This window comes from Marmota flaviventris, chromosome 7 (assembly GCF_047511675.1).
Source record: "Marmota flaviventris isolate mMarFla1 chromosome 7, mMarFla1.hap1, whole genome shotgun sequence".
Classification (NCBI taxonomy): Eukaryota; Metazoa; Chordata; class Mammalia; order Rodentia; family Sciuridae; genus Marmota; species Marmota flaviventris.
The window spans coordinates 7,827,171-7,899,259 of NC_092504.1; the positions used below are offsets into that span (position 1 = coordinate 7,827,171).

Below are 72,089 nucleotides of genomic sequence, written 5' to 3' on the forward strand. Positions count from 1 at the left end.
CCTGGATCTACTGTGGTATCCTCTGAATGTGACAGTGCTCATATGAGATCGAAACACCTGGGGTCTGAAGTTTGGGTTTCTTATTCCTGTTCCTTCCCCAAGATTAGCAGGTTGAATCAAAAGTGGATAGAGCTGCTACTGGGAACCTCGACCCCTTGCTCATGATAGACATGCATGAACATTCTCTTAGTTAAGACTCTATGTCCAGGCCAGAAGTTTCACCACTTTACACTGGGTCACTCCTACTTTCCACTACGCCAGGTCTAGCAGCTTGTTCATGTCCCTAGTTCTGGTTCTGTCTTCTTCTATTCCTGGCTGTGACAGTCCAGGCTTCAATCACACCATCCTCCCGAGGAAATGGGTATCTGTGGGTGGTGTGCAAAGACCATCCTCTTCAGAATCAGAGATTCTCATGGGAGAGTTTTCTCCCAGTCACTACTATCCTGGATAGCCTTGGGAGCTTGATTACACCTTTTTTGGCCCACTCATTTCTTTAGTTCTTAAATGAATGTGATCAAAGCAAAATCCATCAATGTGTTACAGAGGAAAGTACTCGGGGTATTGCCTCATACAAGTCCATGGGAAGTCGGCTACAAATATTCCTATTACTCCCTCTGGGGAGATGGTATGTTAATGGCAGCCTTAATGGGTTCTGAAGAGGAAAGCTCTCTTTCTGCAGCCTGTGCACGGCCTGGGGTGGAGCATGGGCCATGCTAAGGTCAGGTCAGGCAGGAGCTGCTGAAACACAACCAGGATGACTCACTTCCCCGATAAGGCTGCTGAGAAAAATGCAGGCTCCTTCTTGCCCTTCCTCTAGCAGGGGCACACCTCTCAGGGCGGAAGGCTTTTGGCACCAGAAAAAAAAAAAAATGTCAGGTCAAGTCAGGAAGAGCTAACCATCTCTGAATCTGAGCTTTTCCTCTTGAGCTTATAAACAGTAGGTATTAATAAATACATACATAAATAAACAACCTATACTTTAGCTGTAACTGAACTCCAAGCCCTGGCTTATAATCAATGTGACCCGGCCACATTCCTCATGTTCTTGAGACTATTCCCTCCTTTTTGAACTTGCCATAATAATTCCCTCATCTTGAAGGTACTTTGGGAAGATTCTGTGAGTTTTGGGTATAGTGATTGATTAATAATGCCTATTTTTCTTCTTTTCCTTAAGAATAAACCATGTCCCAGAAAGGGATTTATTTTGCTTGTCTTTTCTCTCTTCATCTAATGAATATGTTTCCAAATTCATAAGAAAAAATTATTCAACCTATTTAATTGTAAAAATCTGGCTGATTGAGGAGGGCATGAGAAATCTAAGGGTCTGAGCAGGCTCCCCACCCCAGCAGCACGCCTATTCAGGGGACAGAAGTGAAACTCTGGAAGCAGGTGCAGGGGCTTCCTCATGTCTGTCCCCCAAAATGTACTCTTTCACTTCTCAACTTCAACCCTTGGTGGTTTAAAATTTCTTTCACATTCAGAACTCCATATCTGGAGGTGATTTTAGAACATACCCATATTTAGGTCTCAGTGAGTGTGGGATACATGTTCATAACTGCAAATTGATATTTTAGGAAATAGATAAATGCCCAGACTAAGGCAAAGGCTAGACCTTTAGTCAGATTTTCACAGAATCTACAGAATGGAGACAGACACAGATTTGACAATTTTGTTTTCTATTCCAAGTAGCTTTCTGGAGGTCAGTTGTCACCCGGGGCCAAGTACACAGCCCCAAGACTATTTTGAAAGCCAAGGATTAATCCTGTTTATTGTAGGTTTTGCCCAATGATGAAATCAGAAATATGTGCAAACACCCTTTGAGGCAAAGCTGGATGATAGGGATCTTCTTGCCAGTTATTCCCTGCTTCTCCATCCTTAATATCACCTTATCCACTTTGACTGTACATAGGTTAAAATTCACATTCAGGCTGATATTGGGAGTGGGTGAAAGTGCCAACTCCAAAAATAATAGGGAATCTCAGTGAAGATACATCTTACAATGCAAGTAGGAAAAAAAATAAAGCTGATGACCACAATGAAACATTAAAAATTAAAAGAACCAAACAGAAAGGAGAGGAGGGAGAGAGGACCATAATTGCCATGAAGACATTTTTTTTTTCCCCAAGTAACAGAAGAAAATAGATTCTGCAATGAATGCAACACAGATAACTGTTCTGAGTTGGGGGCAAGTTAATTATATTCAAGAAAAGACATCATTTCCAGAAAAATCTATTTTTTTTTCAGTGAAATAGTTTAGTTCCTTCATATAGAGACATATTACACAATGTTAACAACCATGAAAAACAATACAAAATGCCCTCCATTTAACAAGTAGAAAAATATAACTAGTATATATGGCAATTGTGAATCTAATACTGTACAGAAGTAATTTATGGATTTTTACAAATAAATTATAGCTTAAATGCCCTTTTAAAATTCTTTTTCCCTCTAGATGTACAACCAGAAGTTACAACTGGAAAGGCTCTGAGCCTAGCTTACTGCAAATCAGTGCCAGTCAAATGTCCTGCCCACCAGCTCGAAGAATTTCTTGTTTGGCTCGTGGAAATATTCGTGCAGTTTGTTGAGTAGTTTGGGGTCGACCTGGGGGTGAGCCCGGCCTTTGGACTCATGTAAGCAGCGGTCCCGGCCACTGTCCCTCAGACAGTAAAAGCCCTTGGTTTTGTTAAAGTAGAAGTTCGAGGCGTTGATCTGGGGCGACAGCTTCAGGAACCTCTCGACCTTCTGGATCTCGGGGAAGGGGTTCCTGATGAGGCGGTCGCCGTCCACGATGTGGATGTGGCGCAGCGGGAAGAAGCGCAGCCAGTTCTGCATGTGCACGTGGTAGAGGCTGCGGTTGAGCGCCTTGTAGTCCACGTTGAGCCGGCCGTCCCGCAGCAGGAACTCCTCGATGGATGGGTAGGGCTTGCGCTTCTGCATGTGGTTGTAGAACACTTGGGTGTAGTCTGACAGCACGCGCTCCGACGGGTCTCGCAGGATGAGCAGCAGCCGGATGGAGGGGTTCATGCTGTGGACTCTCTCAGGCACTTTGGGCGACGTGAAGTAGGCGGGGGTCTTTTCCACCGTGAGCTGGTGCGGGAAGGAGAAGGGCATCTGGCTGAGGTACCAGCCCAGGCCGTGGCTGTAATGCTCCTCCCAGTCGAAGAAGTGCACCTCGTTCTCTGCGGCTGCCACGTCCGGGTGCAGGCTGAGCATCTCCAGCAGTGCGCGGGTGCCGCCCTTGCGCACTCCGATGATGATGGTCTGCGGCAGCTGCTGGGCAGAGCCGTTGGTGGCCCCGCTGTCTTGCATGTCATCCCGGAGGGTGCCTGCTTTCCGCAGGAGCTCCTGCTGATTGGGCTCCATCCCGGAGGCCACAGGGCGGGAAGGCACCAGCTGGGGCTGTGTCACCAGCAGCACCGCGCCCAGTAGTAGCGCGGCCATGCTGGACACCACGGTGGCTTCACTGGGCCCCGCACCGCTGGGTCATGAAGCTCTCAGCAGGGAATGCCTCCTAGTCAGTGGTGCATGAGTGTCCCAGGCTGCCAATTACTAAAGAGGAAAGGGAAAATATTAACCCCCAATAAACACAGGAATAATCCAGGTGACAACTGTAGACCTGGGTGCTATATCCACCTCCCCAGGACTCTTCTTTTTTTCTGTATCCTGTAAAGCAGGGGGTGGCAGACATTCTCAGTAAAAGCCTAGAGAGTAAATATTTTCGGCTCTGGGGGACATATGGTCTCTAAGGCAACTCCAGTTCCAACTGTGCTGTTACCCATCTAAAGCAACAAAAGAATAGACAAAGGAATGGGTGTGGATGGACTCCAACCAAACTTTCTCTATGGATGCTGAAATTCCAATATTAAATCTTATTCATATTACTATTATTCTCTTTTATTTGTTTTCTTTTTGCAACCACTTACATGTTTGGCTTGCTAGCCCCACCCAAACAGGACCAGACTTGCCCCCACCAGCCATAATTTGCCAACCTCTGCTATAAAGAAAAGAGTTGGAAAAATCCTTTGGACTTCAGCAAACGTCAGTGAAATATCTAGCACCTGGCAGCCCCTCCTGGCACAGGGGAAGATGGTGCAGAAGCAGTCTTTGTTTCTGCATCCCACCTCCCCAGTTAGGGGCTCCTAATTTAATAGGGCAGATGAACCCATGTCCAAGACTGAGTCCCAGCTCTTCCCCCAGCACCCCGTCCTTGCCATGGCCTCTTTGTGGAGCATGGTGCTTCTCAGCAACGTGATTCTGGCTCGGACCATGGTACCATGTGAACAGACATGACAACATCCAGACCAAACCCTTCCTCAAGAGCTGTGCACTCCCGCATTTGTGCCGTCACCATGAGAAGAAAGTGATCTGGCCAACTGCTGATCTCAGGGGAAGGTGAGAGATTCATGCAGCAGAGTGGCCCGGCAAGTCCACTGTGCACAGTACAACTGTCCTGGCTCCTGAGAGAGAATATGTGATTGTGGTTTTGAATCACGGAGTCTGGGCTGGTTTGCTTTGTGGATGAATCTGTCAAATGATAACAGGTGCAACCTGACTCCAGGCAGCAGGGTGCTGTATGTTATGATGGGAGTTCAGTGGGGTTCTGTGAGGACACCTGTTCTTTCATTTGCCTGAAACAACTGGGAAAGTCTGCAGAGAGAAGGAAATGTTTGAAGTAGGCCCAGAGGGATTAAAAAGGTGAGGCTACCAGAAAGAGCAAACGGCCTTCTTGTGTACCAGCCTTTACAATACATAAAGTGGCTCACGGTTGTCTCAGATGATTGTCATCACAACACTCCAGAGTAAGATAGGAAACCAGGATAACTGTCACCATCACTGTGTAGATACAAGGCCTAAGGACACAAATATTTCATGTTTTTCAAAATTCAGAGCCTAAATTCAAAACTCTAATGCAGGGTTCTCTTTCCACCAACTGCCTCTCCTCTACCAAATGTCTCCTATGTCTGGGATTTATCACATTCAGATAATAAAGTCCCTTAAGGTCACAGAGATTGTGGGGCTAGAAGCTAAGGGTTCCCAAATGTGGACAAGTCAGGGTTGATGCTTTCTATACAACAACCTGTGTGTGACACTCTCTCCAAAGGGAGATTGGAAGCTTTCATATAAGTTATTCCTGTTTAAACATGTTAAGGGAAGAGTTGGAGGCAGGCCCAGCCAGGGGACTGTAGGGTTTAGAAAGCCAGTAAAACTCTTCTGCACCAAGAGGATCCCTCAGGTTTAAAACTCACTTCATTGGTTTAAAACATTATTAGACTGTATAAACAAAGAGCAAATCCAGGGCTTCCGTTTGGATGATCAAGCCAGTTGATGTATCTGCCTCAGGTACAGGGTTATAGGCTTTGGAAAACATTGAAAGTGAGCAACTAATGTTGGACACAGAGAACCACACACAGAACATGGGAGAAGGGACCATCAGCCACAAAACTCTTTAGGGGAAACAGTCTCTAGGGAGACAAAGCAGCAGGTGTTTCTAGTTTGGTTCAGCTACTGGGATGAGCTGCATGCAACGGGTCCTTTGCTTTACTCAGCTCAAAGTCTCAGACTGTTTCAAATTTCACTTCCTTCTCAGTGCTCATGTGGGTCAACCAAACGGACCAGTTGTGTTTGCTTTTTTCATGTTTGGGGGTGTGTACGTATGCCTGTGTGTGTGGGCATGTGTGTGTGTGTGTGTGTGTGTGCGCGCGCACGCACTGGCAATTGGTGGGAGAGGGCGACGTGAGGGAGGCAGTAGCTCCTATGCGCTAGAGAGCAGCCTCTGTGCAGTGGGCCCTCTGGCCCCTCTCTTAGTTCTGCATCCAGACTCAGGAAGCAATGGGATGCAAATTATTCAACACCTATGTGATAGAGGCAGTGGTCAGAGCTGAAATTTATATTATCCGACTCTTTATATCGGTGCTCTTTCCACGCTAACACCAGGCATTCTGGTCAGCAGGGTGTGCATCTGGGATTTCTCCCTAAAGGGGAATTGCCAGCAGACAGCAGAGAAGAAACTAAATATAGTTTGTCCTTTATTAAAACAAAACAACAAAACAAAAAAAACTGTGCAGTTAGTAGTTTAAAATCTCCTGGTTTCTGCTTTAACACTTTCCAAAAATGAATTTACTTATGTCTAGTTGTTTTTCATTCCAAAAATATTTGAGGTGTGTGGGAAAAAAATTCAGCTAATGTCTTATATATGTACATGAAATAGATGTAAACATGTACACACACATATACAGGGCTCTCGACACAGCTATAGATACATGTTTAGTAAGTCTTTGATGTGTGTATAAAACTATATGTATATGCACATCTAAATATAACATATATTCATTAACACATATAACATATTAACATATGTAATGTAGTAAATATGCATAAACAGTAGCCACTGGGAGTTAATTTCTTGTCGTGGTTTGATAGTTGGACTTCCTAGTGACACACACAGAATTTCCGGGCCTTTTCATGACATTCTCAGGCAAGGAAAGATCTTCAAGTTCAGGTGAGCCGATCAGCCCTTATCTGGGCCACTTTGACCTTGACATGGGATTTCAAACCTCAAAGCAGAAAACAGTCCTTAGTCCTTGCTTTTCATTTCATTGTTGAGGAGGCCCTGAGGTGACTTGCCCACAGACATGGAAACTCTCTGGGCCTAGAACTTTTGGGTCCTGAACTCTAATCCTATAGTTTGGAGGCCACTGTCTCCCAAGAAAATGGTCTTAAGGTAAAATGATGACAGCGTTTTGGGGGTCCCAAAGAAGAAAAGCCCAACAACGTACCCAGCAGTGACAATGCCTCAGCCACCAACACACTGGGTATATGCATCCATTTGTTCTTTTCAGTAGAGGGGTCTGAGAGAAGCACACAGGCTGTGGAGTCAGAGTCCTGGCTCTAGTTTTGATTTTAGTGAAAGCAACTTAGCCTCTCTCAGTTTCTTCATCTTTTAAATGATAACATTTCCACCACCCTCCAATTATTACTCTATCTAAGATTGAAATAAGATAAAATGTACCAGGGCTGTCCAACAAAAATATAGTGTGAGCTACATCTGCACTTTTAAATTTTCAAAGAGCCACATCAAAAACCAACTAATGTATTTTTGGTAACCCAATATATCCAAATGCCATTGCTCTGACATATAAGCTCTATAAACAATAAAGAAGCTGTTATGCATCCTTTGGTACTAAGCCTTGAACACCAAGTGTGTGTACCTTTCCCCTCACTGCTCACCCCAGGTCCACGTGACATGCAGCAACTGAGGTGCAGGGCACAGAGGGCAGTGGGCACAGCTGTGCTCTTCATCTGAAAGCTCTCTCATCATAGTGAGATGCTCTCCCCTCTCACAGAGGAGGAGCTCTTGAGCCGAATAAGGACCAAGAAAGTGAGTGTGCACTTGCAAAGAGCAGAGATACATGTACTATTCCCCCACAAGGAATGAGCCAGGTAATACTGAACACCAGCCACTTCCTGAAATTTGGGAGGCCATAGCTGCTAAGGGCTTGGAGACAGAGTGCTCCCCAGCACCTGGAGTAGGGGCCCAGTCCCTTGGCAACAGCAAGGACCACATCTCCCATCTGAGGCATTTGCATTAGGCAGGCCCTGGGCTGGCAGCTCAGCACACCACTATCTTCCTGCTCACCTCACCATGATCCCTCAAGGAAACAATCTTAGGGTCAAAACCAAGGCTCAGAGGAATGAAGTGGTCTGTAGAGGAAGCAAGAGGCAGAACTAGGGATCAAACTCAGCATGAGAAGGCACAGTGGGGCCTTGCTCCTTGGCAAGGCCTGGGGTTAGTCACCCCTGGGTTTGATTCTCCCCCAAGAATCAGGGCATCTGCTTTCTGGTCACTGGGCCTCTTGGTTTTTCTTCAGTCCTCTTGAAAATCCGCACCTGGCACCAATTCTTGGCTGAAGGGCAGGGTTTCTTTGAAGAGCCAGCCTGGCTAGCATGGGCAAAGGGAACCCTCCTTCCTTTTGCAGAGGGACAATAAGTCCCAAAGGGAGGTCTGGCCACCTCTCTGTTTACTTCCCTTATCAGGGAGGTTGTTTTCTGGGTGTTGCAGTGACAAGCCAGTCCCTGAGTTTCAAGACTTCAAAAGACCCAAGTCCTCTCCATGAGCAGCACAAGAAGATCTTGACTGTGAAGATATTGACCACACACCAGGCAGAGGACCACAGTGGGCAGTACACAGCAGTTTCCAGATGGAGGCTTCCCTTGTCCTTGGAATTCGTTCCAATTTCTTTCCTAGGTTGGAGACTGCTAAAATCGGACTGGACTGCCCCACAGGCCTCACTGTGGTCCTACAGCCAAGCTCCAGCCCAGCGTACCTTTCTGTCCCTATGAGCCCACCAACTGTGGCCATGGAATTTTCTGCTCCCTTGGCTTTCTGAGGCTGGCTCTTTCTTGTCATTTGGATTTTATTTCAAACACCAGCTTTCCTTGCAGCATGAGCCCACCTCTCTCTTTTAATCACTTCCTGTCACATCATCCCATATTCTAGGCCTCATATACACATTGCTTAGGGACTGCCTGCACTTAGCACCGCACACTGTCACTCTGTTGGTGTTTCGTCTGCCTCTGCTGCGTGGCCCAGGGTCTGGTGTGATTTCTAGTACTTAGTACATGCCAGAGGCCCTACTTGCTGCATGAAGTCTTCCAATGCCATGGACACTTCAGCCAATGACTAGAAGTTACTAGGGAAGGGTTTTAATTTAGCAGAAAGAGAAACTTGACAGTTTATGCAAACTACTTCATCAAGTATTAGCAAGTCTTCCCTCCCTAGAGAGTCAAGTGGAAACCAGATGTTGAAAGGAGGACTCCCCACTCCTACTGGTGATTGGACTCAATCACCTGAGAGTCTAGAAAACATTTTAATTAAAAAGGAGGGAAAGCTATGAAATAACCCTTCGAAAATATTTTAATTTTCTCCTTAAGTCTCCTTATTACATAATTCACATCATGACCTAGATTTCAAATGTAATTAACTATAATATATTCTCTTAGTCCCACCACTGGAAAAGATTCATGGATCAAATGAAGTATGTAGAATATTTCATGAGAGGTAAATTGAATGCATTAGGAACAGAGACACCTGCATCCCCCGTCTGCAGGCCAGCTTCTCAGACCCTGACAGGAAGGTGACTTGGCTGGCATGGGCGAAGAACCGTCTATGGTACACAGTGATCAAAACACTCAGCCCAAGTAGTTTATGGGATTTAACAAGAGGTGGAAAGGGAATGATCACTTGCTGAGCATCTCTGTGTGCCTGGAGGTAAGGTGATCATTTGCATATAAATTCTCTCTTCTAAGACTTACCACACTAAGGAGAGGTGGCTGTTTTCACTTTATTGAAAGTGGTGAAAAGATGGTGAGGAGTAGGGAAAAACAAGAAAGATCAGGTAAGTGTCCTTTCTCTGGGGACCTCAGTGTGCCCCACTATAGAAGGGACTTACGCCTACTTCATCAGGGTGTCATCATGATTAAATAAGGCTACTCATGCCCAGTAGGTAGCTTAGGCCTGGCACATAGTAGGCATTCAACAAACGTCAATAGCCTGCCTGGAACCCTGGTAGACAGGGAAGCATGCTACTAAGGTTGAATGACCTCCTCAAGGTCACAGAATCAGGGAGGGTCAAAAACAGATTCCATGAGCCATCTCCAAAGGCCTTGCCATGCTTGCCCACCCCCCTCAGTGGGGCTGCATCCCTGTGGGCAGTGGGGAGTGCATTCCACATGGAGCTCACACGTAAGCATAAGATAGCAGAAATTAGGGGACCTAAAGTACTGCCGTGAAAAGCTGCTTCCTCCAAGCATCCCATGGTGTCGAGTGATTTAATTTCTGGAATGTACTGAAACCTGAGTAAAGACAGCTTCAACAACAGAGCTGTCATTTTTTATGCAACTAAACTTCCAGGCAATCAAAAGTGTAAGGTTGTTTGTTCATCTTGAAGAGTCAAAAATGTCTTCACTTTCATCTTTCGTACAATTACTTAATAGCCTGTTGCCATGGTGTCAAATTTTCATCCTTGGCAGGTCATTTTGGAAACTTAGAGACAGGGAAGAGTTGAGCATGTGCCTGTCAGTCTGCGAAAGGACACTGATATTTCAAGACCTGCATAAATATTTATTTTCTTGAAATTGCCTATACATGACACTCGTCAACAGATGTTGACATTCACTGTGGTTTGGACTTATGGTAATCACTGTGTGGTGGGGTGGAGTGCAAAGAGTTCAGGGTAGGAGAGCAAAGACCCACCACACCTGTTAATCCATTTCCTTGGACCACATTTAATGCCTGGGGGAAAATGAAGTGTAATTGACCCCACTTTCCCCTTGAGAAAGATTGAGCCTCTTAGGATGCAACACTTCCAGGCATTCTATGCCCCCATGAGTCCTGGGTAATGCTGGGGGTTCCACATTTGCAAAAGGTTAACTGGATAATGAACATAACTTTCTAGCATGCAAGGATGGAGATGCCTTGGAGACCCCCAAGGGAGGTAGCATGGTATCCTTCCAGAATCAGGGATTTGGAGGCAAAGATTTAATCTCAATGTTGTCTGGGAGCCTCTGAATGCTCCATGGTAAATGGTAAGTACAATATGCTCCACAGTGTGACCTGATGTCACCTCACAAACATTATAGTTCACTTTAGAGAAGACTAGAGCCCCAGGGTTGGGATGAACGGTGCAGAGGGAGGTGACCACAGCTCTGCATGCAGGATGCAATAACCTGGCACAGATCTTTCCAAACAGCAGGAGGCACAGAGCAACTTGGAGGTCCATGTAAAAAGGCAGATTTTATTCCAGAAGGGCTGGGGAGAGGTTTGAGACTCTGCATTCCTAAGACCTTCACAGGGTAGCTGGAACCCCTAGAATAGGCTTGGAAAGTGGGTGCTTGTGGAAGGGTGTTCTCTGCCTTCTCTAGATTTCTTACTGTGATTGAGATTTTTTTTTTTTTTTTTTTTTTATTCCAGGATTAAAAACCACTGTGGTAGACAACACACAGAGGGACCTGGCTGATTACAGAGGTAGTATCATGGGGGGACTGGGTTACAGTGGGGTTTGCTGGAATTAGCAGAGGATTTAGAGCCCCAAACCCCAGGCTTGAATCTCAGTCCCATAATTTAAAATCCCCAAGAAAGCCCTGGAACTAGAAGCCTGAGATCAAACACATTGGTATTATATATTTATGGTGAGGATTAAAATAAACAGTATATACAGGGTACTTCAGATATTGCCATATTGCCTGGCCCGTGGCAAGCCTTCACATGATGGTAGCTATTTTTGTCTCTAAAAAGAAAAATGCTGCATGGTCTAAATGGGATTCAGGGATGATAATTAGTCAAACGCATTTGCTCACGATCCAAAGTACTGCAGTGACTCAACCAGACAGAGGCTCAAGGAAGAAAGGACAGCGACAATAGAAATTATCCAGGCTCCCTGCTTGTGGAAGGGCACGAAGCAGGTCCTTTATAAATGCCTCCCGAATGAATGCCGCCGGCCAGGTGTGTGCAGTGGCAGGCCCCGGCGGAGGAGGAGGAGGCTCGCTCTCCCAGAGTGCTTCATCTGCATTGCTGGGTAGAGAAGGCAGCAGTGACCTAAATAAATCCTTCATCAGACGCAGAAACACACTGGCACAGGCAGTGCGTGGCAGAGCTCTGTGACAGGAGGGCGGACAGGGCCTCTCCTATTACTCAGTGCAGCTGAGTGGAAACAGGGCCCTGTGAGCAGAGGGGAGGCTGGGCTGCCTCGGCTCACTCTGGAATGGGTGGCTTCAGCACTGCCCAGGTAGGGTTCACCCTGCACCCTCTGCCAGGTGCCATCTCGGCTGCGGAAGCCCCCCTGCGTCACTCATCACTCCACAGGTGGTGAGCACCCACAAACCCCGTGTGTTTCTCCAGAAAGTGACATAAAAAGATCCTAGTGGCATGGGAGGCCAAAGGGTCACGTGCCTTCAACTCGTTCTGTCTTATGATTTTGCAGAAAAGGAAACTGAGTTTGGCAAAGAATAGGAACCCCAAAGTCGGGCCTGTGGGGGCTGAGCTGAAGGAAACCAACGTCTCCTTCTTCCCTCGCCATTGAACTCCAGACACATGGGGATCTTCTCTTCCTGTGAGCTGGCCCGGGGAAGATGAGAATCAGATATGTCAAAACCAAAGTGAATTCTTTCTCTGGGATGGTCAAAGGCACAGTGAGGATTTGTTTCATTTCTTCAGTCTATTACAGACTGAAGGCTTGGGTCCTGCCAATCCTCATGCATTAAAACCTTGACCCCCCTGTGTGAGGGCATTTGAAGGGGAGAACTTTGGGAGATGGTTAGGTTGACACAAGGTCATGAAGGTGGGGCCCTGGAAAGGAAAGGACAGGACCATAGTTCTCTTTCCCTACTGGTGAAGACAGGGAGAAGGTGGCCATGTGCAAACCAAGAAGGGGACCTGCAGGAACTGAGTATGCCAATACCTTGATCTTGGGCTTCCAACACCCAGAGTGAGAGGAATAAATGACAGCTGTTGAACCAATCTGTCCTGTTGGCTGACAGTGGCCCCAGCCGACTGACACATTACCAGCACACAAACAGCAGGGGAGGAAGGAGTTTGTGTGGGTCCCCTTCAGCTGTGTAAACACAGAACTACAGAACTGCCTCCTGGATTCAGGCAGGTGACATCCATGTGTGGAGCCAGTTGGCAGGTGGGGACTATGGCAAGGAGCTGCTGCCAACTCTGGCAGAACTTGCTGGAGACCAGAGGCCAGGGTGGTCTGATCTCTGGATTTTTCAAGGTTCAACTAGGGATATCTATGTAACATGACCTGGTTTTTATTAATGTAATAAATAAAAAAACAAAGACATAAGACTAAGCTACTCCTCATCACACATAGGTGGATCACTCATTGTTACGAGGCATATACATGGTTTCGAAGGCTGTCTCGAGTTCCTGGAGACACAGAGGTTGTCCATTCACTGTCCTCAATGAGAGCCCCGTAATTGGAAGACAGACCTGGAAGGAGCTAAGCCCTAGGTTTCAGAGTAGACACGGATGGAGCTAGGCCAACCAGAGCCCAAGGGAAGAGACGGAGCTAGAGGAGCAGGCAGCGCCTGGTAGGAGGCCACAGGAAAGGTGGTGTGTGGACATGGTCTTGAAGGAGACCTGGAGTTTACTCTGCAGAAAGTCCCACAAGTAGGGGGACTGGGGCTGTGGACCAGAGGTAGAGTGCTTGCCTAGCATGCTTGAGGCACTGGGTTCGATCCTTAGCACCACATAAAAATAAAATAAAGGAAAGTCCCACAAGTAGAGTGGAACAGTGATGTGCCAGCCTGGGTACAAGGAGGTCTATACCAGGGTTTGCTGTGGGCACTCAGGTTAAGGCAGGGGATGGTGGACACAAGGCAATAGGAACCTTCAGAGGCTGCAGTGTCTCCTGAGGAACTTAGAAACACAGTAGAGGAACGAGAAATGGGTCCTGAGCACAAATTGCAGCAATGCCACTTCTGCACAGACAGGTTCTGACTTGGGGACAGTTAATGGAAATTTTTGAAAACTTTTACTCAGGATATTTTGGCACATGCATGCTTGGTTTATCACAATCATTTAAAAACAAATATTGAAGTAGGTACTGAGTGCACATGCTCCTTGACCAATAATGGGTTATGTCCTGTTCACACACCATGGGGTTATGTCCCCCATAAGCTGAAAATATCATTAAGTCGAAAATGCATTGAGCACATGTGACCCACTGAACAGCCCAGCCTAGCTGCATGGCACAGTGGAGTATCCGTTGTTCCCCTGGTCACCCCTTGGGTAACTGGGAGCCACCTCTCACTGCTGCTGTGGAGCATGGAAGGACAGGATTGTACCAGGTATCACTAGCCTAGGAACAGCTCAAAATTCAAAATTCAAAATATGCCTTTCTCTTTCACACCATCCTAAAGTTGAAATACTGAAAGTTGAACCATTATAAGTCAGGGACCATTTGTATTGCCAGGCACCACAAAATGAGCCACAGAGAGACGGATGACTGTGGTATCAGCCAGCCTGCATGGAGCTCCAGGAAACTGGAATGGGAACAAAGAAAGAGGGGCCAGGAAGCATGTTTTGAATTTATGTTGGCCATATTTTTTTCTTTTTTAAAATAAATCTGCTGCTGTCAATGTGATAGCACTGAGTAAAGCAATGTGCCTAGTTCCTCCTCCGCCCCCCACTGCTGTGACTTCCATTTGTCCCTTACTTGAAAAACAAGTAAAACGCTATTCAAGTTCTATTCCCTTTATTCTGATGCTTTGGGTTCCACAAAATGAATTATTGCCTCGTGTGCCTCTCATTCAAGCTGAATTTATCCACAATGATTTACTTTAAACAGGGCCTACCTGTTTTCTTATCTTGTTCATCTTAAAATATTTAAATGTCATGTAATCTACCCCGACTTACAATACCACCCAGATCTTGCCCTCGACACAACCCTCTCTGCAATCTCTTGTCATCTTTTATTGTAATTCCAATATCTCCAGCTCACATGCAATGGCACAAGTCATCACGGGCCTTGTCATTCATTGCTTCTGAATGTTGACACAAAATGATTGATTTATAATTTATGCTTTTAAAATATTATTTGTTATCACTTAATAAAGCATTTGAGACAAGGAAGGGGGAGAAGAGATTCTGGAATCATCTGGAAAAATTATTGGAGCTCAGAATGGGATGCAGGTGGTTAAAATGTGGATTTGAATCTTGATCCTGCTTGGGCTCCCTCTAGGTGACCAAGAGGCTGCCATGTGCCATGTGACTCATGTGCCTTGTTTTTTTTTTTTTTTTTTTTTCTTCTCTTCTTCTTCTTTTTCTAATTGTACAAGGGATTGAATCAAGGGGCAGTTAACCACTAAGCCACATCCCCAGTCCTTTTTATATTTTATTTAGACAGGGTCTCACTAAGTTGCTGAGGCTGATTTGAACTTATAATCCTCCTGTCTGAGCCTCTCGAGCTGCTAGGATTATCTTTGTGAGCCAGAGAACCCAGCATGCACCTCATTTCCTCATCTGACATATGGGCCTGGCAACAGTACCAGATTCATGGGACATCAAGAGCGTCGAACAAGATATCACTGCAAGAAGGGTTAAAGAAAGAGCCCAGCAAATGAAAACACCACGAGAAATGTCAGTCACCGTCGCTATCAGACTCTCTCTCCGATTGTGGTGGCTAATAGGGTTCTATCCAGGCAATCAATGTCACTAACTCAGATAATATTGTGAAATTCATCTCCACAAAGTTCTTGACTTGGAGGGGTCAATGCTCAAGAGTGGTTGGGGTGCTGAGCTGGAGGTGAGGAGCTGGGGTTTACGCCTGAATCTGCCCATGTTCCATGTGACCTTGAGCAAGACATGAAATACTCCAGGCCCTCATTGACAAAGGGAAACAACTGGGGCACCAATTCAAAAATCTTTTCATATCCACCTTAAAATGGAATTAAAAAAAAAATCTGCTTTTCTTAACAATTATCCTAAATTCCAAACGAAATGGTCACTGCTAAAAGTTAACCACAAAGTCTTGTCACTTCCACCAGGCTTGTCACTTATCAAACACTACACAGGAAAGGGTAGCCACATGCATTCCATTTCTAAGCTGCTAAGGTCTCATTGATAAAGGCAGTTAAACCACCTTTGGTAGGAAAGAAGACCCTCCTGGGGGAAGGTCTCTCAAATCGCGGCTCATTGTGATCAGATCCGACTTAGCACACATTCAGTGGATAAGAACTGAAACTAGGACCTGATGGAGAGGTAGATAGTGAGATGGGGCAAGCTATAAAAATGTTCAGTCATTATGGGGACAGAATCAGATGAAGAGAAAAATACTGTCTGGTTATGAACCTGCTTTTGTTTGAATATGTCCTCCAAAATGCATGAACTGGAGACTTAATTCCAGATGCAGTAGTCTTAGTAGGCAGGGCCTAATGGGAGGTGCTTAGACCATGATGGCTCCACACACATGGTTGGATTATAAAGGGACTCGAGGCTACAATTTCTTGCTTGAGAACCTCTCTTGTCCTTCCACCCTCTATCATGGAATGATGCAGCATGACAGCCCACACCTGATGCCAGCTTCCATGCTTTCAGATACAGAAACCATAAATCAAATATATTTCTCTTTATACAAATTACCTAGCCTCAGGTATTCTATTATAGCAGCAGAAAATGGACAATGATGGAGTTGAATGTTTGTGCAGCTCCAAAATTCATATGTTGAAATATACTTCCCATTGTAATGGTTTTGGAGGCGAGGGCTTCTAGGAAGTGATTAGCCCTTGTTGATGTGATTGTTGTGAAATGAAAAGGTCCCCGAGCTAGTTCAAGCTCTTTCCACCATGTGGAATATGATGGGAATGTGACAGTTTGCAACTTTTAAGAGCATCTCACCAGAACTCTCTTCTATGATGGCACTCTGATTTCTGACTTTCCAGCCTCCAGAACTGTGAGAAATAAATTTCCTGTCTATAAGCAACCCATGGGTTCAATCCCTAGCACCACAAAAGGAAAAAATAAAATTCCAATTTATGTTGTCATAGTAGGATATAGTGGTCTGAACAAAACAAGACAAGTATTGTATAAAAAGTTTCTCAGTGACAATAGAATATACCATTGGAAAAAGTTCTTCTGCCTGAGGCAAGGGCAAAGGAACTTTGCTTGTAGTGGAAAAATATTTCCATTCTTCTGGCTCCAAGGGGGTCACTTAATGACCTTCTGGGCTGGAGAAGACAGGTTTACTCCAGGGAATTTGCCTGCTTACAAGAGTTATGTCAGCTTGGGAGTGAGTGTTGGGGTTTAGCTCAGAGGCAGAGCATGCGCTTAGCATGCATGAGGTCAGGGATTCAGTTCCCAGCTTCTCACTCCATATACACAACATTCAGGAGTACACAGAATTCTTTGGTACAGTAGGGGGCCTGAGAACTGTCCCAGATGTCCAGCATCCTAGTTCTTGCCACATACAGCACTCAACATCTTCCTACGTAAACAGGGTAGCAAAATGGGAAGGATGACAGGATATGTGCCCAAATCACCAGGCCATGGCAGCTATAATTTAGTCAAGACTTGAATAGGCATGCTGTGTATCTGAGAGGAGTGAATTGGAGACAAAGTCAACATCCCTGCCATCTCTTCCCCCAGTTAGCTCAGGCCCATGGAGGGTATAGGAAAAAAAATAATGGAGATGACATTAGGGTTGGGTTGGGAGAGGAACAGGGACAGACTGCAGTTAGCAATGCTCAGGAGTTTATAGCAGACTCTCTCACCCATAGAAACCAGTTTTGCCTTATAAATGTGTTATGAAATAAGAAAACAATATTTAAGGTTACATTTAGAAATGGTTTGTTCTGTGTTATAAATCACAAAATGATGGTGCAGAAATGAATTATCACCTCTTAACAGTTGTATTCTCCCACCTCCTCTTCATGAACAAGAAGGGAAAGCAAAGAGGCTGGGAATAAGGGAGGCAGAAAAGGGCCCTGCCTACCACCGGCTCCGAGACACTACTTTTGTGATGTCCACGGGTCTGACAGGCTATTGTAAGGGTTCACTCAGGAAGCACCCAATTCTAAAGGTTCCCAGAGGAACCTTCCATAATAATCCACGGTGCGGGTGTGAGCACTAACCACCAACGAGCTAGGGCTTCAAGACTCCTGCCACCCTCTAAGGCCATCCACACATATAACACATAACTCAAAGCCCTGCAACTCTTCAACCCTAACACTGATTCTATGAGAACAAGTTTTCATAGGTGTCTGCAGAATACAACTGACCTCCATCACCTTGGTCCCCCAGTCACATTGCAGTTCAGCTGTGACAACTACATTTGTGTCCCCAGAAGCTGGTATGATCCTCAGGTTTGGCTTTGTATTCTAGATTGGTACTACACCAGCGGATTCATTAGTGTCCAACACTCCTCAGAAAATGAATCGCTTCTATCTTTGGTTAAGTGTCCCCTAAGGCTTGTCTGTGAAAGGCTTGATCCCCAGCCTGTGGGGCCTCATGGGAGATTACAGTCACTGGGGATAGGCCTTCACAGGGGATGGTGGGATGCCAGTCTCTTCCGCTCTGTTCGGGCTTTCCATTGTCATAGCTGGCTCTGTCATGTGCTGTCACCATGATGTAATGTCCTGCCACAGGCAGAAAAATAACAGAGCGACTGAACATGGACTGAAACCTACAAAATGTGAACCCAAATAACCTTTTCATCTTTTTAAATTGACTGTCACTGATATATTGTTGCAGTGATGAAAAGCTAACTGAATGTACTAGGTTTGTCCAAAATACAATGATTCAAGCTACATGAGGCTGTGACCATTGTGCTGAGCTTCCTGGATTGGCTTTCCACATTTTTCTTTCAAGAATCTCTTTTTGTACAAAGAGACTACTAATATTGTGCATCACCAAGTTGGATTCTAAGATATCTTATGACAATGACTATCCTCCTACCTCCCTTACTATACTGTAGAAGTAGCACATTCATCACAGCCTGGGGATAGCTGACGTTTGCTCAAGAAGCAGACTCCCCTGATCAGTTTCTACTGGGCCCAGTCCAAGAATATAGGATGAAAATGGGGCCCCACCCCAAGAAGCCCAGGTGTAAGAAGAAAACTTGGTGTGGAAAAATCATGTCCAATGCAAATATAAAACAGACTATGGAATAGATGTGATATTGGCAACTCAAAGGCGTCCAGGAAGAATAAGTGTGGAGAGATGATTTGTGGAGAAGACACCTGAGAGACATGCAGAGGTCAGGCAAGGGCAAGAACAAGGTTCAACACTTTCAAACAAAGTCCAAGCTGAAGTGCATAACTAAAGAAGCCAATAAATAAAGTGGTGTGGGTTTAATCTTCTTGGGGTTAAATCCAAGTGCCACTGGAAATGCTACTTTTCTGTCTGAGCCTCAGTTTTCCTCAAGAAGGGGAACACTGCCGACCGTCATGGGCAGCCATGAGAACTAAAAGGGCTATTACATACAGCATGCTAGCTAGCGCACCCACACGAGGTAGACTTCCCATAGGGAGCAGCTCAGGGATTATATGCTCCATCCATCACAGCTGGGTGATACTACATTGAGGAGAAAAATGAAAGGACAACAATGGGAATAGTTCAGGTTTGATGACCACTAGTTTTTCTCTGCTTAAATAATTGTTGGGAAAAAAAAATAAAAGGAACTACAACATTCCAAGAACTGAAATGTTCTTTGAAAAAATATTCAGGGAAAGTGCAGAACTGTTGCTGAGCTGACAGCTACACAGAGCCAAGCACAGAGAAAGAGCAGAATCCCAAGCACAAAGCAGCTCTTAATCTACTGTCTTTAAAGAATGTCATTATGACACAATTAGTGCTTATCAGGGAATCTTACAGAACTATTCAAGACAGAAAAGGCTGCCGGAGGACAATTTTCAACACAGGATGGTGGACAGGAGTGGGGCCTGGTAGCCCAGGTCAGCAGAATCTACTGAATGGCCGATGGCCACACAGAGTCTCTCTGCAGTTTCTGTTGGAATTTGTGCAGCTAAGGAACCACGGCTAGTGACCAGGACGGGACAGGGCAGGCTGCTCCTCCAAGACTGGAAAGAGTAGAGATGCCACTGAAGCAGGTGGCTTCAGGCCAGGGAGAGGATGGTGCATAGGATGATGCAGATAAGAGCAAGGTCAGGAAAGGACAGTGCAAGTGGCACTGCCCTCAGCCTAAAAGACGTTTTCCTGGGTCACCTTAAATTCCTCATGAGGCAACAGAAGGCAGCTGCCCATCTGAACTGAAACATCAGCCTCCCCTCAAAAAAAGATATTTCTATTTATAATGGTGGTACTTTCAGTTTCTAACTGTGGTACTCTCACTTCCCAACTCTGAGGGCTGCAGGCCCTTCCTTTCACCCCTCAGCTCCTCAGTCCCCAGTTCACTGGTGACTGTGTTCCAACACCCAGACAGGCACCGGGCAAGCAGCAGGCGCAGGGTGTTCCCAGCTCTCCAGAAGCCATTTCCTGAGGGAAGTAACCAAGTCAACAGCAAATATAACCATGTCACCTGCAAAACTAGTGGCATACCAGTGGCACTGCACAGGTGGGCCTCACTCAGGAAAGACTGGTTTAGCCTAAAAGAAGCATCCCCATCTCAGCGTGTGCACGTGCACACACACACACACACACACCACACGTTGAGCTGTTTGTCCCATGCAGGTGGGTGCTGGCTTCTGCTCACTCAAGTCTCTCAGGGACCCGACAGACATAGCAATTGGTGCCTTGTGCAGGACCAGTCCCAAGCCTAGAGCTGGGAGGGCATACACCTGTGCTCCAGGCATCAGCTGGATCCTAAAGGTCAGGCCAGATGACATACCTGTCTATCTGTCCTCTACACGGCCATCCTGAACTTCAACTAAGAAAAATAATACAGTCCTATCATGTGCCTGGAAGAGAGATCCGTGGTGACGATCACACCTACTATGACTTCCATTGAATGGTGTGGCAGTGAGTAGGGAGACCATCCAACAGACCTTACAGAATGATGCAGTCTGAGTCTGATGAGAAAAGGGAGAAGATGCATGGGATGGTGCCCAAGTAGAGAAAACAGTAGGTTCAGGGTGTGGAGATGTCCACATTTCTGACTTCTCTAGGGGATCAATGGGGACATCATGGTCAGATTCTGAGGTGTACGTGTGAAAGACAGAATGGTGTGGGGTGAGGCCTGAGGATTAGAATGTGAGTGCCACAGTCACAACCTGCAGTCCAGAGAGACTCTGACTCTACAAACAACACAGCCAAAGGAGCTGGCTGGTATGCACCCACTATGTGCATGGAACACTCTGAGTGAATGAAATGCATCATGATTAAACTCCTCATTAAAGTCACTCATGCATTTAACCATGATGACTCAGTGAAAATGGAAGGCATTAGGGTTTCTGGTTTTTCACTGGGTGCCAATCGTCTGCCAGGCATTGGTTCAAGTTGGATCCAGGTTTAGGGACTCTAGAAAAATTCCCCACCCTCCTACAATTTAAGCTCCTAGAACAGATTAAACAGTAAATAAATGAGTATATGATGAATATTTAATTAAAAACTACAAAAGAATACCTGAGGTTTAGAGAGTTATTAACTCATCCAAGGTGACACTACAATTCAGCCACGTAGAAGGGATGAGATCTCTTCTTGTGTCTAAGTGCCCTGCACTTCACCATTAAAGTATAATTCCATTTGCACATTCCCATTATTCCAGATAATGGGAATCCAGGTAACATTCTGTATCACAGGTCAGGGCAGGGACCTGATTATCTTTGGGGTTTGCAAAGATTGCTCAGGTCATAGTGGAGAAATATGGCAGTTTGCAAACCCTTGCAGAAGTTACAGAGCTGGGGAGGGCAGAAAAACAGAAGATTTGTATTTGAGCTGAAGATAGCAATAAAAAAGAAGTTATGAAGCTAAGCAGGATCAATCACCAACTGAAATGTACAAACTTAAGTGCAACCATTGCTCAAAGGCAAGAGCGATCAATTCAGGGTTACCAGGTTTGATTAATTAACCTCTAACTGTTTCAAATGTCTTGGTGCCTCAGTTTCCTATTCTTTATTATATATATAAATCTGTGGACATGTGTCCTAGTTTTTAGCTAATACAATATAAGGGAGAAATCTTCTGGAGGGTTTTGAGAAAGATTGCCTTTCCGGGTTAACAGAAGAGAGGCCTGAACCTTTTTCTTTTCCTTTTTTAGAGCCGAGTGATGAGATCAGCTGCTTGGAGACACTGTGGCCTTTCACCACCTGGTGGGAAGGATTCGCCAAAAAGAGGAGGTGAGTAGGATGGCAATGAGCAGTCAGACCCATGATGACATTCTCAATCTGGTTTCCAATCAAAATCAAGCTTTCCAGCAAGAACCATTAATCATCGTGTTGAAGTGCTGCAGTATAGACATTTACTAAGTATCACTCCCTAACGGGTGCTTTAAATGCATTACAAAATATGATTCTCACAGCGAAAGTCCACAATAAAGTATAATTCCATTTTGCACATTAGGCAACCAAGATTCACAGAAGCAAAATCACTTCCCCAATGTCAAATACATTGAATAAAATACTTCACATTATCTTGTGCCCAGAGTCATGGTGAACTACAAACTGCTCAGGGAACAGGGTTCTGTCTGCAAAGATGGTCCTGCCTTACAGAATGATTGACAGGTATGAATTTCACTCCAGAAGTGATAGTCCTCATGGGGTGTTCAGAGATAGCTTAGAGAGGCATAAACCAGGGTGCTCCCGGCAAAGCATCTCACAGGGGGGAGTCCAGAGAGCGGAGATGTCACCCTGAAAGAACTGAGGCTTATCTAATGGAAATTTAAAACCAAGCTGAATACAGCCCCCACACAGTCCTAGGACCACTATGATATGGTGGTCAGTCCTTCCACAAGATGGCACTCAGTTCCCTTGTCTTTTGCTTTTATCTGTGATTTTATGCTGTCACAGAATGGGAGGAAAGAGCACAGCACGTGTCCCTGTTTATATCATTCGTCATCTTTCCAGTTTGACAATTGTGACTTTTGTGCCTTTCCATCAAGATCACAGGCACTATGTGGGGTCCTGAGAAGCTCTGGGACTTACCTAAGTGTGTGCAGGGGGGATTCAACCAGGATGGCTGAGAACTACTTTGTCACAAATATCCCTGGATGCCCTTCATGTCCTTTTGTCTGCTTTTAATGGGTTTCTGTCGTCTCTCTCCTCTCCTCTCTTCTCTTCTCTTCTCTTCTTCTCTCTCTCTCCCTTCTTGCTCCCTCCTTCCCTCCTTCTCCCTATACATGTGTCTTCTCACATTCCTTCCGTGCTCTCTCTGCATTGCTGCTTCTAGTCTGTTGGCCCCTAAAATAAATGTATATTGAATTATATGAATTGAGACTAAGGAAACAAGGTGAAAGACTGAGACACGCTCCTGTAACTGTGATGCACGAGATGCAGCTGGCAGTCCCTGGACATGATGTAGAGTTTGCTATCCAGAGGCTGGCCTTGCTTTCTCTTATTACCTAGTCCTAGCAGCAATCTTCCCCGCCCCTCTTTATCGCTGCCTATATAGAGGTCAGTCACTGTGTATATGCTTGATATCATTTACTTGGATAATTGAACATTAAACAACCCTCTCATATGATTTTAATTATGCCCGTTTCCCAGATGTGGTAACTTGAGGCTCAACTCACCTCCTGGGGCGTGGCTAAGAAGAGGTGAAGTGTATTCTAACCTGATCCCTCTGGTTGGATATACCTCCTGCTAACCAAATGCTGTTGTGCCTTTTTTTAAAATTTTTCTGGTCTATATTCCATATAAACGCACTGCTAGGAAGCAGCTCAGGGTAAATGAGGAGTTATTAATATTATATGCAACAGAAACTGGTTGTTTTGGCGCAAGCGATAACTCACTATTGAAGAAACCATAAAACTCTTGCTTTGGAAACTACACATGCAACACAATTCTTGTTAATTCCCTGCCAGGTTATTACCTGAAATGGAAACACAATATTTTCACAGTCATCCTCAGAACATGCTCCAGCAGTCGTAGGAAGACCACAGATCATTTATAACCTGAGGTCATCCACTGGGGGGAGCGGCTCTGAAAGGCCCTCTAACAGTTTTATTAGCTCTGGATTCCTCTGATGCCGGAGCAATTTCAGGTGTGAGTTTTCAAAGCACAAAATATCCCTTCAGTGTCCTCAGCGGAGCTCTTGTGTGAGCCCAGCTTTTCCAATTCCAGGTCTCGGTAACGAGCTTGGAGCAATATTGGTATTTAATAAGGCCCTGCCTTCGTGGACCCAACACTACCCCTGTGGCCTCAGGCCTTGAAATACCTTCCTCCCAAAAAGCGTTGAGAATAATCTGGCTGGTGATTTCCTAGTCCGGGAGAGAGTGTGACTCACATATTAAATGCACAGTGAGTCCTGTTTTGCTCTTTTAGCAAATAAATAAGCTCTCCTTGGTTTGATTATTCTGTTGCTTAGCTCACCAGGGAAAACAACCCTTCTCTTTCATCTTGGACCATTCCCCCCAGGCTCGCTCACTTTACCTTTGAGATTACAGTGCTACCTTTGCTGTAACTTGCTAGGGTTCTAGAATTTTCAGAAAAGTAATCTCTCAGAACAGTTATGAGAAGAACAAGGATAGTAAAAAGCAGGATGCCCAGTTAAACTTAAGTTACACTTAAATAATTGGGAACGGAGGGTGCTGAGGATTGAACACAGGGTGCTCTTCCATGCTAAGCAAGCCTTGTACCCCTGAGCTACAGCCCAGCCAACAGGAAATAATTTCATAGTATTTAGTATCTGGGATCTAACCAGATTATCTGTTGTTTATCTGAAATTTGAATTCAATTGGATGTCTTATATTTTTATTTGCTAAGTTTAGTAACTTTATACAAGAAGATCCCTTTTATAAAGCAGTGAGCTCTGCTCTTTCATATTTGCAATCTCTTTTACACTCATTAGAATGCTAAGAAAACTAAGGCCCAGAAAAACCATCCATCTATTAAGGTGACACAACCAGGAGGAATAGGCCAAAAATTCAAACAGAAGTGGAATGCAGAGGAATACTCTTCCTATGATAAGAGTAATTCCAAAATCCAATCTCAGAAATCTATAATTGACACCTTGTCTCTCTTTTCTACCCAGGATGTTGGGGAAGATCTGGGTTGAGAAGTAATTGGAGTTAAGCACAAGCCAGTATTTCAGAGGAAACTCCCAGCCTACCCTCACTCTGTGCCACTGAAGTATTTATTTTTCTGAGCACAGCCAGGCAAGGATGTCTTTTCATTTCACTTGCATCTACAAACACCTTTCTCTCACTGTATTTTAACTGCTGATCTAGGACTTTGATTTACTCTCCTAAAAAAAATGAAGATATTTACGTAAAACAACCTACTGCTGGATGTACAGGCACCTAATCTGCAGGAATTCTCAGGGAAGTTCGACAAGACTTAAAATGCTGAAATGGAAGTTCTTGATGGCTATAAAAGGAGATAGGGATGTTTTAAATCTAAACACATTTATTCACTTATAGGAAATGTGAGCTTCTTAGTCCCTCCAGGAATTCAAAAATCTCTACCTTGAACCATCTGCTCAACACAGGCAGAGGATCCTGGGTGCAGATTCAGAGCCCGCCACCTTCCCTCTGGGCATGCAAGAAAAGTTGTTTCATTTTGAGACTCAATTTCCTTAAATATAAAATAGAGATGCTAAGAACTCCTCTAGTCCCTGGCAGGACTGGGTATGAGAGAGCGGGGATGGGGTTATCACATTATATGAAAGTGAGGCATTATCATGGCTACATTCTCTTCATGCCGGAGCACTTTGCAAGGTTGAGATCTGTTGTGCAAAGGGTTCCTGTGAAAGTGCCATTACTCAGCAGGAGTCACCCTTTTGGAGATCTAAAAAATAGTTTAGTGAGTTCTCAAGAAGAATTTGGGGGAATACGGACTTCAGCTATGTTGGATCTTTTTTTTTTTTTTTTTTTTTTTTTGGCTATTCTTCCCACGCCTCTCTTTTTTCTTAAATATTTCTTCCCCCATGAAGTCCTCCCTAATTCCTCCAGACAGAAAAAATGCCTTTTTTGAGCAACTACTGGGAAGTGGACGTACTGTTCTAGAAATTGAAGCAAACATCCACCTCCAGTTCTCTGCTCTCATGGAGCATGTATTCTGGGGAAGAGTGAGACATAGTACGCAAGTGAGTTGATCAAGTAACAAGATGACTAGAGATAAACACACTAGCTGCACAATTAGGATAAGAAAGTATGGCTATGAAAGAAAGAAACAGGACCACAGGAGGGGCATATTGGGATGGCCTAGGAATGTACATGATGCATTTTTCATCTCTTACGGGAAAGTTTGCCAGTTTATCTGACTTTGCACTAAACTGCAATTTTAAGAACACCAACTATTTCTTAATCTCCTGGACAGCTCTCCTGCCAGCAACAGGCAACACCCAAGGCTGGACTGGATTTGGAAGAAGGTGTATCAGAGTTTCCCAGGGCACATGTAGGTTTCACACTTGGAAGGCATTTTCTAAACACTTGGCTTGTTTTTATAGGATAAAATGAAATGCTGCAATTAAAAAAAAAAACAACACACATTTTTAAAAAATGCCAATAAAAGCTTCAAAAAAATCACTGATAACGGAGCACAGATATAAAGCAAGTGAGAGACACTGAGGGGAACTAACCCTGTCACATAATAAGGCTCCGTGAAAACAAGGCCGAGAGTGGAGTTTTGAACTGGGGCATGGTTCAGATGTCCTCAGTGAGCTCCTCAGTCATTACAGTTAGCTAACGACCTGGGATCATGCATGAGTGCCTTTCACGGTGGTCTGAGATTTCCTTGAGGGCTGGCCCTCGGTGTTTTTTTCCCAGTAATGTACTCTAACTTTACACAGCCTGACAATAGATGTGCTCCAGAGTCACTTTTGTGAAAATGGGGAGCAGAGGCCACTATGTGGGATTAACTCACAACTGCAACTCCCAGAAAACTATAAAGGCTCCAGACTCCCTGTTCATGTGGGGCTGTGACCTGGAATTTGGTTCCATGGAGCCACAGACCAGACTGCAGTCTCACTGGCTATCTGCCACACGTCTCCCATCCAGCACCCTGGCATTTCACATCGCCTTCCCTGATTTATTTTGAATCCTTAGCATATCACTATCTCACTCGGAGAGATTTTATTTATCTCTCTTGCTTTTTGTCTGTTTCCTCCGCCTCGCACAAGGGTGAGGATTTCCATCTGCTTTATTCCTTACTGTGACACTAGTAAGCCAAACAATACTTGGCACAAGGCGGTAATTCAATAAACACGTGGTCAAGGAATAAGTGTGATCTCTCTAAATGCTTACTGGGACAGTGACAAGATGCATCCCAAGTGAGTTAAAACAAAAACTGTGTAAACGTGAATCATAGGTGATTCCAACACTGTGTACCCCATAACCCTGACATTCCATCCAGAATATTCTAGATAACTAATTCTCCTGAATCCCCCTTTCCAGACAAATTTCCTTCCTATCCCAGGAACTGGAGGCCATAAAATGAAGGCTTTGAGGCAGACATGAGATCTAATTACAGAAATATTCTATTGGATCCACATAGTGCTATTTAGAAATACTGAATCTGTCACTACCCAGAAATCAGTAGATTGCCCATAAAAGTACGAACTTAGGGAAGTCTATCTTGAAAATTAAATAAATACAATGCACCACAGCTAGGCCTGAGGCCCACCGGCAGCCCTGTTTTGGGTCTGAGCATAAGGCCTCATGCCTAGGCATGGCCTGATCTGTCAGGGCTGATTCTTGCTTGGTTGCTGAAAGCATCTTAGCTTGCGACCCCTGCTGGAAAACTAACAAAAAGCGTGCAATATGGAGAAAAAAAAAAAAAAAAATTAAAGAAAAGATGCCCACTGGGATCCATTTCCATTATGTTCAAGCTATTCCTGGGAACAATGATGTATTCATTTTTCTGGACCCCATGTGGTAGCACATAACTATTGATAAACTATGGCCCAGTAAATATTATTCTAATGGCCTGAAACAGCTAGGGGCTTAATTCCCTGTGGGTTAGAGGAAGCTCAGAATGCCTCCCGTTGGAGGCAGGCCTGGAGAGGAATTGCAGAGGCTATGTGCATCCGTGGGTTACCATGTCTCCCGACTCGGAAAAGGAGTCTGCTTGGAGATTGTGGATGGCCTCTAGGAACTGGTGAGAAGCCAAAAAGCCAGGATTGGAAACTGAAAAGAAACGAAGGGAACCAAGCTCTAAGGATCATGTCAAGATGGTGCCAAAGGAATGGTTCCACTGGGACCACATCTTGGTACATTGATGCTGCTGCTGACGCCAGCCGCTTGATCCATGACCCACAGTGCTAAATAAACACTCCTTTGTCCTTGTGTCCTTTAACTACTCCTGCAAGATTCCAAGCCCCAGGTGGGGCCATTTAACTGAGTTCAGAGCTAGGAGATATGGACAAGGAGAAAGAGCCTCACCTTGTCCACCAAAACCATCTCCCTAGAACAAGAGTGTAGTGCCCCCTAAATAAGAAGACCTTCGGTGGCTGGGTATCTTCTAAACACTTTGTAGGAGTTCAAGTAGAGATGGAGGGAAAGGGCAAGACAAGCAGTATCTTGGAGTGAAATAAGAACAGACAGATCTGCGTTCCAATCTGGAATCTTTTGTACTTTTAGAAAATTAATGAAGTTTCCTAATCTGCCGATTCCCAATCTTTAAATAGAAATAATGCCATCTGCTCTCTAGGGTTGTTGTGAAAATTCAATTCAATCATTCATTCACTTTTGCAAACACATTTATCAAACATCTAGTAAGTACCAGGATAATCTGGGAACAAAAATATGAAAAACACCTAGAACAGCCAGAGCTCTGTTCTGAGAACAGATTTAGACAAGAGAGACTCACGTAATCCCATGAAAGTAGTGATGTTTAACTGACTCCCCTATCTGCAACTTACATTTTTAGATTATTCAATGTCAAGTCCCTGCCTATAAATAGATTTTCTTAAGATATATGTTATCTAAAAGGTAAAAAAAAAAAAAAAAAACAGAATAAACAAACAAACAAAAAGAAATACTCTAAAAATTAACTACAATACTAAAACAAAACAATCATAATTCTGAGAAGCATCAAAGCCTTGTGCTGGTAGAATTCACATAGAGTGATCAGAAGAAGAAAATGTCAAATTATATGAAATCCTCACTCTCATTTAATATTTAGCATACGTAACCCAGAGATACCCAAACTACAATTAACCTGAAAATTAAAATAGACATAAAATAAAAATGGTGGGAGGACAATTTAGTTAAGAGTTTCATAAGGGTTTTATGATTGTCAAAATGCTGTTCATATATTTTTTCCTTATTTCTCCCAAATATTCCATTAGTCTCTATTTTGCAGAAAAGAAAAAGAAAAAAACAAAACAAAACAAAAAACCTGAGCTCCTGGAGGGAAAAACATTTAGCCAAGGTCATGGGGCAAGAAGTCGGCTCTACAGTGCCTGGAGGTCTCTCTCTTTCCCCTACCAGAAAAAGGCAGTCTCAATAGAAAGCACTAGATCATGTAACCGGGTTGAAGGAAGACAATTACCCCCAGTAGATAAGGAACTACCCTGGTTTTTCCAACTCAGCTGGGAAGTTCCTGCCTTCTATAATGACTGGAAAGTTACTGGATTTCCTGCTGAGCAGCCAGAAAACTACTATTCTCCTGCCACAAGTGTCTCACATGGGGACCTTGGTTTAAGTGCTGGCCCAATACCCAATGCTTGAGCACAACCTTGGCATAGGCTCCATTTAGACATCCACTTATCTGTCCCTCCTTCCAAACCCTAGCCTCCACAGAGAGAACAGGACTCCTTCCACATGGTGGTTATGTGTCACCAAGTAAAGATGCCACAGTCCCAGAAAGACAGCGTGCACTATCAAGCGATTTCTACCAGCCAGTGCACCTTCTGGCCTCTTTCTAGTCACCACCAAATTTCAATTCAAAATAAGAAAAGCTTCCACATGGCTTGTCCTTTCAGAGAATGCCTGGGATTTTTTTTTTTTTTTTCCAATAAGAAAGTTCCTTCTTTTGACAATAAAAGTAAAAGCCCCAACTATATTGTGGAATCCCAGTAATGCAAATCCCTCTCCTTTAACAAGGTTACAAAGTGGATGCACTGTGATAAGGACTGTAGGCTCCATGCTGATCCTATCATCAGCAGAGTCAAGGCCCCCCTGGCCTGTGGAAACTCCTATTTGCTAATTCAAGGCATCACTTTGTCATCAGCTTCCCCAGTAAATACTTTCCATCTTCAAGCTAGAGTGCATCTTATTATAGCAGCAGCTTCATAGTGGACCTGCAGCCCAGAAACAGCTCAACAAGCTTCGCTCTATGCTGCTGTCCTAATTAACCGCTGATTTAGGAGTGCTTAGTCATGAAGTTGTCCATCCCTGTCAAAGTCTGCTGGAAGAGTTAGATAGGTAGCTGAAGCCTGGAAAGTCTCCTTTTAGAATGGATCTTTTCCTGACTAGGGCAGGAGAAAATCTTATATAACATAATGGTCCATTTCAATATTGTATTTTCTGCAATCCTGTGGTGGGGCTATCTAAGCACTGGAAATACAAAGGGAAGGCTAGTGCAGGGATTTGCAGCTGAAACATTCATCTCCTGGAATTTCAGTAGGTCAGGCTTATTCTAACTGCACCGACTTTTGCTGGGAAAGCAGAAAGCAAAAATAATTCTGAAAACCAAAGAGAGCGCTTTGAAATGCAGGGAGGCAAAAGTTGGGTTATATCCTCTCCTTAAAAAATAAATATAAAATTCCTGCAATTAATCTTCAAGTGGAATCTGGTAATTGTATCTTAACAAAATGAGGTGATATTTGATTGCAAAGCGAGAACGAACAGCTAAAACTGAAGGAATTTGTCTGTATTCTGGCTGTAGCCGAGGCAGCAGCTGGCCAAACACTGAGTGCCGGAGCTCCTTGGAACTCAGCTAAGGACCGATTCCCTGCCCTCCCTGCTGGACCGGTGTCTGGAGGAGCAATCCAGCCCTGGAGCGGTGCAGGAGGAGAGCTTGGTTTGCTAAAGAAGGAGCGGAGCCCTGCACTCCCTCCTTCTCCCACTGGCCGCTCTCCCTGATACTCTTTGGGCTACACTAGGTAGCAAGAAATTGCTTCTGGGAGCGCAGTCTGAAGACAGCGCATTTGGAGTTGCGTCCCCAGGATCCCCCAAAAAGCATCTTGGCTCAAGTTGCGGATAAAAATAGCCTGGGATAACGCTGAGGGAAGGGGAGGAGCGAGTCTCTCACAAGGCAAGGCAAGTCAAGGATACGACTGGTTCTGCAAAGAGCGGGTTAGGGAGGGAGGGGTGCAACTCTTGGCCCAAGAGAAGGCCCTGGGCGTGCAAGGAGGCTCTCATGCCATCTTGGTGGAAGTAGTAAGAGTAAGACCTATAGCGCTGGAAAATAACTGCTGAGCCCAGCACAGCCCTTTGACTATGGTGCCCGTATCATGGCTTTGGCTCCAGCTTCTCCATCTCACCATCCTCCTGCGCTCCAGGTTCGGCCCTTGAAGCCGGCCCTCGGGTTCCTGGACAGCCTGTGCCAGAAGGGGGAGCAGCACCAGGTCAGTCGCCCAGCTGGGAAAGCACACCTGGAGAAGTCAGGCTGGGCCAGTAAGTCCCTGGTTCCCGAGGAGTGGGCTCAGCGCTTCCACGGCGGGTTCGCTCCCCTTATCCCCCTGCCCCCAACCTCCTCCACTATCCATGGTACCCGAAATAGAAACCGAGGCGGAAAAAAAAAAGTAAAAAGTAAGCTGAAATATCAAGATCCAGTTATAATTGGCTTCCGTATGATAGGCTACTTACAGTCCGGGCTGTCGCTTCAATCTCTTTCCTCGCGAGCACCCCATCCCTCGGGAGATGCCCCATCGCCTCCTTACTCCAACCGACCGCAAAGGTCAGCCGGACTAAATCGTCCCCACCCAGGATGCCCGGTCGGCTGAGTGACTTGCCGACTGTCAGCCCGCTAGTTCTCCGCCCCAGGTGGTACCCAGGCTTGGCTGAGCGCTGTGCTCCAGCCGCCGCACAGGGTCCTAATGGGAAGCCGCCGGCGCGTAGCGGCGGACTGGAGAGAACCTCCGAATCTGCTAGAGGGGGAACAATCCAATTCGTTAAGAGTCAGAAACTCCAATTTCTGCTCTTGTAGACCAGTCCTCGAGACTTCCAGAGCTGAGGTGCTAGAGAAGGAGGTGAGGACGATGAGAAGACCCTGTCTCTCCTTGTCTCCTCCCTTTCCACTCCACCTGCTTCAGCCTCGACTCACCTTGGGTTCCGCACTTGCCCCGAGTCCGGGCGCCAGGCGAGGGCACCTGGGTGCCGCTTCCCATATTGGAGGCCCCCGCCCCACGAGCGCTGCACTCACCTGAGCCGCGGTGTGGTCCAGCCCGTCGGGCTCCCTAAATCGGCTCCAAGGCTGGGCCATGTGCAGCACCGCCGAGCACCCGCGGCGAGTGGAGTGAATTCCGGGACGCCCAAACGAGGGCGGGGAAGGGGCTCCGACACCCACAGAGAACCGGCGGTGGCGGCGGCTCAAGGCTGCCAGCCCGCGGAGGACCTTGCAGGCGGGCTTTTTGGTGCTCTGTCCTGAAGAGGGGAGGAGCAGGAGGAGGAGCAGGAGCAGGAGGAGGGACGAAGGAGGCCGAGCCCTGAGGGAGAGCGCGTTGGGCAGAGGAGGATCGCGAGCGCCCACTGCTGCCCGGCCGGTTCCGGTGCGGCCCCGAGTCACGCTCGCTGGATGCCAGGAGCCACTCAGCGCTGGGCAGCTCAGCAGGACCCTACCTGGCAGAAGCGTCAGCCGCGGGTCCTGGAGTAGTTGGTCCCGCCTACCCCGTGTTGCGGCTCCTCGGGTTTCTATCCAAGGTGAGGGACCAGCGCTTACAGGAGGGTGGGGCGAGTGGACTGGCAGACTTCGCTGTCGCTGCAAACTTGGAATGTCCTGTCTACTCTCTGACCCCGAGCTTGGAACCCATCTGTTCCCCCACTTCCCAGCTCTGCACGGTCCCGCAAACATGCGCTCCTCCCACTGTGTTCGCACCACGTGTTTCCCTACAGGCAGGTGACCCACCTTAGGCACGGGTGATTGCTGCGCCGCCCGGGAAGCAGGGGGAGCCATTCTCTCCAATTCGCACTGCAGCGGAGCTGGGACAGCAGCGACCGCCTGGGCCAGGAACCGCTCGAGGAACCCACTTCAGAGTGCACCGTGTAGCCACTGAACACACCCTCCCTTTGGTTTCGCGTCAGAACATAGATGCGGACTTGTGAAAAGGGAATGGAGAATTCCGTTCTGCTTTTGCTAGTGTGCTAGGATGGCAAATGTCAGCGCTGAAATTAAGCAAGGTCCCCTCCGCCACCCCCTAGTTCGGAAGCTGAGAGGTTTTGTGTGAGAACCGACCCGCACACAGTAGTTCAATTTAAGATTTGGAGAGCATGAGTTTGGAATCTTGGAGAAACTGGGCTGCCTGGCTACCTAAGCCTAAGCAAGTCATTCTCAAAGGCGGCTCAGCAAAAGTGGTAATTTTTTTTTAATCAAATGCACATCAAAACAATCTTCTTTGCATGAGATTTCAATATCTCTTCCATATCTTAAATACTCCTCGAAGATAAATATTTGGAAGGATTCAAACTTGCCATTTACTTTTTTTTTTTCTTTCTTAATTGATAGTCTTCCAACTAAGGGAAAGTTTTTATAGGGAATGTCTACAGGGAATAAACCCCTTAATTTCTATAAAGATTAGTCTCTGCCATTTTAGAAGGCAAAGCTACATCCAGCGCAGTATTTTCTGGTTGGTAAGACCAGATGTGTCCAAAAGGACTGAAACAAGACTTCCTTTTGAAAAATAAAATTTTTAGGAATTTTAATGACCCTGGCTATGTGAACTTTTAAAAAGTCACTTTAAGGCTGCACTTTGAAAAACCTTAGCATTTAAATTTAACTTAGATGTAGGGGACTGCTTTTATCCTCCACTCTATGAAGCTGTGTAAAGTCATGTATAAGGTTTTTCTGGTCAAATGCCAGTCTAAGATAAATCCCTGTCAATCATGGTATCCTTGTGTTTCTACCTGCAGCCAAGCACAGTGCAAATCATGAGTTCTCCAAAAGAGGCAGAGGTTTTGATAGTCAAAATTGTCATGATGCCTTTTTCTAAAGGTTTCAAAGTGTTATGCCACCCATAATATGAATTTCACAACTCATTTGTGAGACACAAAGAGGGATAACAATGCTTCTATTTACACCGTAGAAGCCAAAGGTAGATTAACTGATCTACTTCATTATCTATCCCAAAAACTTGAAAGAAACTAGAATCCCAGGCTCCAGTTCTGTGTCTGTTAGTTGTTTCCATTTGCAAAAGTGACTCCAGGCCCATCTGACAAGTGACAAGAATTTGAGAACAGGCACTTTAGATATTCTTGTTTAAAAAAAAATAGCACACATTCATTAATCAATAATGTTCTTATGTTTAGATAAGTGAAAATACAAATGCATTATTTTGTTCTTATTTAGCATCATGTCTCTGTGCAGACATTTACCACCTCCCCTAATTAGTCTTCTCTGAAGGCTCTGGAGGAGAATTACACTTCCTACCCAGGAAGCTAAGCACAACGGCCTACCTCTGCTGTAACAACACCAACATTCTGTGGAAAATATCTGTCTAGGGGCTGGTGCTCCCCAGAAGATGAGAAGTGCCTTCAGCATGGGCACCATGACATCATTCTGTCCCCCCCAGACCCTTGTATGATGTCTGAAACATACCTTGCTCTAAAGAAAAAAAAAGTCTATAGATTTAATTTCCTTTATGGTGTGATGACTTAGGGTAGATATTTCCCACTCCACAGCCATGATGTGAGAATGGATATCCGTGGAAGATCAACGGTCCTTCTTAGTTATGTGACCCAAGACAGTGTCATCAGCTGAAAAATGGGGGAGTGTGATTATTGATCTCTGCATTGCTTTCGTTTAAGCTATTAAAATGTTGATTGAGGAACTAGGATTGTGACTCAGTGGTAAAGCACCTGCCTGGCACGTGTGAGGCACTGGGTTGGATCCTTAGCACCACATACAAATAAATAAACAAAATAAAGGTATTGTATCCATCTACAACTAAAAAAAAAATTAAAAATACTGACTGAGCACATAGTATGTATCCAACACTACTGCAGGTACTGGGGGGGAAATGGAAAGCTGAGATGCTACCACTGCCCTAAGGGAGAATAATAAAATCTTGTTAGAAACAAAGACAATGTAGACTCACAGGCCATCTTTGCAAAAACCCCTTGACATTGCTTAAGTTGAAAGCTGCATTAGCAGAAGGGAAGTTTCAAGAGTGAAGTAGAAACCAAAGGAAGTGACCTATGAGTTTGGTCCATCATGGACAGTACCAGCAACTAAGATACAACCAGGGCTCATGTGCAGGGAACTGGGGAAAATGTGTTATGTAAGCTGCACCTCATGTTCTTAAAGCAGCCTTGTTAGAGAGAACTAGGATGTATCCATTTGACAAATGGAAACTGAGGTTGACAGAAGTGAAGCAATTGATTCAGCATGACACAGCAAGAAAGGGTCTCCCTTAACCAATCTTAAAGAACATTAGTCCAGACTTCCCCAATTTTGTAACTAAGAGCGTCCTTATCTTTCTTCCACTAAAAAATAGACTCCCAATCCAGTGCTCCTTATAATTGAGTGGTTTGCTGTTGTTGGTTTTGTTATGTGGTGTTTTTCCTCTCCTGTGCAATGACTGGTGAGGTCAAGAGAAGGAGAGGCAGGGGGAGAAGAAAAGAGTGAGCTTACTTCTCCTGAAGCTGTCTATATAGGACCCACTTCACTCCACCTGCCCAGACTCAGGGGGATTTTACCTGCAAGCCCTGTCTACTGAGTTGCCCTATATACTTATCCTCTCATAATGGCCGTTGGAATCTTTCAGGTTAATAGCATGAATATCGAGGAGTCCAATGGGATTCTTTACAAGCAGAGGAAATTGGGATCAGGTTAAAAATCCAATTTTAATAAACTTTCCAAGTCTTGATTTAGCTGGTTGTGCTAATGGCTCTTACTGCTGAATCACCTTAAAAGTCAAATGTATTTTTAAAAGGTCCTTCTTGTATATATGGGAAGCTTGATGGATATTGCTTAATTGCACATTGTGCATTCCTGTCTTCATTGAAAAAGATCATCTGTAAAACTGAAGAGAGCTGATAGGAAATGCAGCTATCCATAGAACTGGTTGGGTAGAAGGGAAGGCATTGGGTTTGCAAGATAATTTCCACACGTTTTGACCAAAACAAAGAGAGCATGATTATGCTGTGTGAAAATGGTATCCTCAAATAACTCCACTAATTTGATTGTGCTGAGGTCTAGAATTGTTTCTATTTCTTTTGATTTGCTAATTAGCCAGAGCAGTCTGCCTGTGAGAGAGGAAATGAGGGTCAGAGCCATAAAACATGGAGGATTGTCCGTCCTTCCAATTCAGCTCACCCTTCACATTTCCCCCAAAGCAATCATCCCAGATCCCAGTTTACCTACAAACAGTCCCCATATCTATCATCAATGGATTATTTGGTGTTTTTCTTTTTTGAAACATGGTTTCTGTTCTTTGTACGATAGCAGGTTTCCTGTTGTTGTGTGTGGTTACAGGGTTGAGTTTTGACTTGTAGCACTTACACCTCTGTGGGTCGCATCTTTACATAATGCTACGAATTAGATATGGTTTGAATGTCCCCCAAGGGCCCATTTGTCAACCACTCAATTCTCAGGGTAGCAGTAGTGGGAGTTGGTGGAACCTTTAGGAAGTAGGCTTAGTGGGATGTCCTTGGATCATAGGAAGCATGCCCAACAGAGGGGTGTATGTGGTTCTCTGTGAACCCTTGGTAAATCTCCAGAAAGGATGGCTGTGAAAAGTGCAAGCTTAGCCTACCTCCCGCTTTGCTTCCTGGTTCTAGATGTGATGGCTTGCTCCTGATTGCCATCCTGACACTGCCATCCACCATGGGGAGATGCTGCTTAGGCAGAGACCTTGCCAGAACCTGCATTCAGAAAGCCTCTTTACCTATACATTGGCCTGCCTCTAGTATTTTGTTATACTAACAAAAAACTGAGTAACACACATACATACACAAATAAACATTACATTTAATAATCATATTGGCATAAAGATGAATTTTTGTTTAAATGTTTTATTTAACTTCAAATATTACTTTTTTCTTCTGATTTTAAATGAAATTATAATATTCTTAGAGGGCCTGAAAGCACCGTGGGCCCGAGGCACTGAGCCTGTGACTTTTAATGGCAAGCTTGGCTCTGTATAGATAATGACATTGCAGAGCAGGAATGCTTAGTTGATTCAGGTAGAGGCAGTCTGTTAAATACAATTTCATATAAATAGCTTATAGTCCATTTGTTGTGTTGGATAAACAACTACAGACAACATATTGCTTTTATTTCTGATCTTCTGTCAAACTTCGCCTGGAATTACACACATTAGTGCAATAAAAACGGCAATATTGCAGGCCTGAAGTTCTTCCCTTTGTAAAATTATTAGATCCTGTTGAGTGCTGGAATGCCTTCAGGGCAGTGGACAATTGTGGCACTCTTTTAGATTTTGGTTTCCTGGGACCAAAGCTGGCTGATCTTCTGATGAGCAAGTCTTGATTTTCTTTTAGACCTTATTCGAAGACACTCACTCTCTACAGGGAAACAAAAACAAAAACAAAAATCTTTTCCACTCCTTGCAGCCCCATCAGTTCATTGAACCAACATTTACCTGGTACCAGCTCGATAGCAGCACCTGGGCTGGGTACCTGGGTGATTTGAGGGGAAGAAGGGAAAACAGTTCCCCCTTAAGGAGCTCACAGATAAACATAGACTGAAAAATAACAAATCATCTGTGTCTCTGTATGCTAGGAAGGCTGAAGGAGTCTTTGGCATGTGGGTCTCTGAGCTTGTATCTTTTTTTTTTTTTTTTCCACTGTAAGTTAAACCTTTATTCTTAGCAATGTTAACATATTTCTTACATGTTAAGGTGCCAATATTGGAGACTTGAAAAAAATATATATATATTATAAAGCTAAATAATACAGAAACTACAGCATAGATGTGCTTTTTAGGGGACTTTTCTGCATTGAGCTTGCATCTTACCCTGAACACTTCTAGCATCTCTCTCCAGCCTGGAGTCCCCAGAGATGTCCTCTAGATGTGGCCCTATTGTCCTGATACAGTGACAATGTTACTTGCTCTCTGCATGGCTTCGTTTGAATTCCAGTTTCTAAATAGAACCAAAGCCATGCAAACTAGAATTGTCTTTTCACAGACTGTCGGAAACCTTTTGAAATAATCGCATTGACACTTAGAAGATCTAGTACTTACATTTTCCTCTTTGTAGTAGTAATAACTATTTCATAGCAAGCTTTGAGGTTTAAGCAATTAGTTCATAATTGGAAAAAATTTCATAAAGTGATCAAATTAGCATCTCACAATACATGTATAATAGAGTTTTTTTGGAAACTAATAAATATGACTGTCTTGTACAAATCAGGAGAGTCCATGTGAAATAAGACAGAGATATATAGACATATTACAAATCATGGCATTAACTGAGCCACTGAGTGTTAAGATCTGGATGTATTCCCAACTTACCCCATCTTATATACAAACATGAGAAGTTCAAGTTGAAGGTTGTATGTTCCAGCGTGCACTTAGCAGGTCTGGACTTAGAAGTAGGTCGAAGTCTAATGCTTATACCCTTTCTTACCTTCACCTGTGCACACCATAAAAAATAGAGGAATACACAATATATTATTAGTTCTTTAAGTGAAGAAGAAGGGATTTGAGCCCTGTATTTACATTCTAGGAATGTAACTATCCTTAAGGTATTTAAATATGATATTCATGATATTGTTATAATTGTATTGCATAAAATAATTGCCAAAAGAAAATGCTAGGCTTAAAAGCTCAGTTCTCAGTGTAATTGGCTCTCCACATTATGATCAGCCTTTAACTATGAAAGCTGTCAGGACGGCTGTTCCTGACACAATTATTCTCACGCGGGGGTCCTCGACTTCACGGGTGCTTCAGAACTCAGCTGTGCCCTTGGTCACTCCTTTCTCCCAGCTCTCCAGCTCTGCCCAGGACTGGGGTAGACCCTGGAGATAAGTAAGATAGTGAGAACACCCCTCTCCACATGGAGCTAAGTGTCAGAGAGATTTTGGTGGATTCTCTGGAGGGCAGGATACCCGTCACCAGCTCTTGTAATCCAGTACAAGAGCTGGCACTGATACAAGGAATGCTTACCTCTTGATTGCCTTAGTGTTTGCTGCATCAGCCAGGGAGAGGGTGCCATTTACTGAGGTTGCTTGAAACCCACAAACTGACAAGCTCCTTCATTCCTGTCTTCCTGGCTCCTCTTGGCTACCCCCATCCCCACAGTCAGCACTCACAGGCGCTGGCCTGGTCTAGAATTCTGACCATGGCGTTTGCTCTTTCCTGGCATTTGCAAGAGTTCCCTGTGCTCACGGCCTATGTCATTCAGGCTCTAGTTATACTTAGAAAGAGGATGGGAGTTGAGCTCCCCCAATATAGACAGTCAACAGATACCACGAACCCCAAGATGCAGGCTCTACCACGAGGTGGCTGGGGTCAGATCCCAGCTCTGCACTGTTAGCCCTCTGATTTCACTCACATCACATAATTTCAGTTCTTTACTCTATAAAATGAGAAAAAAACATTAAGGGTAGATTTCTTATGTTATTACCCAGTAAGTGCCTGGCACACGGTATACAGGAAATAAATGTGCATTGTTGTTATAACAAGTAATTAAATGAGATGATCCCTTCTTCCTTAGGTAGATAAAGTCTAAGGAGCTTTGTGGTACATACAGATCCTCTGGGGGACCATTCCTGTGAACAGACAGTAACTGCTCTGGACATCGTTAATGGTTGGAAATCACAGGGTGCAAAGAAAATTCTCAAAGAGCAGGACTTCGGAGTCCTAAGTTTGAATTTCTGTCCTCCAAATCCATTCACAGATTCTCTTTGAACCTCACTTCTTATTTTATAAAATGGATACAGGGGTATTTACGTATAATACCATATTTTTAGATTCAGTTTAGATGGTTCATCAGAACAGTGCATAGCCTACAGTTGGTGTATATACTTTGAATGACTGGATATAGGGAGAATTCCTTCTGCCACTGAGGTTGAATAGTGCCATTCACCAGAATTAACTTGTGAGTTTGCCTGGGTTCACCTCCAAAGCAAGTGACTCTGAAAAGGCAGAGCAGGGAGAAGGGACCCTCGATGGAAAAACACAGGCAACCAGCCCATTTCCATGGGAAAAATATTACAGAGAGCCGTTCTAGTGCAGAGAACATCATTTTCTTCTAAGTTTGCCATCTCTCTCAGTGGCAACACACAACTCACACTGGAGTGCAAGAAAATCTGTGATATGGGCATAGTGGTGGCCCCTGAAGATGTGCACATCCTAATGCCCAGAATCTATGAGTATGTCACTTTGCCTGGTATTATAGCTTGAACTATATGTTTCCCAAATTCATTTGATGTCAGAACCCCAGGACCATAGAATGTGATTGGGAGATGGAGGCTTGGCAGAAGTAGTCAAGGTAGGTAAGGACATTAGAGTTGGCCCTAACCACACAGATCCCTGTAAAACGGGGAACTTTGGGCATGATGACAAGGACAGAGAGATGACAACCTGAAGACACAGGGAAAAATTGGCAATCTTTAAGTCAAGGAAAAGGGCATAGAACAGATTGTCCCTAATGGACCTTGGAAAAAATCAACTGGGATAATCTTTGATCTTGTACTTTAGGCCTCCAGAATGGAAATGATAAATTTCTGTTGTTTTAAGTCACCTACTCTGTGGTATTGTGTTTCAGCAATCCTGGCAAACTTCTACAACCCTATAAAGAACTTGGTTCTTGCTTAGTAAAATAATATAGAATTTCTGATCATTCCTACAACTAAGCATATTGACTTCATAAACTGTATTTTTGCCCCAGTGCTTCATTTTTGCTCTTTTTACCTACAGAAAAAAAAAAAAAAAAAAAAAAAAAACTTTTCATTCTAATGTCAAATCTAATGTATTTTAAAGATCTTACAAATGGCAATTCCAGTTAGTACATGTCCTCAAATCATATAAATATTTCAGTTGAAGTGAAGTCAGTGTGAATGTATCAGTTACCTATTGCTGTATAACAAAGGACCCAAAAGTTCATGCTTAAAGCAACACACATTTTTTTTTTTTAAATTACAGTTGCTACAGGTCAGGAATTTGGTTTGGTTGTGTCTTCCAACTTAAGCTGTGTTCAAGGTGTTAACCAGGACTGCAAACCCTGGATAGGGAAGGATCTGCTTCCAAGTTCACTCATGTGGCTGCTGAGAGGATGAACTTGGGTGAAAGTGGTTGGACTGGGAGCCAGAGTTCCTGGCTGTCTATCCCAGCAAACCGCCTCAACTTGTCCTGAAGTGTCTTCTTTGTAGAGCATACCACAACATGGCAATTTGCTTCATTGAGTAAGCAGGTGATAGCAAAAGAGGGTATCCAAGACAAATACAATAGCATTTTTGGAAACTAGACATCAGAAGTGATGTCTTGTCACATTTACCATTTTACAGTCCTTGAAAGCAAGTCACTAGGTCCAACCAAAGAGCATGAATATTAGGAGCTGAGGTCACTTGTGGCTAGTCCAGAGGCTCCTGGCCACTAGATAACTATGCTATATCCAGGAAGGAGCAGACAGTGAGACCAGCACTGTGATGCCGTCAATCACAAGATATTCCCAATTTTATAAATATTAAAATGAAAAAAAAAAAATCTTAAGGTCAATGAGATGCAATATGTTATTTCTCAAAATCTTTGAAACCACACTCCAAAATCATATTTTATGACATTTTTTCCTTTGGATTTTAACACTAGATTTTGTATTACACAAGAGGGAATGGCATTATAATAGCAAAAGCAAGAAACAGCAACCCTAAATCAAATGTTGGGGCATTTATCAATCAGTAAATCATCTAATCAGTCAAGAGATAGATATTATTGTTTTCTAGGAATGATTAACAACCCTTAAAATGTTGGTCATACTGAAAGAAATAAGATGGATTTAGTGCAAAGGCTTGGGAGCTCACCTTCCAGCTGGATGGACAGGCAATGGGATCCTCACGGAGGAGGCCAGACTATAGCAGCCAGAGAACGTGGCCTGAGCTCCAGTGGAGCAACTTCAAATGGCAGAATTCTCCACCGATCCCGAAGAAGGGCTGCACATGTTTTGAAGAGTTAAGCTGAATTTTTAAAGTTTACTTTTGCATTAATTCTATTGAGAAGTACTAATTATTTATTGCAGCTAATTGGGAAAGTTACAGAAAATTTGAAAGAAGAAAAATAATACTAATAATTTCACTACCTAAAGGCAATTCAAAGATTGAGACTGAGTAAATAACAAGTTAAAATGAAAAAGGAAAACGAAATTATTAGTTTGTTGTACTGTGTACTTGTAAGTCTTTAACATTTAAAGTTGTTTATGCATATCTTTATTAAATGAAGCATTTATTATATATTTAAACTCCTAATTTCTCTCTCCCTCCCTCCCTCCCTTCCTTTCTTCCCTCCCTCCTTCCCTCTCCTCTCTCTCTCTCCCCTCCCTCCTTCCTCCCTCCATCCCCCTTCCTTTCTTCCTTTCTTCCCTCCCTCCCTCCCCCCTCCTCCTTACTTTCTCTGTCTCTGTCTCTTTCTCTCTCTCTCTCTCTCTGAGATTAAATCCAGAACCTTGCACATGCTAGGCAAGCACTGTATCACTGAGCCACATCCCCTGCCTTTTTAAGAATCTTTGTTTTTTTTTTTTCTTTTTTGAGATGGGGATTCGCTAAGTTGCTTAGGACCTTGCCAAGTTGCTGAGGCTAGTCTTAAACTTGTGATTCTCTTGCTTCAGCTGCCCATGTATCTGGAATGGCAGGCATGCGCCACTGTGTCTGGCTAGATTTCCCATTTATTAGGAGTAGGTTAGTGATAGAGTTTTTTTTTTTTTTTTTTTAAAATCAATTAGTGTAGGACTTCGATGTTCTTTTTAGGAAGAAAATAAATTGAAAATTCATTTGTGCATGGAGATTAGAGGGAAGGCAAACAGCACATCAAACCTGGCTTTTCCCCTCTTCTGGATCAGGATTAAAGTGGGCTCAGGAGACACTGACAGGTTTCCCTGACCACCCAGGGCAAGATGAGGGCCACTGGGCCACTCCAGGAGGCTGCTATACCTCTCCCTCATCAATATTCTTTCACCCCTTCCTGAGCCACCAGCATCTTGAGATTTAAAACTAGAGTTTAATTTTGCAAACTTTGGAACTTTATTTTGATGCCATAACACCGTGTCCTCTGGTGTCAGTCCTCTGGCTCGACATTGTTTGTAAATTCATCCATAATGCTGTATTTGGATGAAGTTCATTTCTCTTGGTGAACAGTGCTGTGCTGTATGAACACTATGACTATTCTTAGCAATCCTTCTGTGGATGATATTTGTTTCAAGTTTAGGACTTTCACAAATCATGCTTCTATGAATACTCTAGTGTGTATTTTTTGTGCAAATATTTATGTCTGTGTGGTGCACCCCTATGCATGGGATCGCTGCATCACTGGACTCACCAGCACCCCATCCCAGTTGTTGAGGCGGGACTATTTTCCAGATGGGTTGGGCCAACTCAGACTCTACCAGTGATGTCCCTGCATTTCTTCTCCAGAACCTGTAGGTTCCAGTCTGTTCAACTCTAGCCACTCTGCTGACTGCAGCAAGGGTGTCATGTGGGTTTTAACTTGATTTTGTTTTTCTTTTTTTGATGACGTAGGAGGTTGGTTACTTTTCCTATGCTTAATAGCTATCTGAAGATCTTTTTTTAAGAAGAGCGTATTTGTAACTTTCACTTATTTTTATTGACTTGTATGTTCATATGTGATATTCGTAGGAGAATTACACGAGAAAATGCCTGGAATATCTGAGAAGCAAGTGTGGCACATACTCAGGACCCAATGTTATGACCACTCGCGGTGATCACATGGTTGGCCTTGCAGACACATCAGGGCCTTTCAAATCCCATTCTCCAGACTGAGCCTTGTGCAGCAGCAGCTTCGCCCATGGGTACACATCGTATTCCTCCCCACACTAGCATTTGAGGCGATTATTGTTGTCATTTTATTACATCACAGCACTTTTTAATGCAGGGAAATCATGCTGCTCCTCACAAGCAGGGACAGTGGTTTTCACGTTGATTATTCCCAGGGAAACCTCCTTCTCACCGGCTTGGCGTGGTGCAATTGGCATTTGGTTTGTTCCTTCCAAAAGCTTTACAAGAGTGATTTTTCACCAGGATAAAAAGGAAACAAAACAAAACCACTCCCCAAACACAGAAATGAAATGTATTAAAAATTAAAGCATGCGCGACAGGGGCCTTCAGGTGCTTTGGGCTATGTGCCCGTCCTTGCCTCATCCAGCTTCCCCTATGCACTGGCTTCGCTCAAGAGAAAAGGAACAATTTTCCTCTTCTACGCTACTGGGAATTGCTTTGCTCCTGGTGTTCAGAAAATAAAAATTTCTTTTAAACAAACAAACAAACTTTAATCAGCATGATTTTTCTCCCTCCATCTGTGGAATGTTCACAACTAGATTAAATATTTTCTGTTTTGGGGAGGGAAACATGAGAGAACCATAATTTATGCCTTTGCAACCCAAAATGACAGACAATCTTTCATTTATTATTCCTCACGGAGAACAGCTACTAATATCTTCCTTCTAGGTCCCTTAATTAAATTCAGCTTCTTCTATTTTTCTCTTGATTCACTCCCATTCCTTCCCAGATTAACCTAGCTCTTCAAAGTTGTAATTTCTCAACTGTTAAATTTCATTTACATCATTTAAATTTCTGTAGATTTCTCCCCCCTAGTAGAAGGCTGATTGTTCATTCCTTTCCCCTCTCTTCCGGGCAAGACAAGGATCCCTCTTAGACCAGAGCTAACTGATTTATAAATGTTCACATTAAAATGCATTATTCTACATAATCGATGTAATAGAGATTTTTCAAGAGGGAGAATGATTAGTCTCAGGCTGTTGAGGATGATCCCCTCCATCTTCAAAGGTCCTTCCAAGAGTTACCTCTTCCATGAAATCATCTCTGTTTTCCCCCCGGGGGAAAGGAATATTCTGTCCTCTGCATCCCCATAGTCATTTCAGAGGACCTGTTCCTGTGAAGGGTTAGCAGACTTGCTTTGTGACGTCCACTGGCAGTGAGCAGCTGAACCAGGGAAAATTTCCAAGAGGAACATTTCAAACCTGCGGCAAATTCTCACCATCTCTCTTGCTCTTCTGCCCCAAGTTCCTTCAGTGTGGTCCCCAAATCAAGAAAGCACACAGAGTCACAGGAGCTGAGCTATGGTCTCCTACATGTGACATTGACAAGAAATAAACTTGTGAGGATGGGGGCTGTTGGTTCCTCCAGCCCCTGTCACTTCCCCTGTTTTATGGAAGTCATTTGCTGGCTTGTCTTGTTCAAGGTACATTCCTTGCACCAGGGGACAGCATCTCCTTTGCTGGGTTTCTGCATATTTGGTGCTTGGGGTCAGTGAGAATAAGGAAAGGGCTCCATGAAGACCCCGATGAGAAGCATTGATTCTCTGCTGTGGCAGCTGTGCCTCTGAAGTTGTTTTTCAGCCTGAGCAGAAATCGGATCCTTTATTCCTTCCTCTGTGGGTTTTAGTTCCGCCCCTTGGGCTCACATAAAACCATCTAATTGCTTGTCCCTAGGAGAGCCCTCCAGGGTTAAAGGATATGTCTATCCACTTTAGGATTTTGTCTTTGCAGATTAAATATTCTCAGGCCTCTTCGTTCTATAATCCCCGTGGCTTGACCCTCTTCATCTTCTCCAGGTTTCTCCTTTGCAAGTGCTCAAATGCGCCCATGGCCCCTCTTGGAAGAAAGGACCTGCCAGGACCTCCAGCCTCCACAGGTCGTCACAGTAGCACAAAGTGAGGAAGGGTCATCTCCTCCTCCCTTCCAGATAAATTCCACAGTGTGTCACAGCCCACTGTCGCCTTTGCTATTCTGGGCAGCCACGTCACGCTGCTGACTCACAGAGTCAACCAAATCTCTTAGTCTTATTCACAAGCCTTTATTACCAAGCCTGCCTCAACTTGTGCAGTATATTTAGGGGACCCAAATTGTTGAGCCTTACACTTTTCCCTTCTGGATTACTCATCTGATTTCTTCTAGTTCATGAATCTTGCCTATTTGGGAAAAGGAAGGCTTTGGTTTCTGGGAAATACAGCCAGGACCAAAGAGAAAGAAAAACCAACCTTGTCCCACTAACCTAGCATGATATGAGAGGCCCATTGTCTGACCCAACTACCTGTACTTAACTTTGTGATGTAGCTCATTGCTAATACTGTGGAGCCTTTGCTTAATTTTTCAAGGAAGGTAGAAGAGTGGCATTGATAGCATTCAGGAATGTGATAGAGCCACTCTATCTCTAGGCAGCTCCTGACCCCGGTCTCTTTGCAATCATGCCCTTGAATCATCTCTTCTAAATAGGGCCATGTCCTGTAATTTGCTTCTAACCCATCGAATATAGCAAAGGTACTAGGATATATGTGCTTCCACCTACATGATTAGGTTATGGGAGATTGTGACATGGTCTTATTTGGAGACTCACCTTGTGGGCTATTAGAATGCGAGGGCCCCAGGCTGTGAGCTGCCCTGTAAGGAGGCCACTTGCGGGAACTGAGGAACCTGACACTGACAGATAGCAATGAAGCTGAGATCTTGGGTCTGGTGGCTTTCAGGAAGCAGGCTGCTGCCAAGCGCCACATGGGCCTGGAGGAGGATGCTTTTGCAGCCAGGCCTTGACTTGAGTGTGGCCCTGGCTGCCACCTTTTGGCAGCTTTCAGATGAGACTTGGAAGCAAGGATTTGACAAAACCAGGGCTTAGCTCGTGACACACAACAACTGATATACTAAGTGTGTGGTATTTTAAGCTTTTAAGTTTGTTGTAAAACATTATCTTTCAAGATGTCTCTAATATACCATGTAATCAGATGGTGGAAAACAAAATTCAGTGGTAGACCCATGACATCATGAAGCCAAGAGACCCAACCTTCTTTCTCCTTTTGGTGGGTCATATTGGCTTACTGAAGCTTGATGATGCTCATGCCCCCACATTACCGAGATGTTAAAGGGGCACCAATAAATACCATTATTAGAGATGCTGTCTGGCATTTCCCTAGGCCGGCTTTCTGCTCACCCTTTTCTTCTATGGTTCTGGGTATCATCTTTCTCTGCCTTTTGGGTTGCTTGGTTTTGTACCCAGGTCTAAATGCTTGCTGCCTATCCTCCTGGGATCCTAACATTGATTCTCCTTTGCAATAAATTTCTGAATTTGATCCCTCCCACAGTCACTGAGGAACATTTTACGTATTTCTTCTGGTTCCAACTTCCTAGACCTTCTGCCAAAGGAGAAATATCTAATGGCTTCTGGAATTGTGAAATCCTCCAGCTAATGCTGCAAACTTCAGCTCAATGACAGATACTGACAATATCAGCAAAGTCACCTGAAGCTATTTTGTTCCTTCCATTAGGGTCCCTTTCCTCTTTGAATCTGAGCTTTTTCATTATCATCATCATCAGATTGAAATTCTATGCATGTATTACGTATAAATGAAACTCATGAGCACCAGCATTGGCTAAGAGTCACTTCCATGCATGTGCTAATGGCTCTTTGGTGAATGATCCCAGGCCATAATTTGTGGATTCTGAGAATGTGCTTCAGTCATGAGGCTAGTTTAAATTCTTCTTGACATTTATGATGGTTCAGAGATGGACACTGGTATCTGAGCAAGGAGCTGATGACTTGGCTTTTGTTTATACCTCTCTGCTATTTTTACATGTACTGAGATTGCCAGAGAAAGGTCTCCTAGATTCCAATTGTCCTAATGTACTTTAAATGTCATGCATGGAGAGGAAGAGAATCCAGGTGCTATACACTAAGACTTGTTCTTCAGAAACAAAGGGATCTTTGAGCCTCAGAATATGAGCACTTCTCTCAGCTTCGACCTTTTGGGGACGTGCAATTCCTTAATCTATTACAGTAGAGGCAAAACATATGGTATGAACAATTTGACTCAGACCAGTGGAAAGTCCCAGAATTATGGAAAAATCAGAAATGGGACTGAGAGAATGTTAATACAAACCCTTAATTTTACTGACAGAGAAATGGAAACTCAGAAAGGTTTAATGCTTGGACCAAATTTATGTGGTTAATTAATGGCAGCATTCAGACTTGACTTCAAACAGGGGAGCAATGGTGTGCTTTGAAAGGCTGTAAAGAAATTGAAGCCCAAAGGGGAAAGTCAATCACTTTCAATTACTTGGAGAAGGGGTGAGTTCTTACACAGGAGGATAGACCCAAGGGGGCAGTCACCGGATCCAAGGAGAATCATTGTCCATCTCCTTGTCCAGCCCAGGAGGAGTCCAGATAATAGGTGTGGGGTAAAAATAGCATCTGCAAGTTAAGGGATACCAGGATCTGGAGGACACAGAGTCAGGCACGATCTCTTCTCTCTGCAGTCCCATGTGGATTCGGCAAGCCTCTTAGATGAAATTTTGATATTATGGGACTGTTTATTTCCTTGTTTCTGCTCTTCAGCATTTAGTAAAAGGCCTATTGATTTTCATTATTTTTAATTCCAGCCTTGCCTCAGCTATACGGTGGGGAGTTAATGGAAAGGTCTTTTTGTCTGGGCTGGAGAATTTGAAGATTATTACCCTCTGAGGCCAGCAGGATGGGTGTAGTGGGAACCAGAGAGGGATGCAAAGCAAAGTGGAATTTGAAAATGAGGTCAAAGCTGTTTTTTAAAATTCCTCCAGAGAATTCTCTTTTTGGTGCTAACTGTGGAGGGATGTATTGTTAAGTTTTGCTAAGAATCCATTTAGGGTTCGGGTAAAGGTCCCATTTATCATCAGATATCCATGATTTGGCATCTGTTACCCTAACACTCTCTTCTGTGGCTCATAACCCTTGAACATAAGTCTGCCTTGTCTTATAGTTAGCTATGAAGAGGCCTGTCCATCCCATAATTATAATATCATTCAATGCAGGGAATGCATCTTTTTTTTTTTAACATAAACCTTCTCCTTAAACCTCATTCCAAGTGGTTAAAATACTAATTTTAAGTTAGCAGGTGCTCAAGAAGTATGTATTCTGATAGGAAAAAAGCAGCAATACACAGAAGTTAGGCTGTGACCTCTGTAATCAGCCTGGTTGTAATGTGGCTCCCAAAGTTCTTACCCTCTGGCTTCTACCGAAATGCTTGACATTTCTGCACCCAACTTTTCAAATTTGTAAAGCATCATGTTAGTAATGTCTACTCATTGGGTTGGTGTAAATATTAAGAACAGTTAATTCAGGAAAACACTTAGAACATTCCATCACTGGCATTGGAAAGCCCTCCTGAGGGTCATCCCTGAGCATGGGGCTTGTGGTCTTTACTTGATACACAATGGCAGAAGCTCAGACTCGGTTCTGTCCAGCAACACTTCCTAGTCTCTGTCCCCAAGTTCACTTCCAGCACAATTTCCCCACATTTCCTTTGCCTTCTGCTTAATGCAGGAACACATACCAAAACATTGCCTGCGTTTCCCTTATTTAAATTCTATCACAGTTCCTCTAAGGCTGAACTATGGAAACAACAGTGCTGTAGGAGCATCTCTCTCCTTTAACCTCTAAACTTTCTTTTTATGTAATCCCAGAGAGTTAGGATTTAGAATAACATGCAAGATTCATCATTTTATGTTCTGACAGAACCATGAAGGGTGGGATAGGAACCTTGATCGCTGGTGGCTCAAGCTGTGCAAATCTGAATAGAGGGTCCTCTTTGCTGTTTTGAGGTGTCTGACTGGGGTGGGTTTTCTGGCAAGAATCGATGGACGGTAATTACCAAGGCCTGGTCTTCAGTGTGCTGTATACCCACTGACTTTATATTCTTCTCTGTCAGCAATTCTTGAAGTGTGGTCCAGCAAGAGCACCTATAGCGTCACCCAAGAACTTTTTAGGAATATAGATTATCAGACCCCATCCAAGACCCACAGAAGTACAAACTCTGTAGTAGGTCCACCAATCTGTACTTCCCGAATCCTCCAGGTCCTGCTGTCATGTGCAATATTAAAAACAATCCCTCCAGGCTTTTTAGCTACTCTCCTGAGGTGGTACCACAGAAGACTATGGGAATCCCTCACATGAGATAAGGTGTGATTGTGTTTCTCCACCTTTCATGATGACAAGACCCACATGAAAGTGCTCATCAATATTCTTTTCATGTTTGACCCTTGACCCTGCATGTCAGAATCTCCAGGAACAGTGCTTGAGAAGATGAGTTTTTAACCAGAGTTTCAAGTTAATCTTATCAGTGGGGAAACTTGATGGTGACAGAGGTGGCTTTGTGCCGAGGTGGCCTTTTTTTCTATTTAGCACATTAGAGATGAGTATTTCAGGATCAGAAACCATCAGAACAAATTATGACCAAACCGTTTTTTATTTTTATTTTTGTCTCCACAAGTAGACAACACAAAGCTCTGTACGACTCAAGAGTGGCATAAGTTGTCTCTGCCACAACTCTTCCTGCACTTGCTTGCACACACACAGTGCAGTCTCTGTCCCTTGCTGGTCCTTCCCTGGTCTCTGCATGATGCTCAGTGAGGTCATCTTTGGTCCTAGTGTGGCAGCCCCTCTTAGAAGCCTTCTTTCTGCTCTTACTCTCCCCGCAATCTCATGTGTGTCTACCTGATCTTACTGACATTCTTTTACTACCTAATTTCATTCATGCTCCAAGTCTCTATTTTCTCCTCAGATAAGTAGTCCTGTGCTGGAAGAGTTTTTACCCATAGAGTGGTTTCTCATTGCTCTAAAGATCAAGGCTAAACTTTTAAATGTAACCTAGTCCTTCCTATCTGACTCAGGCAGAGACATCTTTAGGAGTAATAAAGAGCGGACTCCTGCAAACTGCAAACTACATTAAAAAAGAGAGACAGTTGAAAGTGTCACTAGGGCCATGGAAGCAACGGGGCAAGAGGACCAGACGGAAATGGCTATCACTCAGGAGAGCTGATCCTCAAAGAGCGCAGCAGAGATCACGGCAGAGGTGTGGGCTGACATGTTGATGGTGACAGTGACCCCTGCTCCCACAATATTGTGTCACTCTCCCCTGAGCAAACCCAGAATTGATTGTCTACTTGCTGAGCCCCGTCCAGGAACCAGTTTCTTTTGAACAAGAACAGGGCAGGAAGAACTGCGGGTGCTTTCCTTCTCTGGTAAGAGGAAGTGGCTCTTGAGAAGAGCTTCCCAACAGGGAGACAGGGACAACACCAACCCAGGGTTGGTTGTCAGAGGACCTGGAATTGGGAAGCCAGTGATCCAGCCTCTACAAACTCAAATATTTGGAGAAAAGTATTAGTTACACAAGATTTGTGGGCTTTTTTGAATATAATGAATTAAATGTCCTCTTGTGCTTCTTCTGCCCTCTCCTCTCGTCTCCCTTTCCTTCTCTTCACCTCTCCTCCTCACTCATTTCTCCCCCATTTCCTCTTTGTCCCCTCCCCTCCCTTCCTCACTTTTCTTCCTTTTCCTTTCTCTTCCTCTCTCCTCTCCTCTCCTCTCCTCTTCTTTTCCTTTTCTGTCTGTGTCTGATCTTTTCTTTCTCTATTTTACTAACCATGAAGTTTTGTTCAATATTGGAAAAATGGTTAGATGAACTTCAGAGAAGACATTGGAAGGTAGGATTCTGAATTGTGGGAAAGGACCTTGGAATGAGACATGTTCATGAGAGTTGATGATTTAAAGCTACCAGGAGTTTGCAGCATCAATTTGGGGGGGATCTCTCCAGCGTACAGCATCCAGGTGTTCACTAAAACAGGCCCTAAGAGCAAGCCGGGGGTGCAGCTCAGTGGAAGAGCTTGTGCCTAGCCTGCCTGAAGCCCTGGATCTGATCCCAAGATGACAAACAAACAAACAAACCAAACAAATGCTTTTGCGTTTGAAGGTACTTCTAACATTTAACCTTTAATTCAGAAATTTTCCTAGAGATATTCCTCTGCAAGAAAATGACCCCTGAAAATTGACAAAAAATTTTATACAGAAAAATATACATTTCAGCTTTGTATATAACAGCCTTCTAATTGGAAGTCATCTGTATGAGATAAGTAACTCCTCGTATGCTCACTTCAGAGTATGCATGTTTTTGAAGCATTTAAAATTTGGAAAATGTTTGTTAAAATGTGAAGTGAAAAAAATTAGTCCATTAGATGTTGCATAAAATATAGAGTAAGTACAAAGAACAGAAACCTATGGAGTGAGAAAGAACAGGAGTTAGACATGCTATTACAGGGATTGCTTTTAAATGAGAAACTTCTTGGTGAAAGATTTAAAAATATTTTTCTTTTCAAACTTTTGCATTTGTTTAATTTCCAAAAATTTCACATTAGGTATGAGTAGATTTTTGTATACCAACATAAAATAACTATCTGTTAACAACATCCCTTTATCTCCCACCAAATGCCTTTGCTTAGTCATGGACTTTATGTGTGTCCAATCTGCCTGGGAACATACTGAGATGGACAATTTCTTGCTAAAATCACCATAGGCCTCTGTGTAAACTGGCTCCACCCTTAAAACATACACAATCCTCTAAAAATCAGTGATTACATGACCTAAATCCCAGACAATGTCCTTCTCTGAGTTACCTATGTTTTCATCCTTTTGTAATTGGAAATACAATAAAATTCTATGCCTGAAGAAGACTTCAAAAATAAAAGGAGTTTTTAATGTAACTTTTGAAAATATTCTATACAATTTTAAGTGACTTTTACAGAGTATAGTCCAGAAGTAAATAATTCATAAGTTTTAAGTTGCAGGCCACTCTGAGTAGCATAATGAAATCTGACGCTGTCCTGCTTCATCTCACCATGGGTATGAATCATGGGTGTTTCCAGTGCATCCGAGCTGTATACACTACCCACCTGTTAATCATGTATTAGCCTTCTTAGTCTTCAGAGTGACTTGCAGTATTGCAGTGCTTGTGTTCAAATAACCCATAAGTACTAATGTGCTTCATTTACCTAGCTTATATCATCATGTAGGCATTGTATGTCTCCTGTTGAAGAAGGGTGAGTACAGTTCAGTCAGATATTTTGAAAGAGAGAAAAACCATTCATATAACCATTATTGTAATATACAGCTATAATTATTCTCTTATTTATTGTTGTTATTAATATCTTCCAAGCTTAATTTATAAGTTAAACTTCATCCTAGACAGGCTTGTATAGGAAAAATATACAGTATATATAGAGTTTAGTATTGTGCTTAGTTTTGAATATCCACAGGTGCTTTGGAACATATTCTAAATAAAAATTACTGAAATTACTGAACCCAAGGTATTTCCTGTGTCCTCTTTTTGAGAGGCTTTGCAAGTAGGGTCTTAGGCTATCCAGACAGTGCCTACAACTCTGTTTATAAGAAGAAAAATGGAGTGCACTTTGACTGTGACCACTGTCTTCATCAAATATTTTGGAGGCAAAAATTATTGTTTTAATGCCAAGGAAATATTACTATTCCCTCACCGGAGTATGGTAAATAGAAGCATCCTTTATGTTCTTTACCAGGAAAATTAAACAAAGAAGCATAATTATGAACAGATATTTGTTTCTGGACTCTCTGGTTATGTAGTCAAGTTCGAGCACCAAGCATCATGCTCTCAGGTTGAGGTATAAACGGTTAATGTATTTTTGTAATTTATGTTTCTTTTTCTTCTGAAAGAAGAACGTATTACATGAGTGTTGGTCAGCTTTGGTGTTATTAAAGGTTTTAAACCAGGGTCTTCAGGACTCTTATTCAAAATGAATGCATAGATCACAACTGGGCACCACCCAAGATCAGATTAGAAATGCAGATTCCCAGGCTCTACCACTGGCCTGCCTACTCAGAATGTACAGCTTTAACAAGATTCTCAGGTGATTTATTTGTGCACTAATTTTTGAGAAGCACTGTTCTAGAACTGTAACGCTGCTGGTTTTTTCAAACAGTTTTCTTTGGCTATCATTAATCCAAATTCTGTTTATACTTATCCTGGATATTTAGGTTTGACCTAGTTAATTAAAAAAATCTTAAGCTTAGAAATCATTTAATCATTTACTGGAATCAGCAAACAGAAACTAGCTCATTTAAAATTAGAGAAAAGTTGTTTAAAAATACGTCACTGAAGATACTCTACGATAGCAAGTAAGCACATGAGAAGATAACTTTAGTCATGAGGACAGTGCAAGTCAAAGCCACAGAGAGTTGACACTACCCCTCAATTAGGATGACAATGGTAATAAACACAAAGGTCAAACCAGATAGTAGTAAGGTTCCAGGCTCATTAGTACTCTTAAACATTGCAGGTGGGAAGGCAAAATGGTACAGTTAGTTTAGAAAACAGTTTGGCAAATTCTTACGAAGTTAGTAATATGTTATCATCCTAACAGTCTTATCCCTGGACCTAAGCTAAGTGAAAACGTATATAGAGGTATATAGCAGTTTCATGGCCAATCACCCAAACCTGGAAACAACCTAATGTCCTTAAACTGATGAAAGAATAAACAAACATGGGAAAAGCCATTTAATATAGAATGAAACAGGGTCACTAAAAAACAAAAACAAACAAACAAAAAAAAACCAGTTACAGATACACACATAACAATGTGAATCAATTCAAAATGTATCATTCATTATGTTTGACTTCCACTCATTGGACATCCTAGAAAAGAAAAAGTACAGGCATGAAGGACTCCAGGGTCTGGGTGGATGGAGTACGACTATGGCTGCTGTGTGTTGTAGGAGTTGCTCTGCATCCTGAGTGTGGCTGGGTTGGCCCTACTCTAGGTGTTTGCCAAATCTCCTAAAACAGGAGACCAAAAGCATGCTTGAATGTATGCAAATTCAAAGGAAATATATAAAAATGATTTATTATTTGCATCATGTGTTTTATACTCTTGGGCTATACTGAATAGTCAGCCTAAACAAAGCTAAATCTAATGAACAATATCAGGAGGTGGCAGCCGTGACAGCAAGTGTGCCTCCCTTCTCCCTTACCCCTCCCAACCTCAGTGTTGTGGTTCAGCTCTTGGTTTTTATTCTCCCCTTTTGACCATGCACTCTTTCTGGACTGTGATCTCCCCCCGCTGTGACTAGGCATGACCTGGGGAACCTGGGAGGGAACTGGAGCCTGGACATTTGCATACTGTAATTAAACTGCTGTATCAGGGGCCTTCTTTCTGTGGTTATGTTAGAATGGAAGCAAAGGTGCACCTCTGATTCAGAGTTTGGAGTGTTATTCCTGGGAACTGGAATGAATAGCACTGTCCAGGAGGGCTTGTGTGACTCACCACTTTAATGCAGCCACGTGCCGTCCTTTGAAGGGCACATCTCCTGGCATCACCGTCCTTCATGGGCTGGGCTTATCTCAGGTAAGAGAGGCCTTTCTGTTTGGATCCTTTCCGGACAGGGGTGCAGAGAAAGATGAGAACCTGGCCCATGGGTGGAGGCTGCTCCTTGTCCATGAAGTTCATTTGCATATCTGAATGGAGGCAAGACCTGGCTGGAGCACTGAATTGGAGATCTGAGCTGCACAGACAGTGTGAGGGCTTCTCTGCCTCCACCTAGGTGACTGCATTACAGATCACTGCCCCAGTTAGCTCGCCATTGTCATAGTAGGTGATTTATAATAGAACGTCAAACCAATTTCCACGGTTTAAGTTAATAAACTGCTTTCACACAGCTTAACCTTTCTAGCTTCAGGTTCAGAAGGGAAAAGAATGGCTGAGAGAGGAAGTTATTTTTCTGTAGGAATAGAAGAGCTTCCAGCTTCCTTGCCCTTTCTTCCACAATTATTCCATGAAAATCTTTAGCTAACAAAGCAGTTTTGATTATGGACTCCCACCCCCCCCACTTTGGAAGTGTTGAGAAAGAAACCCAGGACCTCATACACCCTAAAAGCACTCTACCATTGCTACGCTCTCAGGCCTTCTTATTCATTTTCAAATCATTGAACTTCAGACCTGACCTTTTCTTTTTCTAGCTTAAAAAATATATTACAGATAAACTGAGAAAAATCCAGCAAGGTGAAGAGAGCAGGTTAAGGTCACTTAGCCTGCAAATTGCATCCTTAGTAAATTAGGACTTAAACTTGTAAAGTACAACTTTATAGGATTTGACTGTGTTGCTGTTGGCATCTAATGTATATAAAAGTGGCCAAATTGCTTTGTGGACAAACTTGACAGTTGAGGGAGAATAAACAGAGGCACTTTATGAGGTGCTTTGGATTCTTTAGGGTCAGTAAAGTGATTACAAAGCCACATTGTTCAATGGGACATGAAAATAAAATAAAAATAAAAGGAGTCAATTACATTTGCAGTTGTGGGTGAAAAAATCTGTGTTAGCCCTGTTGAAGTGAAAGAATTAAAATAACTTATTAAAATGCATCTGTGAACATTATGACCTTGAAAAGAAATAGACGCTTTCATTTTTATTCCCAGAGCAGCCCAGCAGTAGTCGCCTCCTGACCTGGTGTTATGCACACCAAGCAGTCATGGCTTATTCTTCAATATAGTTAGTTCTTGAGCTAAAGAGAATCAAGATTCCTTGCAGATCAATTGATTACATGTCTCAGGATGGAGAAAACTTGGGGCGGAGTTAGAGCTGTGGTGGCTGCCAAAAAACAAGCACAGAAGCTCTGAAAATGTCTAGAGCCATTCTGAAAGAAACAGGAGATGGCTTTAGAAGACCCACTGGCCAAATTGTAATAATTTGAGCATCAAAAGAGAATATGCTCTAAAACTAATTGAAATGAATTGAGTCTATAGGAAAGCCAGGCACTGAAAGAGGAAATTAGCTCATTAAAATGTATAAGATGGCAATTACAATATAAAAGAAGGGTAAATGTGATTTTTAAATTAACTAATGATAGAGAGGGGCTATGGGAATACATGAAGTTCTCTTCCAAGTACATGTTTGCACCAAGAGCATGTCAGTCAGTTCAAGGGGCAGCAGGTGGGAACTGGGTGGAGAGTGTGGGTGGGGTATTGCTACATGAGAGACTGATCAAAATTCAGAAGGAAAGGTTGGCATCTCAACTCTGTCTCTTATGTGTTAAAAAACAGAACCTCTGGAATATTTAACCAGTGTGTTGAGATGCAAAATTATATAATGTGTTAGAGTATAAATTGAGGCTAAACATCTTGCAAGTCAATGGTTATGACTGCCCCCAGACAGGGGCCGTCACCACCCACCACTCATTACCTCACAGCCCTGGGAGCTGAGATCTCCAAGATGCAGGTGTTGTCAGCATGGGATCATTCCAGTGCTGTGAGGGACAGTCTGTAACAGGCATCTCACTGGCTTGTGGGTGGACATCTCCCTGTGTCCACAAATGATCACCCCTTTGTGTGACCCAGTTTCCCTTTGTTATAAAGACCCCAGTCATAGTGGATCAGGGGCCACTCTAGTGACCTCAGGTTGATTGTCTTTTCAAGTAATTCGTATGTTGAAGCCTTAACACCTGATGTCTTAGCTTAAAACATTTATCTCCAAATGTAATCACATTCATAGGCACAAGAAGTTAAGACTCCAAACATATAAATTTTGGGAAAGACACAATTCAGCCCATAACCTATGTCACAGAGGAGACACAGTGCAGGAAGAGAGCACAGCATCTGTTTTCAAGAAAAGTCATGGTTATGGATGTTCCCATTAATGCAATGAGTTGACCTTGATTCCCAGAGGAAACCAAGTAAGAAACACAGGGAAGACCCAATGGGGTTCCTTGTGCTGAGCAATCATCAATGTATGTCCAATGCTAACAATCACCTGAATGGCAATAATATTTTCCTTTGGTGTCTGATAGGTCATCATAACTAGGAAAGATGCAATAAAATATATGACAACTCATAAATAATGAAGACATTGGGCAAACCTATAAAAAGCCATAATTATCTCATAGATTACCAGCAAACAAGACAATAGATTTTATAATGATTGTGATAATTTGTGCACCTCTTGTGTGTTTTTAAGGTGATTGAGGCACTTAAGAGAACACAGCATATTAAGTTTGGGCTTTTATTGAGATGTGTGGAGACTTTGACTAAGGTTTATAATTAACCTTTAAATGTGCTAGAGAATTTGTAAAATCAACATATTGGTGTGTTAATTGTGTAATTTTTGTCAAAATAGAGAATTTTCACCTAATGTACTTACAAGTATAATGCCTTTGAGTGTTACAGAAAGAGCAAGTAGTAAATTTGATTTCCTGTGCACACACAGTCTCCTTCAGAACTGAAGTCCTTCCAAGATTCCAGAGGCAGTCTGGGGCAGGAGCTGAGCAGGAGGGCAGCACTCTCAGTGCCGAGCAGTGTGTGGAATGCTCTCGGGGCCCTCACCTTGCACCCTATCCTTCTCAGACTGCAGGACCCTACTATTCATCTCACAGAGGCTGAGTTTCGCCCAAGTTGTGTCATTTCTGCTTTGCTCTTGTAGGATGAAGATCTCTGCTAGCCCAGAAGTGACGATGCTTCTGCAGCAGATGGGAGGGTGGATGATGACTTGCCACCACAGAGGCCCACATCACAGCCATCCTTAGAGACACTGATCCTCACTGCTACACTCAAGCTCCGGGCTTCCTTCCTGCCGTGCTGTCCTCCCACCCCTCCTCAGAGATGAATGGATCCCCAGCAAGCACGAGAGTGGAGCCAACTGATTTCAAAACACAGCATTGAGGAAAAACCCTGTGAAGGCATTCGGTCAACTCCGCATGTGGACAGTATGTCAGGACTTCCCACTTGATGATCTAGTCAATATCATCTCTTTGCAATGATGAAAAATAATAAATAAACCTGAATATTCATTGGTTCAATCTAATCTGAGGACTTCTCAGGGATTCAACCAGTTGAAGATCAAAAATATTCAGAAAAAGAACTTGTCTCTGCATTGATCACATACAGACTTTTAAAAACTGTCATTATTCCCTAAACAATACCATATAGCAGCTTTTGGCATCACATAACACTTACAGTGCATTAGGTATCGTAAGCAATCTAGAGGTGATAGGAGCATGGAAGGGGAGGTGCACGGGTTATATGCAGACCCATGTCATTTTATAGAAGGGACTGAACATCCGTGGGTCTTGCTAACCCTGAGAGGTCCTGGAACTATTTCAGCCCAGATATTGAGGGACGATTGTGTGTCCCTTTTCCTCAACCAGGCAGGGAAGATAAGAAACTAGGGATATTAATATATGCTGTGAGCTGTAAAAATTGTGTAGGCATTTCTTAATTTCTTTTATGACTATGAAAATACACATTCTATCTTTACAGAAAGGAAACAACCCATAGACATCATAAAAGAATGCTGATAGACCACTTTTCTTTTAAAAGAAAGAAAAAAAAAGATAACATTTTATTCTCATGACAGAGAAAGGCAATACCCAACTGCAGAATATATCAAATTAGTATAATTTCTTTGGAGCATCAAGACTTCAAGCTTTTAGTTTTTAAACTGCCTTTTATGGTTTTCAGTAATTTTACCATTGTCATCATTTTAAAAATAAATGTACATGGCATTTCTGCAGGGCCTGAACAGGAAAAGTGGCATTGTTTGGGAGAAAGAGAAAGGATGGGAGGGAGGGAGGGAGGAAGAGAGAGAGAAAGGGCGCTATTACTAAAAGGGAGGGGAGAGGAAAGGTAGGAAGGGAAGGACAGTATGACACTGTTCCAAGGTGACAGATATTGGAGGAGCTATTGAAGACAGCATCCGTTTTCTCTGCAGGAGGAAGAGAGTGTTTAAAAGTGTGTTGGACTTGCTGAGTAATTCTGCAGCCTGGTTTCTGTGCCCTCCTGGAGCTGCTGGGGCAGAGGCTGCCATCTTCTGGACTCTCCTCCTGCCCCGCCCCCACCAGGTGGCACGCAGGCTGTCAATCTGGTGGCCTCCAGGAGCATGTCTTTAGGCCAGCTTTGTTACACAGAACTGGAGTGCTCAGGATTAGGGAATACTAAGTTTTCCTTTTCAAAGGACCCTCATGCTTTTGAGGACATCCTCTCTTCTGTGACTTATACCAGTGGTTCTCTGTTTCTTGGGACTTAGGACTCAGGAGTCAAATGAGCTATATACCACACGTGTGTACCACACACATACACACACATGCACATGCTCACACTTATCTCCCATTGGCCCATTAGTGCTGCTTCCTAGTGCACACTGACCGCTATGGCTCATCCCCTTTTGCTGGGGTCTGACTTCGTGTCCCTTGTGTTCCCCAGGACAACAGCTGGAAGCAACTTGAATTTATAATTCTTTATCATTTTTCATTATAAGCAAATGCTCCCATCTACGACTTTGGTTTAGCCTCATGTTCAGTCTTTTTGTCGAGACGGGGGTAAATGTTACTCAACATTTCTTTACAGGAGATCACAGAGCCAGAAGGGATGGGGGTGAACTTCTGGCTCCAAATTAGTTTCTGGAAAGGAAGGCGAGGACCAGGCAGGCAAAGGTGGCAGCTCAGGGAGCTCACTGGAGCCAGGGGCAGAGCCCTAAGGAGATGCCAGGTTTCCTATCACACCTCCGTTTTGGAGTTCAGACAGTAGGGGTCAAGAGGAGAGGGTGGAAACATGCTAGAAACCTAACTTTCAGGATTTTATTTCATCGTTTCTCACTTCTTGGGTTAAATCTTTAGGCCTTTACATTCACTGTGCTCAGAGAAGGCAGACAGACCAACTGCATGCCCCAGAGTGGAAAGTGAAATCCTACCCAAGGCTAGGACTTTGTTCCTCCTCTGCCGCTAATTACCTTTGTGAATGCAAGCAATGATTTTCCCTCTCTGAGCCTGTGCTCCTTTAATCAACAAAAAGAAAGTATCAAAACTGATCTTCAAACTTTTCCCAGGCAGAGATATCTACTTCTCAGGTGAAATGCAACCTAGGACTGTGATATGTGGAGTGAGCACAAGCAAGCAGCTGGGATTGGTATCCCCCACCCAGCAGGAGGGAAGGGACAGAGGCCTAGGCTGGTGGGAGCCCCTCTTCGTGGGAGCAGCTCCAGCCTCTTCCAGATTCCATAGGCTTCCCCAAAAGGAGCGTGGAAAACTCTAAATATTTGACCTTCAAGGGTCTCTCACATTTCCCAACCTTATGACATGGTGGAGGGGAAGTCCCAAGGAAAAGGGAGGCTCAGGGTTTTGTTACTGCGAGGTTCTCATCTTGCGAAGCAGCAGAGGACTCCTGCTCCTGCCTACCTGGGCTGCCTGTAGCTTTGCAAGGCATCTGTTTGCAAGAGCAAAGCCTAGGGTGCAGCATTGGGAAGGGGGCTTTGTGTTCCCCTGTGGGAAGAAGAGACTGAAAAAGTGTGGGCTGTAGGAGTGGGGAGGGACATCTGAGGGGCTTCCTTAACAAGGCATTTCCTCTAATCTGTGAGCCCAACACAGCAACCCCCATGACTGTGGATAGTCACCAGGCAGCCGTCCTCAGATTCTTCTCACCACCACATCGGTCAAGGGAAGGCTTGCTGGAGCTTGCCCACTTGCTCTGAGGGCCTGCAAGAATCACAGAGCCATTAACCTGCTAGACTGGCTCCTCTCACTGGGCTGCTGGGAACTGCAGAAGGGAAGACAATGGGTTCCCTCACGGGCTCAGGCAGAGATTCATTCAGGAGTAGTATGGAATCCACCCAACAGAGCACACACGGATCACGTTTATTCTAGATTCACCAGTTAGTGGGTTCTCTGGGTGCTGGGCCTTTCTAACTCAGGGATGATAGATTTCATGTCATTCCTTCTCTGAAAACTAATATATATATATATATATTCCTATTTCTTCCTAGGAACATCCTTACCCCGCTCATCTGCATCTGTTGGTCCCACTATGTGCTATCATGCGGCACAGCCGTGACAATCACATGTACTGCAGTGAAAGTTCTGAGAGGGCAGGGCCTGGGAAGAGCTCAGCCCCACAACAGCCAGCTAGCAGGTGTTCAGTAACCCTGGCTGGAAGAACTCACCACTATTGCCACCCTGCACCCTGGTACACAGTTGTGGGTCTGACCTCCTCCTCTACCTCCCTATGGGCTGTGAATCCCTAAAGCTTGGAGCTTCACCTCTTCCTGCTTGGCACCTTCTTGTGGGGCAAGGAAGTGAGCCTGGTTTAAATTCAAATCCATGACCTGCCGTATCCAGCAGGCCGTTCATCCACCTCTGCATTCCTTAAATCTGAACATGAAAAGGAAAACACAAGTTCCATATTCAGAGCTATGAAAATTACAGAAAGAACACTGGAGACTTGCTTAGGACAACCCACAGCAGAGAATGGACACACAGTAATTGCCAGCTTTTGATAGGAACTTTGGTTTATTTAAGCTTCTTTTATTGATCATTGTATTCCTGGTAAAATTCTCTCTTTATTGGTGTCTATCTTGTCTCTCAAACTTCTTTATATATTTTTTCCAAATTTATAGATATTTAACCTTTTTCTAGATCTGTATATCATCCTTTCTGTGTACATAAAGAGAGACAGATGTATAGATAGATGTAGATAGGCACATGAAAAAACATACATAATAGCAATGTGCATGTAAATTTTAGATTCCAAAATTGCCTTTTGTGTGTAGTACATACTAAGCATATGTTCTACGACTGAACTACATTACCAACTACATCACTAAAATTTGTAATTTCTCTTCTGAACCATTTGAAAAATGGATTACTTAATCCTGCCCTTTTACGTGTTAGTATTTCCATATGTAATCACTAGGGATAGGAATATTCTTTCAAAAACCACAGTGCTATTGCAGGTAAGACATCTTACATTGAGAGAATACTTTAATCTAATCTTCATCCCACTGTTTGTCAATTGTCCTGATAACGTGCAAGCACTACCCCTCTAGTGTCGGATCTGCTCATGTAGGGACCAAGTCTGTTTAGTCTCCTTGAATCTGAAAGCTTGCTCAGTCTGCCCCATTTCCAGACGTTGCTGAAGAATCTGGCCCCACTGTACAATGTTCTTCAGCGTGGTTTTGGGTGAGGCTTCTTCATGACAGTCTCAGGTCTTCTCCCTGGCAGGAGTGCTCTAGCAGGAGTGGGTCCTGCTCATATGTCCGCCCAGAAACATGAGACATCCACCTGTTTTTTGCTGCTAATGTTCATTTTGACAACACAACCAAAGTGTCTCTGTCCTCACCTCTGCCTTGCTATTCTTCTTCTTTAATCAACTAACAAGGAATCCTGGGGAGACCGCTACAGATCATCAAAGAATTCTGCTCCCCATCAAATTGCCCCTGCCTTGGCACCCCTGATGCTTCTTGCTCAGCCCATCCTTCACAACCCCTCACCCACATTTTTACCATGGGCTTCCTGCTGTAAGGTGGAGCCGAGCATCCAAGGACAGAGCCCGGTGGCCAGCGAGAGGTTGTGCTGGAGACACTGGTTTGTGGGTTAACTCCAGAGCTGCCTGAGAAAGGCTGGCACAAAGCCTGGACTAAAGCCAGGGAAATGAGGGGCCTTCAGCACGGGGGCATGGAGGGAAAATGCAACTGCAGGAAACCTAGTGGTGTGGGAGAACCTGGCACAAGCAACCGCAAAGGGGGCTTGTGTCCCACTCGGGGTACTTTCTAAATGTTGCCCAGGAGAGTCCTTTGCATCTGTTTGTCCAGAACACTGTAAGGACCTCACTGATCGCACAACCTTTTCCTGTGTTTCAGACCATATTGGAGATGAAGTACCAAGCCACTGCTCAGCATCATGTAAGTGCTCATTAAATACCCCCTTCCTGTGCTTCCCTTCGCATTGTGTTGTGGAGACATCACCATGGAAACTCACCTCTCCACTTTTGCTGAGGCCCCTTTAAAATTTTCTGCAATTACTCTAAAAGCTTCATTTTTTTTTTCCATCTGAAATGAGAAATTCTAAAAGTAATAATCTATTCCATTTTCTATTAAAAGTCAATTAAATGCCAGGTCGAAGCTGCTTCTGAACTCAACTGGGAGGTCTCAGAGATACTTATATTTCAAAATTGTTTTCATTATTTTTGGTAAATTCAATATAACACAACCAATTAATTATTTTCCATGATGATAATGATATTTTATTTTATTACTATCACTAAAATATAACAATACTAAGCACTACTTTTAAATTTGGATACTTAAGGACCGTTTGCCTTTAGCTTTGCTAGTTACTTTGCAGCTATCAATTCTGCTCTCTCTACTGCCTTGTTCTTTCACTGTTCTCTCCATTTCACAGATGAAGATACTGAGATTCAGAGCGTCTATGGGAGGTGCCAAAGGTCTTATTGCTGGAAGGTGGCAAGCCACTCAGAAAGTGTTCTCTGTCTCTAAAAGATGTCTACTTTGTGCTCCAGGGGAGTTCTTGACAATGCTTTCAATGAAATAAATCTCCCATTTTCCATGTGCTTCTCAACTTGGTTTAACGTAGAACCAATTGCAATCATCCATGTCTCTGAGGCAGGAATAGAATTGCTTTCCAAATATTCCAAGTGTCCTCTTCACTTCCCAATCTTCCTTGCCCTTAGGTTGAGGTCAAGTGTCTCATTATGGCCAAAGAAGTATAAGCAAAATGACAAATGTTACTTCTGGTGAGGCTGATTTGCTTGTTTCCTTTTTCCCTCCTTGTGCTGAAGCAATTCCAGAATCAGCATGCTTAGGTGCCTATAAGATGAGCAGCGCTTGGATCCCTGAGTCATTGGATGGAGGCACATCCCGGGCAGGCAGCATTAGACTTTGTGTGTGGGAGAAAGTAACCTCTGTCATGCTAAGCCAACATGATTCTAATATTTGTTACTGTTGCATGACTTTGCCCACCCTGACTAATACCGTCACAAATCACTTCTGGTGACTTTATATCCTGGGGAGTGTAAGAGCCTAATTATTCTGGGATTCTAGGAGGGTAGATGACTTCCCCTACCTCCATCCAAGTGAAAATTGAATGACATGGCCATAGAACTATTTTTTTAGGCAAATAAGCAAAGTCTTATTTTGCGGAAAGGGGAGAAGGGCAGAAAGAAAAAAAAGAAACTTCCTTTTCTTTATTGAGATTAACCTTAGGCTTCATGAACAAATTCTCTGCTCTAAACCAGAAGAGCAAAGAAAGAATAATTTTCAAGAAGAGGTGGGTGCACACTTGGGAGGATGTATTTAAATAATGCTTCCACAAAAGAGTATCTGCAAACATCAGAATACAAAAGAAAGGAATCACAACTAACGAGATGCAGCCTGATTTGAGAAAATCATTTTTAAATCACTGTAGGCTTCCACTGTTGCACTGGAAGTCCAGGCTTTGTCTGAATCTTATTAATAAGACAACTCTGCCTAGATAACTAAGGCTGATAAGAAATAAATACAATTTGACTGGATTCAGCTATAAACATCACATGTTTTGAAAGATTACTGTAAGTGACTTTCAAATTTGTGTAATTCTTTTATAAAATAAGCTTTGGTTGGACTACGAAAATATTTTTCAATTTCTCTCAAAGAGAAATGGCAGAAGAGGTTAATTAAAAGTTGGCAGAAAACTACTTAGGCACTTAAACATGCAATTTCTTGAGCTTTCGAGTTAAATAATTTAAACCAAAAAAAAAAATAGCTGAGTATAATGATTCAAGCTTTTCTTCTTTAAATATTTTTTGTTTCCTTGATTTGATTTAAAATCTTATCCCCAAAGCTTGTGAGAAGCTAGCTCCCTATTGGAATGAATGAATGAGACGAAGTATGCAAGCAGAGAGGGACAGACAACAGAGCCTCTTGGATCCCCAGGACACTGCAGGGTTCTTCAATCAGCCATTACTGGTGTTACTCCCTACGGACTCCTCATTCACTCTGCCACCTTGATCATCCCTGGGTTAGAATCCAGCTCTTGCCCAGGATTCTACTAACCTTTCACAGCCTAGCTCAAGTTCTTCTTGCTCTGAGATGCCCTCGAGACTCTGATGGCCTCTTCATCTCTCGATTTCCTGTTAACACTCTTTGGGTAACTCGCTCATCATTGTGGGAACTTTGCAATTTGTGTTGTACTGTAAACTTTCTTTTCATGTTTATATGCTGCTATGGCTTGAATGCTTGTGTCCTATCAGTCTTCATGTACTGAAGCCTAAGTCCCCAAGGTAATGGTATTTGGAGGAGGGCCCTTTAAGGGTTCAGCAAATTACTCTTCTCCAGAAAAGGAGGGAGAGTAAGCATAGACCCCAGCCAAGAAATGAGGTCAGTACACGAATCCCAGGCCAGCCGTGTAGCTGAGTGGAGTTGAATGAGAAAGAGAACTTCAGGGCCATGAAGATGGAGGGAAGTCCTGGTTGGGGGTCAAAGTGATTAGTAGGAATTTTCGGAGTGTATGTTGAAAAATAAACAATTCTTCCTTAATATTTAATGTTAGCTTTGAGCATGTTTTAGATGGACTAAGGATTTTTTTTTCAGCCTAATAAGACTTTGAGAAACTGCTCATTATTGTCAAGCAGCCTATGTGACACAGCAGGTAAACCTCCTTTTGCCTCCAAGAATAACTTTCAGAACTTCCAAGACCTTGAGGTCTTGTGTTGTCTCCATGCTCCAAGCCATTTTCCTTATTTCCCATCTAATCAGAACCATTGCTGTCTCTACTGGGATGACTCCATTGCAAGGAGTTTTCTTAAAATCAACAATTTTTTATCACCATAACTTCACACATATTCCCACATCCTTAGAAGCCAAGAGAGACCTTCTTCCACAATCCCCGTTCCAAGTAACGTTAGTTGTTTCTATCATGAGTACCCTCTACTCCTAGAACTCTAACATCTGTGTGTTAGACAGATTTTTCTTGCTGGGACCCAAATATCTGATATAAATAAATTAGAGGAGGAAAGATTTGTTTTGACTCACCATCTCCAAAGTTTTAGGACTTTGTGCTGCTGTATGCATTGCCCTGGGCCTGAGGTATGGCAGAACATCATGGCAGAGGATGTTGTGGAGCAAACCATCTCAGTTCATGGCAGCAAGAAGGCAGAGAGAGCAGGGGTGGTTGTGGAGGTGTGGAGGAACTGGGGAGAAGACACACCCTCCTGGCATCTCCCTCAGTTACCTACTTTCTCCAACTGGTTCCCACCTCCCAGTAAACCATTCATCAACCAGTGGACTAGTCCACAGATGTGGTCAGAGCCCTCATGGACCAATCACTTTGTAAAAGCCCCACCTCTGAAGGTTGCTATACTGGGGACCAAGACTACAACTCATGAGATTTTGGAGAACTTTTTAGATCCAGAGTATGACAATTTGCCTACTGCAACTCCTTCTTTATTTCCCTCTTCTGTGATGAAGTGCAGCTCTCTGAAGACATTCATCAGGCCTGTCTTGTTAGCTCTGCCTCCTCTTTGTCTAGCACATGACTTTGACCTTGTAGAGATTCCTAATTTATTTGTTGAAAAGTAGACACAGTTCCTCATCTTAGGCAATGAAAGAGGAGAATCCAGCCTAACCAAATAGGCTTTTCTCTCAGTTACACCTGCTAAATGTTCTCCCACTACTGAGGAAGAGATTGACATTCCTACTAGAAATCTACCATGCGGTGTTTATAGTACAATGTGTTCATGAGCAGTGTGCTAAGCTGTTTAGAGATCTAATTTTTGTAGATTAATCATGATCATTTCTACCTCCATGAGTTGTGACACCCTAAAATTTTCTGCTAAAGACTCTAAATATATCGCCTTATAGTGAGATGTCCGGACTCTGTGGTTCCTACTTAATCATTGCCATCAAGCTTTGTCCCCAGAACGGATCCTGAGATTTATAAGTCCACCTTACATAAAAGAGTCATGACTAAAACTTGATGATATTGTTAACACAATCTCCTGGCTTTGAGTGCTTTCTATGGGCCAGCCAGTGTGTTATGTAATTTACACTGATTATTGGAGTCACAATCCCTGTGCGTGGTCGGCATTGTTATTACCCTAACTCGTTAATCTGTGTACCTGTCATTCTCTGGACTCCTGCCTCATGCAGATATTGCCCTCGGTGTCAGGGATACAACAGAATAAAAAGGTATAAATTCTCCCAGAAATGATATTCTAGTAGAGGAGAAGGGAGACCGATACTGAAATTATCAGTCATTTCACATGTTAAAAGTATTATAAATAAGTACAGTGGGGAAGAGAAAACGAGTGTCAGGCAATGCAATTTTGCCTTGAGAGGGCAGGGAAGGTGTCCCAGATTGAGTTACTGTCACAAAATAACATAGGGTGGCTTATAAAGAACAGATATTTCTTTTTCAGAGTTGAAGAGAAGTTCAAGATCTTGGTGCTGGTAGATTCATTGTCTGGTGAGATCCCATTTGATGGTCCATAGATGGTGCCTTCTAGCTGTGTGGACCTCTTGTCAGGGCACTGATCTACATATGAGGGATCCATGCGCATGACCGTCTGCAGGGCACCATCTCCCAATGCCACCATTTTGTGGGTTAAGGTTAACTATGTGATCTAAGTTGAGCAGAGAGGGAGCCATGCAGCTATCTGGGAAAAGAACGTCGTGAGCAAGGAAAACACATGTGTAAAATGTTGAGGTGGCAGCGTGCTGCAATATTTGGGGAATGACAATAGAATCAGTGTGATTAGAATAAAAATGGTGAGTGCAGAAGTGGAAACCGGGAAGGAGGAGCCTTATCATGCAAGGCCTTGTCAGCTATTTTGAGGATTATGGTTTTATTCTGATTGCAAGGAGATGCTGTTGGAGGATTTTGTGCAGAAAATAATCTGGTTTACATTTAAAAGGATATTATGGCTGCTTGGTTGAGAACAGATTGCATTGGGAAAAGGACAGAAAAGGGGAGTCTAACCAGGAGACTGTTGCGGTACTCCAGGCACGAGGACGTGGTGCTTATACCAGTAGCACTGGTGCAGATGAGAAGGAATGAACAGGGTCTGTATGACTCCACATGGAACCCACAGCTGTACAGATGGATGGGGTGTGGGTTATTAGGGGGATGAAAGAAGTCAAGGATGACACCCAAGTGTTTGCTCTGAGCAATCAGGAATACAGTGTTGTTTATTGAGATGAACAAGATTGGAGGACAGATAGATTAGGGTGCAAAAATACAAAGGTCTGAATTTGGACACTTCAAATTTCCTGTTGGATATCTAATAGAGATGCAAGGTAGGGGTCCAATGCATGTGTCTGTGGTTTGGAAGACTAAAAAGGGCTCAGCCACATATTTGAGAATGCTTACATAGAAATGATATTAAAACCACAGAAACCAATTGGACTTATCTGGACTGAGAAGCTGGAGCAGCCCAACATTTCCATGTTGTCTCCATTCTGGGACACAGAGGCTCTCACAGTGTTAGGAGAGACAGAGTTTTCTTGGGAATTTTTTTTTTTTTTTCTAGGAAAGATAAAGGGGAAGGAAACAGAAATGGGTGGGGAAAGCCACAGAGCACAAAGCAGACCTGACACCTCTGAACAGGAATCCTGGAGGAAGCTGGTAGGACAGAGTTAGCCTCCAACTATAGGGAAGATCTGATGAAATCTTGGCCGACCCACGGGGGAGATCCTCCCAGCAGAAGCCCACCTTGGATGAATATGGCCAGGTTGGTATTAGTGCCATGCTGTCTGCTGAGCAGGGACTTCAGGCAAGAGCATGGCCTGAACTTCAGCTCCATGGTGGACCCCAAGGACCTTCTGATGAAGGTTGAGGGCAAACAGCACCACATACAGTAGAAGGTCAAGTTATTCCATGAAGGGGAGTCTGGGTGTGTTAGCTTCTTCATTTCTGTGTCCAAAAGACCTGAAAAGAACAACAGAGAGGAGAGAAATTTTATTTTGGCTCATTGTTTCAGAGGCTCAGTCCATGGTCAGCCTACTCCCTAGCTCTGAGCCAGGCCTGGGTGAGGCAGAACATCATGGCAGAAGAGCATGGAGGAGGAAATCAGCTCAAGACATTGAAACAGGAAGCAGAAAGAGAGTTCTGTTCACCAAGGACAAAATCTAAACTCCAAAGGCCTACCACCAGTGACCTACTTCCTTTAGCCATAGCCTACCTGCCTGCATTTATTGCCCAGTTAATCCATATCGGTGGATTGATCCACCAATTTGGTCCCACCTCTCATAAACTAATCATTTCACCTCTGAATATTCTTTCATTGTCTCACACATGAACTTTCGGTGGACACCTCTGATCTAAAGCTAACACCAAGCAGTACACTTCTGTGATTACAAATCCTAGTTTCACCCAAGAGGATGTGGATGCACAGAAGAACCAGGTCTCTACACTTAAGACACACAGCAAGGAAGTGGGTTTGAAGCCTGCCAGCCTGACTGTAGATGCCAGCCTCATTGTGCCTGTTTGGCAGTGTCAAATAGTGAGTCATATTTTGCTTGGCATGGTAGGGAGAACTCACTCAACTGGCTTGCACAGTCGGGCCAGGGAGGTGTGTGCTGATTCAGCGCCTCTGCTCCTTCTCTGGCTCTGACTTCCTTGGGATGTCTTTCTCTGCTCACCAACTTTCCACATTTAAACACACAAATGCCACAGGGCTCATCCCTGAACGAAAACTATGACATATTCACAGTAACTCCAGGAGGTTCCCTGCTTCATGAAGCTTTCTCTGGTTCTCTAAAGAAAAATAACATTTGACATCTCTGAATTTGTAGAGCATCTATTTTAAGGACTGGTTTCATCTTGCCTTTCTACACCCTCAGATCTTGGTCCTGGGATGGTAGTTTATGGGACTCCAGCCAGAAGGCAGGACCCCTCACAGCCTCCACCTGTCCCAGCTTTGCTGAACTGCCCTGCCTCCTCAGTTCTTGACTTCTTTCCCATGAGCTGCTCTTTTTCTTAGAATAACTGCTCTTCCTCCAACATTCAGAGAGAGAGAGAGAGAGAGAGAGAGAGAGAGAGAGAGAGAGAGAGCTCTTTTGTTGAGAAATCTTTCTCTCTTCTGCCTTTTCCTAAGTGTATCTAGATGCCACTCCTCTGTGTCCCCACTCACACTGTGCTGGTGGTCTTCAAATATTTTTGATGATACCCTTAAGTATGAAATATCTTTCCCAGATGCCATGGTAAAAGCCAAACCTATGCACGTATCACATTCCAGAGAACTAGAACAGAATTGTCTCTTTAAACTCGTACTCTTATTGTTGTGCATGGCACACTAATATAGTCTAGCCAGTTTCATTCTTAAAAAACAAAAAACAAAACAAAACAGAAAAACACAATGCCATCTGCAGCCCAGTAAATTGATTTAATGACCTGCCAATGGGACTCAACATGCAGCATGAAAAACACTGCCCTCTATGGACCTTCGTTAATGCACTCGGCTCAGAGTACTGACATCATTAGTACACTTGTCTGTTTCCCCTGGCAGACAGTAAACTCTGAGGGTAGTGATCATATCTTATTCTTATTTTTTTACTTCTATTTTAGCACCAGCAAAATGTCTGAAGAATATATAAATGAGTTTGTGCTTGTTCTGAGGTCTTCACAACCACCTATTTTGAGTTTGAAAATGTAATGAACTTTCCAGGACCTTTGAAATGTGTACTTTAGACTCCCCAGATGTGATCTCTTACTCCAGAACCGTGCCCCTCTGCAGTATGTCAATGGCATTGTTAGCCCAACAGTCCCCTTATTCTGGAATATTCTTTTTGCCCATTTCATTTTTGTCATTGACATGGGCACACCAAGATCTTATGGGGGTTGTTTCTCTGACCTGAGGAGTTGGCCAAGAGTGCTCACCCACCACAGTGAGTCACTTTCTAAACCCATGACCAGAATGATGTGGATCAGTCCCTCTCCAGGGCTGGGAACATATGTCCTGCTAGAAGGCCCTGAGTGTTTTGCTGGAGGTTGAAAATTCTCTTTAAGCCAAGAGCCATGCTCTGGCTGTTCCAAACAGGGAAGAAGAACTTTTTCTTCTCACTTATAAACTTGAGCTTGTGAAATACATATTACGGAGTGGGGTCTAGATTTTGTCCCAATTTCCTTTTTCATTTATAAAACCAACCATGTTCCTAAATTTTGTTGTCTAGATTAAATAAAGTTGTGAATAGGTCTTATCATGAAGTAGTCATTTAAATGTAGCTATTCTGAGCTTTCCTTTCTTATAAGAATCATGGAATAGTCTAATTTTTTGTATTATCTTTCCTTTTAAAAGGTACTTTATTTGATGGGGGGCTGAGGATATAACTTAGTTGGTAGAATGTTTGCCTCCCATTCACAAGGCGCTCAACACCACCACCAAAAAAAAAAAAAAAAAAAAAGGTACTTTATTTGATAAAGCAGACATTTTATTTTCTCTGATTGTTCTTTTTAATCTGGCTTTCTAGTCTCTGCTCCTATGCTGGCTTGCTCAATCTCCTGAGGATTTGGATGTGTGGTTTGGGTGATAAATAGCAACGATGACACCACAACAAGTAAAGATGGCTTCATTTTTGGAAAGGTCCAGGAAAGGACTT

The 72,089-nt window shown here is 43.5% G+C and overlaps 1 protein-coding gene and 1 long non-coding RNA gene across 3 annotated transcripts; one reads left to right on the forward strand and one right to left on the reverse strand.

Annotated features, from left to right (window-relative positions):
• Nucleotides 1-1,659: 1,659 nt before the first annotated feature.
• On the reverse strand, nucleotides 1,660-32,580 carry Hs3st1 (heparan sulfate-glucosamine 3-sulfotransferase 1). Of its 2 annotated transcripts, XM_027939410.3 has the most exons (3): nucleotides 32,337-32,580; nucleotides 31,921-32,203; nucleotides 1,660-3,549 (listed from the first exon to the last, which is right to left on the reverse strand). In XM_027939410.3, the coding sequence occupies exon 3, from the start codon at nucleotides 3,439-3,441 to the stop codon at nucleotides 2,506-2,508; it is 936 nt and encodes a 311-aa protein (XP_027795211.3). In that variant the 5' UTR covers nucleotides 3,442-3,549; nucleotides 31,921-32,203; nucleotides 32,337-32,580; the 3' UTR covers nucleotides 1,660-2,505. The 2 variants fall into 2 exon arrangements, with proteins under 2 accessions (XP_027795211.3, XP_071470251.1); XM_071614150.1 differs by lacking the exons at nucleotides 31,921-32,203; nucleotides 32,337-32,580 and adding an exon at nucleotides 22,597-22,856.
• LOC114095987 (uncharacterized) lies at nucleotides 32,271-58,521 on the forward strand. Its single transcript, XR_003583335.3, has 2 exons — nucleotides 32,271-32,417; nucleotides 58,155-58,521. It is a non-coding gene; the product is annotated as an uncharacterized lncRNA (long non-coding RNA).
• The last annotated feature ends 13,568 nt before the right edge of the window (nucleotides 58,522-72,089 follow it).

Excerpts from the sequence above, each read along its gene's own strand:
- Hs3st1 (XM_027939410.3), bottom strand. The coding sequence starts at position 3,441 with ATGGCCGCGCTACTACTGGGCGCGGTGCTGCTGGTGACACAGCCCCAG.